This window comes from Sturnira hondurensis, unplaced genomic scaffold (genome assembly GCF_014824575.4).
Source record: "Sturnira hondurensis isolate 20B ecotype Veracruz unplaced genomic scaffold, ASM1482457v3 Scaffold0023357, whole genome shotgun sequence".
Taxonomy (NCBI): domain Eukaryota; kingdom Metazoa; phylum Chordata; class Mammalia; order Chiroptera; family Phyllostomidae; genus Sturnira; species Sturnira hondurensis.
In genome coordinates, this window is record NW_028095988.1 from 8,364,383 (window position 1) to 8,436,471 (window position 72,089).

Consider the following 72,089-nt stretch of genomic DNA (forward strand, 5'->3'; position numbering starts at 1 on the left):
TTATTTCTTGGCATATGCGCATGACATATAAGAGGAAGATGCGTGCAGTGACTTTTTCTGTTTACACAAGAGAATGCATTTTTATTTCATTAAAGATTATTTTATAGACTGTGATGTACAAAAGGTACACAGCAGGAAGGGAGGATGCTGTTGTGTGAATAAAAGTGCTTTATTGCTTCAGTCACAGAAAACAGCTGCTGGTTAGCATATGCCTCCTGATCTTGATTAATTGTGGAATAAAAGAGTGGAATTGGTGGCTGTGATTATTTCAGAATGCTGGGTGGCAAAATTGCTTTCAAATAAAAGGTCCTGCTTTACCACAATGAAGACTTCTGGCTCTTCGGGTAAAAGGCAGCCATTTGAGGTTTTACCATGATTGAGATGAACATGACCCTAGTCATAGCAGTGTTACATAACTCTGTAGACTTTTCATGGGATGGTGTTTCAGCAACACCATCAGGACCTTGAGTAGGTTAAATCTATTATTCTAGGGCACTTTTTTAAAATGCTAGAAATAAAGGTCCCAACTAAAGTAGGACAGCATGAATAAAAAAATAGAGATACAATAAATATTTGGGGATAAAATTCATGAATATTTTGGCTGATGAGAAGTCAGGGTTTGAGAGACAGGTATAAATTGAAAATAAACCCAGAGTTTTCAGCTTATGAAAGTTGGAAAATTATCCTAGAGATATCAATAAAAAGATCTGATTGGGATGAAAATATTATAATTATTTTAGACATATAGAATTAGTTACATTCATGAAGCTTGTGTGGAAATATCTGGCAAATAGAAAGAAATATGGATTCAGGACTTAAGAAAGAATAAATGATAATATAATCACTTTTGAAGCCAGAAAAATATAGATGATCCCTTTAGAGGAATATGTGAAAGGAAAAGAAAGGAATGATGAGAAAGAATAGGATTTGTGAAACCAAACACAGAGTTAATGGAGGAAGACAGCAAGAAGGAGTCTGAGATACCAATCAGGACAAATAAGATAATGAAGAACAAACAACACTCAAAAAGGGAGTGAACAAGAGTCTGGGCCCCAAAGATGTCAACTTGGATAAGGAATGAAAAGAGGCCAATGGTTTTTGTCAGTTAGATTTTGGTAACCACAATGCAAATAGCTTCATGCCAGTGAGAACTGCGCCTCTTTGAAAAGTGGGGAAAACTTTCCTGGAAGCTTCCTAACACACTTCTGTTCATGTTTTCTGTTCATGTTTCCTTGGCCGGAATTCTGCTGCATGCCCATGACTAAACCTATTCTTGGTCAGAGGAATTTGCATGACCAGGGTGTATACTAATTATACTTTATTTAGTGAGGTTGCAGAGTGTGCATCTCTCTCCAAGCCCAAGACTGTGTGATGCCTGAAAATATGTGGATTCCCTAAGCATGGAAAAGGTGGAGGGTGGTGATTAAATAACTAATAAAATGTAGCATGAGAAGAAAGCAGCAGTGTGGGTGTAAGAGAGAGAGAGAGACAGAGACAGACAGAGAGAGAAATTTTTCTAAGGAAATTTTATTTCCTTAGAAACCAATGTCAAGCTATTTTGCATTGGTGTGTTACGATTTTAAATCCACTTGTTCATGACTTAAGTGATGTTGTTTGATACAGAGTGAAGTTATTTATTTTGGAGAGACTGTGTCAGAAAAATGGCATAAAAATTGTTGTGCTACTGGGCACTTATTAATATGAATATAAGGAAGAGCAAGTGTGATGTAATCAACATTGAAACTTTAAATACCGAGAGTTTGTGAGGACTTAACAAAAGTGTTCGGTCTGGGCAAGGCTACTCTTTGCTGATCTAAACTGCTCTCTGAAGACCTTGGGACATTAGCTCTTGCTCTGGTGAGGCTGGTTTTTGCCAGAAGGAGTGAGAACCATGCAGCCATCCCTGAAGGAGATCATCTTGCCTGCGAACATCAGTGCCCTCATTCTGCTAACATCACACTCTAGCCATGAGGGACTTTAAATTAGTGCTTGTTATTGAATCTCAGCTCTTGTTTGGTTAAGCTGATTTCTGAGAACCAACTCATAGAAAGATACTAAATTTATTTGTTTGTTTGTTTACTTATTTATTTATTTTAAAGAGAGGAAAGGAGTGAGAAAGAGAGGAAGAGAAACATCAATGTGTGGTTGCCTCTGGTTGCCCCCAGTAAGGACCTGGCCTACAACACAGGCATGTGCCCTGACTGGGAATCGAACTAGCAACCCTTTGGTTCACAGCCTGCACTCAATCCACTGAGCTACACCAGCCAGGTCAACTAAATTTGGACTTTACTTTCTTTTTATATACCATTGCCTTGAACAATAGTGTAATTAATCTATCATTGGTTGGGATATGTTATTTTTTATTGGCTTATTAAGAGACATTACCCTGGATGCTATTGGCTTGTGAAATATTATTATTATAAACTATAATTCCTGCAGTAAGCCTGTGCTAAATAAATTATTGGCAAAGATAATCTCAGTTTCTTGGCATAATTTTGCCATGAACAAAACACAAGGTCAACTCTTGAGAGGAGAAGGACAAGGGAGGGGGTGCCTAAGGCTGAAGAGGGTGATTAAAAACTGAAACAGCCTTTATGGGAATCAGGGAAGCGGTATATATGTCCAAGGGCACTCTACCTGCTGGAGGATGTGAAAACGCTGTCATCAAGGCAAGCATCACTCTGATTTTTTTTTTAATTTAACTTAATGTGGGGTCAGATACATTAGAGGTGGAAATCATCCACTTGACCATCCTGTCCTTTTCATGCAGATGCAGAACTGCTCTCACAGCAGATGTTTTATTGCTTCGTTCAAGCTCACCTTAAATGTCCTGACTGATGAAATGTCCACAGCCTCCCTTGGGAATCTACTCCCTCATCCAATAGCTCTGTGCATCAGGCAACATTCCCTGTGGTCCCGTCTTCATTCTTTATCTCTTTCTATTAGTCTTCTTCTGGCAAAATGATTCCCCTTCTTCTGTGGAGCTTTTGCATTCAAGCTTTTGTCACACCTCTCTCAGTCACCATTTAAGCTGTTATATGTGTTTCAGTTCTTTCCTCATCTATCAGTTCTTTTACACCCTTTAATAATGAGTGCTTCTTTCCTTCAGAATACCTATGAATTCTTGGAGTCTTTAAAATCTTATGTTTCTTGTTTTAAAGGTTTTATTTATTGTTTTTTTTTGTGTGTGGGGGAAAGGAGAGAGAGAGAGAGAGAGAGAGAGAGAGAAACATTGGCTTGTGGTTCCACTTATTTATGCATTCATTGGTTGATTCTTGTATGTGCCCTGACTGGAGATCAAACCTGCAAACTTGGTGTATTGTGACAATGTTCTAACCAATTGAGCTACCCAGCCAGGGCCTAAAATTTGATGTTTCTTATATGGACTATTATATGATAGGTGGGATAGTCTTGTGCAATAGACTCCTAGTCATGTAATTATCTGCTATTACTCAACTTGGATTATTTTCCCCTGACCACTCATTTTTGAGGGTCATGTTCTCAGCCTATAGGACAATAATCAAAATTTTAGGGGATCATATGCCATAGATTGAATGTTTGTATCCCACCCAAATTTTGTATGCTGAAATCTAATCTTCAGTATGATAGCATTTGGGGGTAGGGCCAACCTTTGGGAGGTGATTAGGTCATGAGGACTCTTCCTAATAAAAGAGACCCCAGAAACCCCCCTTGCCTCTTTACACCATCTGAGGCTATATTATAGAAAAAAGGACCAGTGTCTATGAACCTGGAAGCAGGTTTTCATGACACACTAAATCTGCGTGCACCTTCATTCTGAACTGTGAAAAATAAATTTTTGTTGTTTATAAGCCACCAAGTCTATGGTAGTTGGTTACAGTAACCCAAATGTACTGAAATGGAAAAGTACATTGATAGTGAGGTGCAGCCCTGGCTGGGTGGCTCAGTTGGTTGGAATGTCACTCCACACACAAGAACAATATGGGTTTGATTCCCAACCAGGGCACAACCTATGTTGTGGGTTCTATCCCCAGTTGGGGCACATGTGAGAGGCAACCGATTCATGTTTCTCCCTCCCCCCGATCCTGTGCTCTCACACCAAAATCAAGAAACATATCCATGGGTGAGAATTTAAAAAAAGAGAGTGGGTTGCTGCTGTGACAAACACCTGAAAATGTGGAAGCATCTTTGAAGCTGAATAATTGGTAGGTGCTGGAATAGTTTTGAGGTTCACACTAGTCAAAGCCTATATTCTTGAGAATGGATCATTAAAGGTGATTCTGGTGAGAGCTCAGAAAGAAAGGAGGAGTGCTGTAGAGAAAGCCTCAGTCTTTTTAGGTGACCTAAGTAATCCTGAACAGAACGTTGGTAGAGATACGGATGGTAAAGGACATTCTAATGAAGTCTCAGATGGAAATAAGAAACACATTATTGAAAACTGGAGGAAAGGCAATTCTTATTATAAAGTGACAAGGGACTTGGCTGAACTTTGTTCGCGTCCTGGAGTTCTGTGGAAGGTGGAACTTGTGGATGATGAAATTGGATATTTGGCTGAAGAAATTTCTAAGTGAAATGTTAAAAAAGCAAACTGGTTTCTCCTGGATGCTTGTATTATAGTAAAGTGCAAGGAGATAGAAATGATTTAAAGACAGAATCATTAATCAGAAGAGAAGCCCAACTTCAAGATTTCAAAAATTCTCAGGCTACCCATTTACAAAAGAAGAAAGACTGTTTGAGAGAGAACACGAAGGGCATAGCCATGTGACCATATGATGAGATTAATCAGCCTTCTGGACAGAAGCCATGAGCTATTGTCTAAGAAAATGGAAGAATAATCCAGTGGGCAATTTAGAGGTCATCAGAGCTGCCCTCCCATCACCAGTCTAGAGTGCCTGGGGCCCCTGGGGTCCCTGGGGGCTGTGGCACCTAGATGCATTTTATTTGGTGTCATCTTCCTTGGTGCCAAGGAACTCCTGTTCCTTGCACTTCTTTGCCACCTTCCTTGCCCAATCTACTTGTGGCACTGGCGGTCCAAATGCAACACAGGCTGTGCTCAGTAGAGCTATAGTGGTGTGGCTCAGGACTCCAACACCAGAGAGCTGTGGGCCCAGGCACAGAACTTCTACAGGGCCACCCAAAGTCACGGGGCAGGACTTCACAGAAAACCTGCAATGGAAGGATGTCACCTTGTTGGGTTCTGAAGGCGGGATCCCCACTTCTGTGCATTTGGAAGGCAGGGCCCTCACTACAGTGGGCCAGGAAGGCACAACATGGAACCAAAGAGCCTTGAAGACGAATGGAAATGCCCCATTGGGTTTGGGACTTGCTTGGGCAGGAACTGTCATTCCCTTCTTTTCTGTTTCTCCCTTTGGGGGGTAGGGATTTCTATCCTATGCCTGCCCCACCCTTGTGTTTTGGAAGCATATATGTTTGATTTCACAGATTCACAAGTAGAGAGGAATTTGCCTCAAGATCAATCATACCTTGAGTTCACCCATATCTAATTTAAATGATCTTTGGACAGGTCTTTGCACTTGGACTTTTGAGCTGATGACAAGAAAGACGGACATAAATTTTGGAGGCCAAGGGCAAAATACTATACCGAAAGTCTGTGTGCCCTCAAAATCTATATGTTGAAATGTAACACCAAATGTGATGGTGTTTGGAAGTGGGTCATTTGGGAGGTGATCAGGCAGGGGGAGCTCTTATGAAAGGGATTAGTGTACTAACAAGAGACCCCAGAGAATTCCTTGTTCTTTCCACCATATGAGGTTATATTGAAAAGATCTTGCCCTGGCTGGTATAGCTCACTGGATTGAGCATGGGCCTGCGAACCAAACGATCGCAATTTGATTCCCAGTCAGGGCACATCCCTGGGTTGCAGGCCAGTTCCCAGTTCCCGGCAGGGGATGCATGAGATGTAACCATACATTGATATTTCTCTCTCTCTCTCCTTCCCTTCCCTGCTAAAATAAATAAATAAAATCTTAAAAGTAAAGAAAAGATGTTCATCTGTAAACCAGGAGGTGGCCTCTCAGCAGACACTGAATCTTCCAGTGCTTGATCTTGGGCTTCCCAATCTCCACACCTGTGAGAAATAAATACCACCATGCAACTCAGCCTATACTATTTTGTTAGAGTAGTCCAAATAGACTGAGATAATAACCCAGTAGATTCCTAATAGATGCCTTTGCCTCTAATCTCTTTCTTCCTTAATACTATTATAGACTATTGCCAAATTAATCTTCCTCCAAACTCTATTTTCATGTGCACTCCCTTCTCAAAACTTTTAATACCTTACCTACCCATGACCTAGATATTGAAACACCAACTCTTTAACCCATTATTCCTTTTATAATCTGTTTCCAAATTAGTTTTGCAAACCTTCCTTTACCATTATAAATTTTGAACTTATCAGAATGCTCACAGTATTTCCCTTAAATGAAAACTTTTCTATTTATCTGCTTATCCAGTCCTCAGTTATTTCTGCCAGTTGTCCTTAAGTCCCACCTTTTCAGCAAACGATTTCTTGATCTTTTCTGCCTGTGAAATCTTATGCTATTAATTTTATGTGAATCATTCATAGTGGCATATTTCCTGGTGGCGCATTTTTACTAGTTGCGTCATCACGTGAAGATGATGATGCTATGGCTGAAATCATTGCATCATAATTTGTTGGGAAGTTTCCTGAAGACAGGCTTGAAGAAAGGCTGCATTTCTTAACAACTAGTTGAACAACTTTGTTCAAGTCACTTAATTTTCTTGAGCTTCAAACTCCTCGTTTATGAAACAATAATGGTAATAGTTGTTTCACTGGGTTCTTATGTTAAATAATGGAAAATGCCTAACTATTAAGTACTATTAGGTAGCTATAACAAGTTATGCTTTTGTTTGCAGCCTCCACATACCTCATATTCTTAAAAATTATACTTGGTTTTAATAGGTGCTCAATACACATTTGGTAAAATGAATGGTTAACTTATTCACTTCTAGTAAGTGAACTTTCTCCAAAGTTTTTCCTTTTCTTTCTTTAAATATTTCCAGATTCTGGATGAAGTTGATTTGGTCTCATGTCCCATAGAAAATAATGAACTAGGCTGCAAATAAATAAACACTCATAGTTGTTTGACTTTGCTGTTTTATGAAAGATGATTTAGTTCTGACATAGCCTTCACAAAATGAATATGAAATAGTTTGGTTGTTTCTTCAGAGGTACTATCTACATTGGCAATCCAGGAAAGATTATGTCAAAGCTACCCATTCTTTTGTCCTAAAAATCTTGTGGACATGAAGTTTCTAGGGTTTTCTCAAAGAGCTGTCATATTTGTTTATTTTTGTGGTGGTATGATAAATCAGGGTGAGGGCAGTGAAGACATAAAATTTAATGAGAGAGAGAGAGAAAGAGAAAGAGAGAGATAGAAATTGAGATTTGGGATAATCACCCACATGTTTGCAAGAGAAGAGTCTGTTAGTTTTATTAACCCTTAACACCTTCACACTTTATTGGGATCTATCCAGTACTGTCTGCTCACTCTAGCTACTCCCTTAGAGATGAGGAAAAAATATGTCCCTAAACTTTTTACCACATTAATTTTGGAGGGATAAAGTTAAAATGTAACAACAACAATTGTTGTCTAGTGTTCTGTTAACTATTGACATGAAAAAACCTGGGCACTTTACTATGTGACCCTGTGTGGTTTGTACTCAGACCTGAAACACTCTTCTGAACTGAAAAATTCATCTCTACATTTCCTGTATGTTTTGCCAAATGGGAGAATATCTATCTCAAATGTAAGTTTGTTTTATTTCCTTTGTAGCAGTAAAACCAGGCTGTTATAATTATTATTTTTATTATGGAGTTCTTTATTTTCCTCAGCATTTTAAGTTGGCTGTATTTATGGTGTCTGACAATTTATTAGTGAACCAACCCAAGCTATGCAATTTGTCCAAAGCATCCAAAGAGCTCCAATTAACAGACTTTGGGGGAACTTCAAATACTGAGAGCCTTTGAATCGAAGCCATTCCCCAAGGCAGCATCTACACGGCATCAAACAAAATGGAGATCTGGCAGTTCTCCTGATTTTATTAGAGTATCTAGTCATGGTTGTATCTCCCTGCTGAATTAGCTGGTTTGGCTGCCTACACTGATCAGATCAGGGGGATAATTGTCCAATCCTGCATTTTGTAGCCTGTAAACAGAGCTTAGAATAAACAAAACTAAGTACATCCAGTAATTGGTCTTCTTGCTTTTTAAGGATTATTATTACCATATTACTAGGCCAATTATCCAAGGTCAGAATATTTTGTTGGTTTGTATCAAAGTGTTTTTGTTTTGTTTTGCTTCAATTCTACCCACTGTAAACCAAAGTAATTTATTTAGAGATGTCTAACAATGGTTGAAATCATAGCATCCTGCTCTACTTCAAATGTGATTTATAAAAAGTTTATAATGAAAAATATCACATACAAACAAAGTACCACCTGGGTGTCTATGCCTGGGTATCCATTATCTGAAACATAGCTGCTGTTCTCTCCAGTTCATTGAACAGCTCTATTCCAAAAACCAGAGGACAGTCATACTAACGCAGCATTAATCACATAGTCTTGGTTTTGCATCATTAGATACTGAGGCCACTGATGTTTTGCCATGTATCTCTCAACCCCGAGACATTTGCTAAGACCAGTCTCCCATTTTTAGTGATGATGGTAAGCCATAGAAAAGATTATCAAACTGTTATTTTTCTTGTGTGAATGGTGACACAAAGACCATTCACAAGTTTTATTACATTCCTCTTGTTGGTGTCCCCTTAGAAGGTGGCATTAATAGAAACTATTTTGCACTTTCTTTGGAGAGCTCAGTCTGAATGCGGAGAGCCTCTGAAGTGATTTTCCCAATATCAACCACTGACTCTTGGATTTCTTAGTCCCTGAAAAACAAGAAGAGAAAAGAGAAACAAATGTCTTGCCTTCAAAAAGTTGTTTCCAAAGAGAGAAAACTCATCTCATCTCCCTCAAATGTGGCTTCTTCTACTACCACGTTGGGGTGGGGGTTTGTCCCCATTGGACTTTGAGTTCAAAATATATGTCCTATCCTAGCATAGAGCACTGCTAGCCTTAAAGTCTGTCTCAGCATACCACTTTTTTCCAAGTCTTCCTGGATTTTCTCTTATGGATGCCTTACTCTGAGTGTTCTCTCTCACTCTCTCAATTCTACTTCCAGTCATACTTTCTCCAAAACAGATTCAGTGCCTCCCCAACTTTCCCCCACTCTTCTCTTAGTCCTGTCCCCCAGCACCTTGGTCTTCACACCATTGAAGTCATCATTATTGATGCCACTCATGCAAAACTATCATTTTTTTAAGTAAATTCAGAGAGTTGTTATTCATCCCCAAGGACTTCAAAGTAAACAAGTTGATTGTAAGCTATTAAGTATCATAAAAATAGATTTTCCACCTTCTTCACTCAGTATCACTTCTTGCGGGCTGTTAAGCATTAGCTGACATTACACCAGAAACTAAGTGCACCACGGAAATTTGTGTCTGAAGGCCAGCCCACTTTTTTTTGAAGGCTCTCTTTCAGTTGGTGGTAAATTATGTGTGTGTGTGTGTGTGTTTCTGTTGGAGGGAAGAAGGTGGTTGGTCAGAGAGGAGCGGAAATAAGTAAAAAGAAGTTGACTCTACAAGACATGGCAAACACATGATATATCCTAACTCTGCATTTAATACGGAGGTTACTAAGTGAGTCCTGCATTCTTTCCCAGCAAGCCAAATATAGCCCAAGTTTGCTGTTCAACACAGACGTCTATTCTTTTGGACTTTGTCCAGACAGAACACAGAGGGATACTCCTCACAGAGTATACAGTAGGTACAGCAAAAATAAACTGTATTCTCAGCAGTTTTCCTGTGGACAGCACCCCTAAACCCCCCCAATTTGTTCCCCTTGAAGTGTCTGACAGGCCTTTCTTCAACACCACAGACCAATTGCATGGCACCAAAGCTATCAAATGATCTCAAGAATTTTAAACTTTCAAAAGGTAAAAAGTAAAAATAAAGCCCTTGCAGTTCTTACTCTGTTCTGAGTGCCTTCAATACAATTCATGCACAGATAGTTTTCTTCTCCAGGTTGAATAAAAAAAAGTAAAATAAAATCACTATAGTCTTCTTCTGGTTCTACACTAAAATATCCCAGGGGGTATAAACTCAAGATTGCTTCACAAATCCTACACAATTTTTTGGATGATAAACAGCCCTGTGGGAAATAAATTATGATAGTCAGCTAGAAAATGGAAAATGTCTAAAGATTTCTAAAAATAATGATTACATTTCTCCACTGTTTGACACATAGCCATTTTTACAAGAGCACACGAAGTCAAGGTTAGTAAGGACTGCCGGAGTCTGGTATGAAGCTGTTCTTTCTGGTCTTCCTGCACCTGATACATGGGGAGGAAGTAGCCTTCAATTTCACATCCTGCAATAGTTCATCTTGTCTCCTCTCTCCCAAATCAATCTCCCATGATTTCTCCATCTTGGGAATAAAAATACCATTATCATCCATTCTTCTTTCTTCCTGTAAAAATTAGAGCATGTCTGTGAATATTTAAATATTTGAGGGCAACAAGAACAGGGTATCTGTTATGATGATATATTGAGAATACATCTGAAAAGAAGTTTCTGTTTATTGTTTTCACTGGAAGATAAAGTGCATTAAAGCATATTGAAAAGTTTTGAAAATATCCAAAAAGGAAATACTTTTCAGTATTATGTTTTGAAATAGGACTTGAATTCTTTTTTTGGGGGGAGGGCTTAACTCTTATTTAGTTGATTCTGTTTTTCTGTTGTGTTTCTTCCTTATTTTATACCTTTTCTGAGATATCTTACCCTAACAATAATCTTTCATGAAAAATAATTTTGTGTATCATGTACAGAAATGAATTCCCAAATTCTCTACTCCAGTTGTCTATCTGGAGTGTCCATTCCAGACAGATACTGGGTGTCTACATAAATAAAGATGTCACCTGTTACATTACACGAGTGATTTTCAACATTTTTCATCTCATGGCACACATACACTAATTACTAAAATTTTGCGGCATACCAAAAAATGTGTATTTTTTGCTGACCTGACAAAAATAAGTATAATTTTGATTCATTCACACCAGATGACTATTGTTGTATTGAATGTTTTCATTTTATTATTTGATGGTCTAAGAGAAAAGAGGCCAGTTCCCCTGACTAAATAAAAATAGTCAGGTATTACATGTTTTGAAAACTTGCAGCACACTGGTTGAAAATTGCTTATCATACTATCTCTCTCTCATTCTTTTGCAAAGAAACTTGCACAGAGAAGGCACTGCAATGTTTAATTAGAGTGGGTCAGGCAAGAGGACAATTCTTTCACTGTGAGGGGCTCAGTCTTTCAAAAGCTGAGAAAGAGGTTAGATAGAACACCTACTGTCTGCAAAATAAAGAAGAGGTACAGAGACAGAATTAAAGTAAAGTCTTTAGGATTTGGTAAAGAAGAGAAAGCTTAGTCTGGGGTGATTTTTCTTAACAAACAAAAGATTGGCTTATCAAAGCTTAAATTTACACTGTCGAAGTAGACCTTGTGTTATAAAACACAAGCACAGAATGTGGCCAAGCTCTTCTTCATTTTATTTGCATTTGTGTCATGCTTTCGTAGTGTAGGTATTTTCTGAGAATTTCTGATTTGTTCTTCTGGAGTTATTCTTTGGGTGTGAGAGACTGCTCACCTGTACTGCTGGGTCATAATGCACTTCGATTTTTTGGTTAATTATGGACAAATACTTTTGTTATTTCACTGGTCATTTGCATATGTTATTTAAAGTAATAGTGTTTTCCCACAATTTTATGAAATTTATCTGCTAGTACCTTGCAGATACTAGCAACTGCTGATAATAGAAATCTTTTATGCAATCCTCCTACGCTTACTCAAAGGCAAGGGGCTATTTTAAAAAATCCCACATTCTTAACTTTGATTTCCTATATTACATCATATTTCTAAAATGTATATAGTCAGCGATCTTACCCAGGGTATTCTGTAACTTACAAGGTGAAAATTTAGGGCAAAATAATGTCTATAGAATATTTTTCTTTAAGAAAATTAATGATTTATTTATAGTTCTTTTTAAGAAGTCTAAATAAAAAAATAGTAGTTTTATATTATTACACAGCTTGTATGTCTCATAGTGAAATGGATTTCTCAAACTTGAAATTTGGTGTCTTTTAGAAAATGTTAGTAAAGAGATTTACTTAACTTTCCAAATGTTGGCATTCTTGGATAAATATATATTTTCTTCTTTAGTTTATTGGTACTTTGCTTATATTGCTTATTTTATTTTCATTTCTTATTATGGAATATTAAGTAACTTATTTAATAACTTCTAATGATATCAAAATGTATAAGCAGTAATTCATCATTCAACTTGAGATCTGAATATGACTAGTATCATTGAATCATCTGTGTGTTCCTTTTCTATTTTATAATCTACACCTTCTGTATTTTTTTAAAGATTTTGTTTGCTTATTTTTAGACAGAAGGGAAAGGAGGGAGAAAGAGAGGGAGAGAAACAAAAATGTGTGGCTGCCTCTTGCTCGCACCTGACTGGGAACTTGGCCTACAACCTAGGCATGCGCCCTAGGCTGGGAATTGAACTGGTGACCTTTTGATTCCCAGGCTGGCACTCAATCCACTGAACCACACCAGTCAGGGCTACAACTTTTGTATTCTATACCATTTTTTCATATTCTAGCAAATTACTAAATTTGGTGTTTACTGATTCTTTACTTTTTATTTTAAAAAGCTTTTCCCTTTGCTTTATTTCCATGTCTCTAGTTCTATTTTGCTTATTTGTTTTGTTGATTAGGTTCCACTTACAGGTGAGATCATATGTATTTGTCTTTCACCACCTGGCTTATTTCACTTAGCATAATGCTCTCCAGTTCCATCCATGCTGCCTCAAAGGGTAGGGGTTCCCTCTTTTTGTCTGCTGCATAGCATTCCATTGTGTAAATGTTCCACAGTTTTTTGATCCACTCATTTATTGATGGAAACTTAGGTTGTTTCCAGCAAGTGGCTATTGTAAATAATGCTGCTATAAACAGACACTTCTCCAAAGAGGACATACAGAGGGCCTGTAGATACATAAAGAATGCTCAGCATCAATAGCCATCAGAGAGATGCAAAATAAAACCACAGTGAGATACCACTTCACACCACTTCTGAATGGCCATCATAAACAAATCAACAAACCAATGCTGGTGAGGTTGTGGGGGAAAAGTGCTGGTGCACTGTTGGTGGGAATGCAGACTAGTGCAGCCACTATGGAAAACAGTACGGAATTTCCTCAGAAAACTAAAGATGGAACTGCCTTTTGACCCAGCAATTCCACTGCTGGGATTATACCCTAAGAATCCTGAGACACCAATGCAAAAGAACCTATGCACCCCATGTTCATAGCAGCATTATTTATAATAGTAAAGTGCTGGACACAGCCTAAGTGCCCAACAATAAATAAGTAGATCAAAAAACGATGGTATATTTACACTATGGAGTACTACACAGCAGAAAGAAAGAAAAAATTCATACTCATTGGGACATCATGGGTGGAACTGGAGGCATTATGCTAAGTGAAATAAGCCGAGCAGTAACAGATATCATATGATCTCACCTACAAGTGAATCCTAATCAACAACAACAGAAAAAAAAACAAATGAGCCCTGGCTGGTGTAGCTCAGTGGATTGAGCACAGGCCTGCAAACCAGACGATCGTGGTTCGATTCCCAGTCAGGGCACATGCCTGGGTTGCAGGCCAATTCCCGGCAGGGGCCAGTTTCCAGCAGGGGATGCATGAGAAGCAACCATACATTGATCTTTCTCTTCCTCTCTCCTTCCCTTCCCCTCTAAAGATAAATAAATAAAATATTAAAACAACAACAACAAAACAACAACAACAACAAAAAACCAAATGAGCAAACTAGAGCCGGAGATATGGAAATAAAGAACAAACTGACAGTGACCAGAGTGGAGGAGGGAGAGAGATAACGGGGGAAAGAAGGAGAAGGGCAAGTCAACAAACATGTACAGAGGGCCCACGGGCATGGATGACAAGGTGGAGACTGACCGTGGGGTGGGGCGGGGCAGGGGAGAGCAATGGAAAAAATGTGGGACAACTGTTATTGAACAACAGTTGTTTTATTGAGCAATAAAGAAAAAGAAATTCTACCCCCTATAAAGGTCAAATATATTTTCCTATATATTTTTAACGAATTCAAATGTACCGCTCACTTTATGTCTTTAATTCTGCTGGTATTAATTTTTGTGTGTAGTGAAAATAGAAGCATTTATTTATTTTCTCAGTTTGGAAAAGTAATACTGCAGCACATACAGTTTCTCTTTTCTACAGTGGTCTTCAATATCACATCTGTTAAATTTAAAATTTTTATATATGTGATGAGCTGTTTCTGAACTCTCTACTGTGTCCTATTAGGCATTTTTCTTTACTCATAGTAAGACATTATTTACTATACATCTTAATATATACAAAGGCAAACCCCTTTACTTCCTTTTCCTGCTTTGCTACCCACCCCTCTCCTCCTCCCTATCCTTTCCTTCAGAAGGACTTTGGCTGTTCATGGGTCTTTGTTCTTTTATAAAAATGTTAAAATTGGAATGATGCATTCCTTAAGAATGCTGCTGAAATTTTGTAAAAATTGCTTTGAATCTACAAGATTCACTTAAAGATAAATTATATCTTTATATATTGAGGTCTTCTTACCTACAAAATTGGTATATCTCACCATTTTCATATTTTATAACATAGATTCACTGTTACTTTATATTTTGTAAATACTATATCACATTTTATATATTTGTATGTATATTAATTTATTAAACAGACTCTAATTAAGTCTCCAATATGTGTCAGATGCTATTTCAAGTCACAGGACAGATAGTTAAAAAAACTAGGAAGGTAAACAGAATTTTGACAATATTGTTACACCTTCTTTTGGCCTGTATGGTTGCTTTTTGAGGAGTCTGTTATTATTCTAACTGTCTTTTTAATATTTTATCTTCTATTTATCTTCTCTATGTCTTTGGTTTTATTACAATCTGTGCATTTTTTTCTAAATTTTCTTCTTGGTACATTCTTTGCTTTCTGTATATGTTATTATATGTTTCTTAAAAGAAACCTTACAGGTAAGAAGGAGCTCAAAAGAAGTTTTCAAAGTCATGAAAGGCAAGGACCTACATTCAAGATTGCTCTCTCCAACAAAGCTATCATCTAGGATGGGAGGGCAGATAAAGTGCTTTGCAGATAAGGTCAAGTTCAAGGAGTTCATCATCACCAAGCCCTTATTTATGAAAAGTTAAAGGACTTATCTAAGGAAAAGAAGAAGATCAAAACTATGAACAATAAAATGACAACAAAGGGAGGCCACAACATTAGGCCACACTACCAAGACACAGTCACAGCTCCACCTAACACATAGAAATAAACCTAGGGAGGCTGCCTGTATGAGGAGACAAAGAAACATGGCCCAAATGAAAGAACAGATCAAAACTCCAGAAAAACAGCTAAATGAAATGAAATAAGCAATCTGTAAAATGAAGAGGTCAAAACACTGGTTGTAAGAATGCCCAAGGAACTCAGCGAGGACCTCAATAGCATAAGAAAGATCCAGTCAAATGAAGGGTATGCTAATTAAAATAAAGAACAAATTATAGGGAAACAACTATACAGTGGATTAAGCTGAGAATCATATCAATGTTTTGGAATACAAGGAAGCAAAAAACCACCAATCAGAACAAGATGAAAAAGAATTAAAAAAAAAACACAGGATAATGTGAGCAGTCTCTGGGACAACTTCAAGCATTCCAACATTCTCTTCATAAGGGTGCCAGAAGAAGAGGAAAAGCAAGAAATTAGAAACCTATTTGAAAAAGTAATGAAAGAAAAATTCCTTAACTTGGTGAATAGACATGCAAGTCCAGGAAGTGCAGAGAGTCTCAAACAAGATGGATTCATTGAGGCCCACTCCAAGGCACATCATAATTAAAACACCAAGTGTTAAGGATAAAGAAAGAATCTTAAAACACAGCAAGAGAAAAGAATTTGGTTACCTACAAGGGAATTCCCATAAGACTGTCACCTGATTTCTCAACAGAAACTTTGCAGGCTGGAAGGGACTGGCAAAAAATATTCAAATTCATAAAAAGCCGGGACCCACAGTCAAGATTCTTCAACCCAGCAGCGCTATCATTTAGAATCTAAGGGCAGATAAAGAACTTCCCAGGCAAGAAAAATACTAAAGGAATTCATCATCACCAAACCATTATTATATGAAATGCTAAAGGGACTTATTTAAGAAAAAGAAGATCAAAACTATGAACAATCAAATAGCTATAAATACAAACCTATCAATAACTGAATCTAAAATACAAACTAAGCAAACAAGAACAGAGATAGAATCATGGAGACAGAGAGTGTTTTGATGGCTGCCAGATAGCAAGGGGGTATGAAGGAATGGGTGAAAGCAAGAGAGGATTAAGACATACAAATAGGTCGTTACAGAATAGCCATGGGGATGTAAAGTACAGTATAGGAAATGGAGTAGCCACAGAACTTATATGCATGACCCACGGACATGAACAATGGTGGGGGGATTGCCTGAGGAAGTGGGTAGTGCTGGGTAGAGGGGGGGCAAAGCGGAAAAAATCAGGATAACTGTAATAGCATAATCAATAAAATATAATTAAAAAATAAAAGTAAAAATTCTCTTCAAACAAATACCATTATTTAGAGGGTACTTATTAAATACTGAGAGACCTAATTCCAGGTTTACAATAATAAGTTATTAAGGAACCTACTAGAAATGTCAATATTTCTCAATATTAGAAAATTTTTATACCTAGTTTTACATATGCAGAATGTGTATCCTGGCCTTCTCCCTTCTCCAGTCAGAAACTGAGTAATTTAATAGTTTTTTGAAGGTCATGGGTAATTGGTATTCAAAATATAAACCCACCATTATATTTCCTACACTCATAATTCATGATCAAGTTCCTTTTGAGAGGAGACTTGCCATATTAATGAGAAAAATAACAATAATAAAAGACATCACCTACTCCTACTCTTAGCTATGTGCCAAACTGTGCAAAATGCTGCTCAAACATGATCTCATTAATTCTTACAACATTCTTAATTAGCTTTATTTTATAAAGGAGAAAATTGAGACATAAAAAGAATAAGTATCTTGCCAAAACTCACATCAGAAAATGTCAGATACAGAACTAAAACTTCAGTGTGTTGTATACAAGCCCTGCCTTTCCTGGGACCTATGTGTGAATATGGCTTAAAATGTACTAAGTTAGCAAATGTAAAATATACTCCCATAAAGTATGAAGCCTACATGCTCTCCAACCAGGTAGTTACAATTTAAATTACATTTAGCATTAACTGAAAGGTACATATGGGGCCAAAGAGGAGGCTCATTCTGTGACAGATACAATAATGTGAGTGGATTCAGGTGTTTTCCTAAACCTTGAAGAGAGTTTTAGAAAAATGGGATAGATATGATTTGTCAGGTGGACAATGAGAGATTCAAGAGGTAGAGAGAAACCATTCACTCTAGCCACCTTTTTTCTTTCCTTTTCTTTTCTTCCCGTCAAAGAATGGCTTCCCTTTTTTGCTCAGAATAGCCTACTAACCCTTGTCTACCAAGCCACGTGTATTCCCTTATCAAAAACTTAGCTCCACGCCAGCCTCCTCAAGAAGTCCTTCTCTGACCACAAGTCAAATAAGTGCACGCTCTGCAGCTTCTCTGACAGCGGCATTCCCCAAGCACCCTTGTTTCAGAATTTTAAACATTTTTCTCAAAAACAAAAAGATTTCTTCTAATTTGTCATTTTGTTTTGAGTGATTGTAAATTCAGATACTCTTGGCTCTTTTGTATTACAATGAAGGTCAAGCAACACTTAATGCATTAAGTGATCAGTTTGTCTGGTGGAATACAGGAATGTTTAGAAATGGCTTGTAAAAGGGCTTGAGTGTATACTTCTGAAAAATAAAAACAAAAAACAGGCAATCCCCTTATCAGTGATTATGACATAGTGCCTCAGCTATGGTGTGTTGTTGATGGTGTGACGTCATGGAGAGGGATTTGTGATTTCCTTGGGGACAGCCTCCAGTGAAGGGCTGGCACAAATCTCTACCCATCAGAAAATGCGAGGGGAGAGGGGAGAGAATCATAGGGGAAAAGGGAATGGACTCACATGAACAAGTATAAAGGACGCATGGAAAATAACTAAGGGTGGGGGGTGGAAAGGGGAGGGAGGCGGGGAGCATGGGGCGGGGGGCGGGCAGGGTTGGGAATATAAGACAGAAACCTGTACTTGAACAAGAATTAAATAAAAATTATATTAAAAAATGTGTGAAGGAGAACCAGAAGATTCTGTGGTGGAAAAAGTGACAGCCACTTAAAAGGGGTAGGAGAGGTCACTATTCCTTTTTGTTTGCAAAATATATCAGGTATCTACCTTTTGCTCTGTGAATTCATAGGGAACCAGAAGAGAATCAAACATATGAAGACCCTACAGAGAACATCCTACTTCCTGAGGATCCCAGAATGCTGCACAGTGGGACCTTTTGTTAGGGAATGCAGGCAGGGCTTTGGGGGAGAAGGCTAGATGACATGAGGGGACAGATGGAAAAATTGACCATCCATAGGTAAAACATTTAAAGACTGAGACACCAGTGCTACTTCATTTACCAGGCAATGCATCATCATTCTTAGGTATTATTGTCTGACAGTTAAACTTCTCAACATAATGTATGCCATAAAAGGAAGTTCATGTGCAATATACAGAGCTGGAAGGGAAGAAGACCATCATGGCTTTTTATTTGTGTGTTTGTTTGTTTAATTGTTGTTCAGGTATATTTGTGTCCATTTTCTCCCCTCCCCTCCCCCCACTCCACCCATCCCTGCCTCCCACCCTTGATCCTACCTGCTTTGGCTTTCTCCCTGTGTCTTTGATATATGTTTCTTGATGACCCCTTCCCTATTTTCCTCCATTATCTATCTCCTCCCTCACTGGTTACTGTCAGTTTGTTCTTTATTTCCATGTCTCTGGTTAACTTTTGCTTGCTTGTTTTTTTGTTGATTAGGTTCCACTTATAGGTTAGATCATATGGTATTTGTCTCTCACTGCCTGGCTTTTTTCACATAGTATAATGCTCTCCATTTCCACCCATGATGTCTCAAAGGGTAGGAGCTCCTTCTTTCTTTCTGCTGCATAGTACTCCATTGTGCAAATGTACCACATTTACACAGTACCACATTTACACAGTAAATAATCCACTCATTTACTGATGGGCACTTAGGTTGCTTCCAGCATTTGACTATCGTAAATTGTGCTGCTATGAACCTTGGGGTGCATAGGTTCTTTCAGATTGGTGTTTCGGTGTTCTTAGGGTATAATCCCAGCAGTAGAACTGCCAGGTGAAAAGGCATTTCCATTTCTAGTTTTCTGAGGAAATTGTTTTTTGAAGCATAGAAATTCTCAATAATATGGTAAAGTTAAGGGGAAATTCATAAGAAAAACATCTCGTTCCTTTATTGTGGTGATAGCTAGAAAGCCATAGACACTGCCTAAATAAATTAGCCTTTTCAGAAATTGCTAGAAATTCTGCTCCTGACAGTTGCTTCTGACACACAGGCATTGATCTCAGCGGCTTTGGGATATATTCTGTTGGTCTGCGGAAGGCAGGCTCCATCCATCACTATTACAGGAGGATGTATTCTCTGTGGAATCCTTTAAAGAGCTACAACAAGTTCACTTCCTTCTATTGGTGGCAGAGTGGGTTGCATTTGTCTGGCAATTGAATGTGACTCCCTACCAAGACTGAAGGTGCATGTAGCACGTCCAACAGTGTGCATACAAAGAAAGATCAAGTTGGCCTGCCCCTCTCTTCCGAACTTCAAGCTCACTGATCTCAGTAGAGTGTCACTGTCCCCTTTATGACAGCCACTCATTTCCCAGGCCTGCTGAGTTTCCAGACTGCCTTCCTATTGTATGTGTACACAGACTGATTATAAGTTCACCACTTTCTTCCACCTTTTTGTACAGGGTATTATCTATGACAGATGAGTGCAATAAAGTGAATCCATTTTTCCCCCTCTCATAGGCAGCACAGTGAGTTCTAACCAACAAAGGCACATTGAGGTAAATCTTTAACAGTGTCGCCACATTGACTTTCATCATTCTCACCTTTCCTTTCACTGATTTTTATCCCTGGAGTTGTAAAACATAGTTTCACATTGTGGCCGTCCTCTAGTCCTCGGTAGAATTAGTTACACTGACAGGAACATACTCTTTTTTCATAGACACTCCATCACAGCTCAGCCTTCCTTGCCTCTCTCCACATATTCTATTTTATAGATAAAAGGTCAGAGTTTCAAAGGATGAAAATTTTTCAAAAAAGTCAAGCTTTTTCATTTAAAAACTAATACAGTGCTAGGACACTACTGAAAAAAGTCGATAAAATTTTAATAGAAAGAGAATATTTTCTGTATATTAAGAAAAAAATTCAAAAAGTATACATGTGATTTTATAAAAATTTATTTTATCGAAATAGTATTATATGTGTATAAAATATACTATTGTTTACTTTTATATGTTCTTTTCTTTTTTATTTATTTATGAATAGATTTGATTTTAAAATAAGATCTAAAATTTGTGAAGGGAAAAAATAGGAAACAACAAATACCAGAAGGTTTTTTATTTCAGACTGATTAGCCTACATAAACAAAAACCAATTTGAAAATAAGATTGGTACAACTTTGTCATTTTATTTCTATTTTATTGCAAAAAGAGAAAAATATTTCTAAGAGGAGGAGGCATGCAAGAAACAACTACTGTGATATCATGCTCAATTCTATTTTTCTTAAGTTACAGGCAATTTTAAAACAAAGAGGGGTGTTTTGTACGGAAGGCACATTTCAAGGCCACTCTACAGAAATGCTGTGAAAGAATACACTGGAAAAGGGAGGTACAGATCCTCAAAACTAACTTTCGCTTACTTAACCATTTAAATGACTGCTATTATTTTCTTTAAAATTGTTAATACTTTAAAGGACAAGTATGTCTAACTTTTAGATTATTTTTTCCTTCTTTCATTTAATCAACTTGTAATGAACTCTTACTATGTTGCTCTCATTCAAATCTTTCCGTGATATTTCTTTTTCACAGTGCTCAGTGGCTCAAAATCTCTATAAAAGAACCAGTTAGGGAAGATATAGGTTAGGAAAGTAGACAGTAAAGACCAAAGAGAGACCCGTGGAGGATCACACTCTGGAAAGCACCCAACAAAAGGGAACCATGGTGCATTATGAAGACAATCTGGTAGGTGAGATTTTTTTTCTTAGAGAAACATAAACACAACAAGACAAATATTTTATATGAGAAATTACTATTCTTTTAGAGAAAATTTGAATCCCAGAGAAAGCCAAATATTTAATTCACTTGCAAAAACAAAAAGTAAAATTTGGAGAGTCTGTGGAGCTGGCTTCAAACAAGGGTATTGGGCCCAAAACTAGCTTGTGCATCTGGGATCTTGAACTTGAGATCCAGTTATTTTGTTTCTGAACTAGTCAAGATTGCACCCTTGATACTAGGACTAGAACTGGAATATTAGCATCTTTAATGAATAGATAAACAGTATCTGTCCTTGATGGATAGCACTGTTCATCACATGTAAGAAGAGAAGACTATTAGGCCCGTTCTATTTACATATTTGAGAATTAAAAAGAATATTTTTTAGACAGATGATCTATGTAAGTGAATAACAATTGTGGTAAATTAAAGATAGTAAGATTGTCAGATTCAGCAGATAAGAATGTAGAACTGCCAGTTAGTTTGAATTTCAGACAGAAAACAAATAATTTTTAGTATAAATATGTCCCATGCAAAAATATTCTTGATTATTTACCTGAAATTTAAATTTTACTGAGCTTCTTGTATTTTGACAAGTCTAGGAATTAGAAAAAGAATTAGGGTAAGATTAGAAGTTGAAATCATTGTAATTATTTTGGAAAAGGAAAGGAAGAATGAAAAAAGAGAGGGAAGGGAGGAAAATAGAAAAAAGAAAGGAAGAACAGAGGGAAGGAAAGAGAATGGAAATCTTTGGACATTTCAAGAAAAGGTGGCAAACTATCTTCTGCCTTTTCTAAGAAGATATAAGAAAAATGATGAAATACAGGAAGGTGAATACTAGACTGTTTTATAATGTGGCATATCCTTTTTACAACTGCTTCAAGAATAGGACTAAAAAATTCAATTTGGACGGTTACATTGAAACAGGGTTTAGAGCTTGATTATATTGTGAACACCATTTCTCTTCTATTTGTTTTCCATTATGAAATATTTCAAACACACAGAGAAATATAACAAATATAACAGAGAGCAATGCAACAAATACATGTGTGGGCACAAAAAAGGGCTCTGTAATAATAGTGGACTGAAAAGGAACCTCACCGGGTGACCCGATCACAAATTTCTAACTGGGCAGGTCACTGTGTGTAGTCGCACTCCAGGGCTGGAAAGCACCCAACAGAAGGGAACCATGGTGCATTATGAAGACAATCTGGTAGGTGATTTTTTTAGAAGGTTTCTCTTTGCCTGGAGCAGGCCCTGTCGTTGTTCTTGTGCAACTAGCTTAACACACTTTGAAATGCCAGAGGTAATCCTCTTTTTTATACCCCTCAGTGGCATAACCACCCTCAAGGGAGCACATAATCTTGTTAACTATTCTGTACCCTGCTTTGTCCCAACTTCAAGTACTCTTCCTCCTTAAAAACAGGTAGAAGAAACGGCAAAACTGTCATTCTCCTGAGCACTGGAGATCTTGCTTTCATCAGTTTGCTCAAATAAACTCAAAAAAACTCTCTGCAGGTTTGGATGTTTCCTGCTTCAACACACGTATCTCATTCCAGATTTAACAAACCATTACCACTTTCCATGTTATTTCAGATAACTTTTTTTTTCTTTTTCAATTTTTTTATTTAATTATTTTTCAAGTACAGTTTTCTGTCTATTACTCCCATCCCATCCCACCCCCCATCCTCCCCCCTCCCTCCCATTTCCACCCTTCTCAGTTGTTGTCCATGTATCCTTTATATAGGTTCCTCTAAATCCCTCCCTTATTTCCCCTGAAATTCCCTCCCCTCTCCCCTCTGGTCACTGTCAGCCTGTTCTCTATTTCAGTGTCTTTGGTTATATTTTGCTTGCTTGTTTGTTTTGTTGTTTAGCTTCCTGTTAGAGGTGAGATCATATGGTATTTGTCCTTCAACACCTGGCTTATTTCACTCAGCATAATGCTTTCCAGTTCCATCCATGTTGTTGCAAAAGGTAGGAGCTCCTTCTTTCTTTCTGCAGCATAAAATTCCATTGTGTATATGTACCATAGTTTTTTGATCCATTCATTTACTGACGGGCACCTAGGTTGCTTTCAACTCTTGGCTATTGTAAATTGTGCTGCTATGAACATTGGGGTGCATAGGTTCTTTGGGATTGGTGTCTTAGGGTTCAGATAACTTTTTGGTAAGATAAAAATTAGTAGTGGAATTGAAGATCTCTTTTATCCTTTTCAATCTTGTTCTTCTCATTTGTTCCCCAGATAGGTCACTATTCTGAATCGTCTTCCTGATATATTTAATACAGTTTAAATAGATTATATATGTATATTTATAAAATACATAGACACATACATGTATATGCTCAGATAGTCACAAACATGATTTTATATCTTTTGGTGTAATGCCTATATTTTAAAATTTGCATTAAAAGTGCCTTTCCTCACCTTGCATTATTCACTAAAACTTAGTTTTTTAACATCTATTAATGCTAAATGTGGCCATCATTTATTTTAACTGCTGCACATTATGAATATACTACAATGTATTACTTTCTCGATAAGTATTTAAGCTGTTTCCAGTTTTCACTGTTATGAATAATGCCACAGTGTATATCCACATGCACACCTCTCTAAGCACATATCTGAGAATTTCCCTGGGTGTACAACTAAATATGGAGTTGCTAGGTTATAGTTTATAAACATCTTCACTTTTGTCAGTTATTAATAAATTGTTCTTTAAAGTGGGTTAACAAATTTAGTCTCCCACCAACAATGTATGAGATTTCTCACTGGCTCACATCTTAATCAACACAGGATTTTGAGACATTAAAGATTTGCCAAGCTGGTGAGTACTATTTAGTTTGCATTCTCTGATTGCTGATGAGGTTGAGTATGTTTCATGTATTTACTGGCTCTTCTGATATCCCTCTCAATATATTATTTTGCTTTTATTAGTTGAGTGGTCCAGCTTTGTGTCAATGCACAGTTTCTTAATTTCTGTCATAGGTCAGGTTCCCTAAAAGCAGAGAATGAAATGAGATTTCTTTTGCAAGGAATTTATTAAGTGCACACATTCTGAAAAACCTGTAAGGGCATGAGGAAAGCAGAATATGGAAGAGGGAAATGCTTAATAAGAATGTGCTTTCAGATGGAATCAAGCCTCAGTCTGATGCCTTTAGGAAGTCTGAGACATCGATGACCCAGCAATCTGTGCAAAGGAGGGCTTTGGTGCCTCTGTCAGGTGGTCATTGCCCCAGGGCATGTTGGGCAGGCACGGTGACTCCTGGACACTCCCTGTTGGGGCAGCTCTCTTTGCCCAAGAACATCCTCCCGAGAACTGGTGCAGAAATCAGCTGTTAGCTGCAGCAACCACAGCAGCTAGTACAAAAGATCTGTGAGGAACTGAGATGGGCACCAACCAGGTTTTCTACAACTACTAGAGTTTCATAATAGACGTTCTTCTCTGGCAAGGCCTTCTCATTCTTTTTCTTCTTCAACATGAACTGTGTTATTCTCATACCTTTATTCTTCTGCATGAAACCTGGGGTCAGCTCATAAAAGTTCCACAAAAATGGAATCTATTTAACTTTTTTCATTCTATAACAAAACATACAAATTTATGCTTATATGTTTCATAGTTATTTTGTTAGATGTGTTCCCAGGTTTCAAAATGTATTCAAATATTCAAAATACTCCAAGCTTATTGCTATTAAGAATGAGGTATATATTTACATACAATTTTCAATCAAGAGTTGTTATATATAATATCATTTAAAAATATTTATTCAGAATCCTGTACTTTTGCTCAACTCAATGTTAGTTTTAACATTTTGTGTACATATATTTTATAGGTAGATCATCTATTCATCTGAAAGTTTTATTTCTTTTATATTTCTTTTCCATAGCACCTTGCATTGGATTGGAACTCCAGAAAAAGTTGGAGAGAATAAGTGGCTTTGTTCTTTTCCTGACTTCAAAGGGAATATTTCTGACCTCTTACCTTTAAGCTATTTATCAGATTAAGGGAGTTACGTACTACTACTATTTTGTCATGAGAAGTTTTTGTTGTTGCCATTGTTAGTTGTGTTTTTAACAAAAGGAGTATTGAATGTTTTCAAATCTCTTTTTTTTCTTATATTGAAGTGACCAAATTATTTTTTCTATTTTAATTTTATAATGCAATGAATTACATTAACACATTTTCTAATGTTAGTCATTTTTGCATTGCATTCCTGGAATAAAACGTACTCGGTGGCAAAATGTGATTTATTTGTAGTAAATAAACACATTCAGCAACTGAATTTGGTTTGTTAATAACTTGTTTAATTTGGAGCAAGGTTTATAAGGGAGATTGGGATATAGATTTTCTTTCAAGTGCTGTGTTCCGGTTTTGATTTCATTGTAATTGTAGTCACATACAGAAGTGAGAAACTTTATTTTCCTCTTCATTCTTTCAATATTATGTATAAGATAGAAATCATCTATTTCATATTTGTAAATGATCTTGTGTGCTGGAAAAGAATAAATATGCCCCATTTGTTAGAAAAAGAGCATTAATTATGTCATTCAAATTTTCTATATCCTTGATATTTCTTTTTTTCCTGATTAATCACTTGAGTCTAAGAGAGTCATGATAATATCTCAAACTGTAGTTGTTAGTTTAAAGAATGTTTTAAAAGTTCTGTTAATTAACGTTTTATATACAGTGTACTTGTAATGTAAGTTACATATGGTTCAGAGTTGATACATGTTCCTGGTGAATTCTTCCTTTTATTATTAAGTAATGATACCTTCATAGACTAGAATAATTTTGTTATGTTAAAGCCTATTTTTCTCCAGTATTAATAGTGCCACATCATCTTTCTTCTGATCACTATTCTTGTTCTATCTTTTTCCCTGCTCTTTATGCTCAATCTTTTTGTCATTTATTTTATGTGTCTGTTATAAAATTAATATAGTTTAACATTAATGTTAATTTTATTCAAATTGAGAATGTTAACAGACAAATTTAACCTATTAATATTTATTATGCTTACTGATGTATTTGAAATATTTCTACTCTTTTATTTTATTTCTTAATTTGTTAATATTTTTACGCTTGTAATATTTTTCTTTTTTTCTTGTTTTATCCAGTCCTCATGTCTTCAGTTGGATTAGATTTCTTTATGTCTTATATTATCCTCTATCATTTTAGGAACTAGGTATTATGTTTTTACTTTTTGTGATTACCCTTAAATTTATAAATTTTTATCATTGACTTTAGACATTCTAAAATTTTTATCTCTAAACTGCCCCCAAGATATTGAAAGTACTTAACCTTATCTCTGACCTACCACCCCCATCTTGCATACTGGTTTACCAAATTAGTCATTATTATTATTTGTATTTACCAGTAGTAACGACTTAGATACCAATGTATTTGTCAATCTGCTGATTCCCTTGCTTCTTGTACTCATCCATTTTTCCAGTTTCTATTCTCTCCTTCCTAAATTTCATATTTCATCAAAGGTTTGTAAGTAGTAAAATGCTTCAGCTCATATTTGAATATTAAATGAAAATTTTCTTCCAGTCAACTAGTTGTTCAAGTATTGGATTTTACACTGTTAGTTATTTCCTTCTGCACTTGAAGATATTATCTCCAGGTTTTCTGATTATCTTTTTAGGTATTCTATATTTTTCACTGGTTGCTTTTCAGATTTTTACCTTTATCTTTGAAATTCTGTTATTTTATAACACTATATCTAGGCATTTGTTTTACTTTTTCTATTTTGTACCTTTGTTACTTCTTTTGAGAACTTAGATCTTATTTTAATTCCAGAAAATTCTTTCTTTAAAAGATTTTATTTATTTATTTGTAGACAGAAGGGAAAGAAGGGAGAGGGGGAGAGAAACATCAATGTGTGGTTGCAGCTACTGAAGACCTGTCCCACAACCCAGGAATATGCCCTGACTGGGAATTGAACCAGTGGCCCTTTGGTTCGCAGGCTGGTGCTTAATCCACTGAACCACACTAGCCAGGGCCAGAACCCTCTTTTTTTTTTTAAAGATTTTATTTATTTATTTATCTTTAGAGGGGAAGGAGAGAGGGAGAGAAACATCAATGTATGGTTGCCTTTTGTGCGTCCCCTGCTGGGAGTTGGCCTGCAGGAAACCCGCCTGTAACCCAGGCATGTGCCCTGACTGGGAATCGAACTGCGATCCTCTGGTTCGCAGGCCCCTGCTCAATCCACTGAGCTACACCAGCCAGGGCTTCCAGAACACTCTTTTTTAAAAAAAATTTATTTAATTATTGTTCAAGTAGAGTTTTCTGTCTTATACTTCCACTCTTGATAATTTTTCTTTAAATGTTCCTTCTCCACAATTCTTTATTTTTCCCCTGAATATTGAATTATGTATGTCGGATCTTTGTATCTAGTCTCCATTTCTCCTGACAGTTTTGTTATATTTTTCATTTTTTATTGCTTTACCTTTTGTACCAAATTCTTTTCAAGATCTATCTTTAGCTTTAACTAATATGCTGTCTAACCTCTCTGTTGTGTGTGGGGGGGGTTTCATTGGGTAGATTTTTCAAGTTTCTTTTTTTGTGGAATACAAATCCTTTGTTTTAGATAATATTGTCCTTCTATTATGTTTTCTAATCTGTCTTTAACCTCAATAATTATAAAAATTTTAAAAAATATATAGATTCTTTTTATTGTATAGCTTCATGTTTTTAGGGGGAGAGCAAAATCTGTCTTGTCTGCCGATCCTCTCTCTTACTGGACAGTCTCTTTTACTTGGTGAGTGTGGAGGCATGGGCTTATTTATTTATTTCGTTTTGAGAACAGTCAGATGGGTTTATATGTGTGTGCACATGCAAGTTCTTTGTGTTCATAATAGTGAATGTTTTGTAAAGCACTTTCATTTCGTTTTCAATGAATGGTTTGGAATATTTTTTATGTAATATTCCAGTTTAGTAATTCAATAAAAATAGTTGGGAACTGATTTTGTTGCTATTAATAGGTATCCTAGGTATAAAGATTAATTTCCTTGGATAGAATTAGTTTGCAAGTAGACTTGCCATGATTGCTGTACATCTTAATGAAGTCCTTAGGGGCTGAGATTCATTTTCTCCCTACTTCTTCACCTTTAATACAAAGCTTATGTTCTTTAGCCATTAGAGGTCAAACTATTGTATCTTCCTCAAGAGAGGAATCTGGACAAAGTGGGGAAAAAAGTGTACTTGCTTGCCATTTAAGGAGACTCCCAAGATATCTGACGATAGATAATTAGCAGAACTTTTCAAGTAACCACATCTAGCTGCAGGGTAACCCCCGCCCCCAATAGTAATTTAATGTACATTCTCAACCCCATAACATGGGTGTTCTTTTTGTAAGGCAGAAGTGAAAAATGAGTATGGAATAGATACCTAGAAGTCTCTGTCAAACTCAATCAAACTAATATAATAAATTGGGATTTCAGACTCATGTCAACTGGTGATCTTCAGTTTTAAGTCCTTTAAGTACTGTTTCCCCACCCATAGTTCTAAGCAAGTTGCAAGCTTACCTGGAGCATCTCAGACTACTAGATGGGAACTTTCTAATTCCCTTTTCCACAGGTACAGTAATACTTCAATGTTTTGTTTCCTATACACAGATTCAATTATAGCTCTGGCTTTCTTTGAGTTGTACCTATTTATGTGTGTGTATTTTGTTATGAAGAAAAAACAAGTTTTTTGATATTGTGTTTTAACCAATTTTTCTATTTATTTATAATGAGAAGTGGGACAATTCATATTAGCAAAAAAGGTGGTCAAATACAAAAGTGGACTTTTACTTCAGGACACTTGTTTTCACTCATATATTCCATATGTGTACCTATTTCTAAATAAATCGGTTATGTCTGTCTTGACAGAGAATATATTTGGTTGAAAAAATTGCTTTTCAAAGATAAATCCTTATAAGTTTTTATATTTGTAATCTTCTTAATATTATAAAAGAATTAAATAATAAAAATATGAGATTCACCTGCAATTTTCTATGACTATATAGTGAGTTAAGAAAAAAATCACGAAAACATTAAAAGATAAAGACATTCTAGAATTTTTATTAACTGGTATGAATTCAGAAAAGTCATGATTGTTTTCACTGCTATTTTTCTCCACTTGGAAGGTAAGAGAAACAATCAAGGTTTTCTTATTTCTCACTTAAATTTATTTTAAAATCTAAAAGTTACTATAACTCCCGTATAAATATCTTAAAGGTCGTAATTTACAAAAGGAGATGATAACCTTATTGTTGTATCTTTCCAAGAATTTTACCTTTAAACAACGATTCTGCTTCCTACTAGCATGTAGAATCTGAACAGAGAAAATAGATGAGTCCAAAAGCCATTAGAGAAAATAAGACAGCCCATAGCCCTGGACAGTTAGACTGTCATCTGGATACCCAAGGTTGTAGGTTTGATCCTTGGTCAGGGCACGTAGAGGAATGAACCAATGAATGCATAAATAGGTGGACAACAAAATCAATGTTTCTCTCTCTTCCTCTCTCTCTAAAATCAATACATTGAAATTTTTTTAAAAAAAGAAAAGCCATAGCAGAATGTATTAATATCAGTATTTAATATGTTCCTATTTTAAAGAATCTTTAATTCAGTCTATATCCTTTACTTATAGTGGTGAAGGAAACAAGAGGGAAAATGAATGTTAAGGCAAGGGGTTAGGTTTTAGAAGACATTAAGAATTATGTTTAATTGTTTTTTCAAGGTTGCCACTTTAATCAATGGTTTAATCATTCAGGAGCTCCTATTAAAGAATCTAAAATTTGGCAAGTTTGTACCTCCAAAGAGCTAGAAATAGTTGTAATTAGGCAGACGTACAACTGAGCACTGTGCTTTGCCCTTCTATATTAGACATGTGTTGGGGTACCATTCCTACCCGTGCCCCCAGAAAACAGAAATCATGCTGTAACAGGCTCTTTCAGTTACAACTAATAGAATATTCAGTTAAAAGTATTTTAATTTAGGAAATATCACCTTATATAACAAGAAGACATCTTGGAGGACATGCCAATTAAATCAGTAAATCATCAAGGTCATCATAGATCAAGCTCTCTCCAATATAATCAGAGTATTATTTTAGTCCTCAGACTTGTTTCTTGGTGGCCATAGGCCTTGCATTTCTGGGCAGTATCTAGTGAAAGAACAAAGATAATTCTTTCTTAGGATCAACCTGTATCATAGAAGAAAATATTCCCCAGGATCCTCTTGGCAGAGTTTTCCTTACATCTTATTAGGCTGAGTTGGCTCGCTTGCCCAAGACAGCTAGTGGCAAAGTACACTGTGATTGATTTAGTTCAGTCAAAGCAACTGTCTTGGGCACATTGGCTCTATCAGTAGATAAATAAAGGAAATGTCTGTTGAGAAGGCAATAAGCAATGTCTGTCTACCATGAATGTGCCTACCCAGAGCTCTGGGAAGGCTTTGTGCCTCCACCCCACATCCTGCTGACTAAGTCATGTATGGACACATGGCCTGAAGTGGTCTTGTCTATAGATTGTCTATCTCTCTAAAGGGAAAAACTCAAAACAAGAATACAAACAAAAAACCTAAACCATATTACAAGAAATTTGGAGTGGGACATCAAAAACTGCTTCATTTGGTCACAAATGAAATTAGCCAACATGTGTGAAGCACCAGAGATAAGTTACTGGTGAAGTACCAGAAGTGGAAGTCTGAATTCTTGCTGTTCACTTCCTAAGATCTGAGTACTTAGAACTTCCTGCCTTCAGTGAGAAATATTGTACCTATCTCTATAATAACTTCCCTTCCTCCAATACCTACACCCACACACATCGTTACATTTTAATTGGAGCTAGTTTTAGACTATGTTTCCATTTCTTACAAGGCATCTTCTTTGCCTGTAGGAGAAATAGGTACTATAGACTTGCACAGAGAATGTGGGTATTGAACAGGTCTATGTGACCTATGAGACTCTCTTTCATATTCCAGGATTGGAAGATAATAATCCATGATATGCAGAGACAAAGTTGCTCATTAGGCAAATTATGGAGGTGATGGTGGTGGTTAAGGGGGGAGTGGTGGTGAGTGAATAAATCCTTGTCTTAGACTTCCTACCTAATTTTGTGCGCATTCAGAAATAGTGTCGTGATGTAACCTTAGTGTGAAACTTCTTTCTTCAATCAAGATGCAAAGGTTGCTTATAGGCAAGGTCAGAAAATGAAGTTGGAAGATGTCACACTGCAAAAACAATTTGTTCTCCAGCAGTGCCAGGGTTCCATGATAAAGATATAAACACAGACTAATAGACATTCTGACAATTAAAATGGGAACATTTGAGAGGAATCAGATGTGTTAGAGGAGTTGACGATGTTGTTCTTGTCATGCAGCATTCAATCTCTTGTTCCCTTGTAACAATATCTTGATTTCCTTTCAGGTGGAATAGTCAAGTGTTGTGCTTTGCATTCCCCCAGGCAAGGTGAGCATATGACTTAAACTAAACATCAGACTTTCCAACTTGGCCTTATATCTCGAAGAGAGTGACAGGAGGTCAGGAAAAATGAATTGAAATAATTGGCCCAAGACAACAGATCGTTTATTAATGCTTGCTGCCTGAACCTTCTCCAGTGCTGCTTTCTGGGTCCTGTCATTTCTCAGCTAGGATCTTACACCTTTATCTTTGACTTTGGGCAGTAGGCCATATCCTCCAATAAATTACCTATTTGCTTAAGTTGATTTACTTTGTTTAACAAATGAGATAAAGTGATTTGAACCAAGTTAATGATTACTATGTGGAGAAAAGTAGATGGATTCTTGATATTTTTAAGTGGAATCTATAGCATTCTATGATTGGTTGGATTTGGAGGCAGAGAGAAAGAGTTAATACCCACTTCCAGACTTGAGCAAATGTGAGGATGTTAGTGACATTTATTGAGACAGATGATAAGGGATGACAAATAAGTTTACTGAAAAAATTGTGAGTTTAGTTATTGACATATTGAGTTGAGGTACCTTTGCTACACTCAGTAGGTACTAGACCCTGTGTGATCTGCAGTTTAAGGTAGAGTTTAGACCAGAAATTGTTGGCTCCTGCCAGAATCTCCTTCCAACACCCCTGACTCTTTGACTCTCTCCTAAGGTAAAGGCTGCTATGGTAGGAAGATTCAATGGAAAGATCTCTGAGCTCTCCATTCCTAACAAGTACAATACTGTGTTAAAAGAGGTCCTGTGGAAATTATTACTAACATAGAAGACTTGAGAAATGAATGCATGGTGTATCAGTTAAACTTTGATAAAATCATGCTGTGTTATAATAACCACAAAACCCACAGTATCAACTGACAATAATAATTTATTTGGGTCAGGAATTTGAGATTCTTCTGGGTTGGGCTCAGCTGATGTTGGCTGGTATTATTCAAGAAAACATATGGATTAGCTAGGTGACTGCTGGTTTAGACTAGGGTCTCTCATGTGTCCGGGTGGCAATTGGCTGTCTACTGATCTAGGCAAGCCTACCCTGAGATGCCTGGTGAGACTCAGCCCTGTTCCATGCATCTTGCCCTCCAGCTGGCTAGCATTGGCATGTTGTCATGGAGAGACCCAAGAGAGAAAGTCAGCACAAACACACAGTCTCTTCCAACCTCTTGTTCATAGCTGGGACACCATCACTTCCACTGCATTCTGCTAGCCAAAGCAACCCACAAGAACATCCCAAATCTAAAGGGTGGGACAATAGAATATGTATCTTGAGTAAGAATTACAAATTCACATGACAAAGCATGAGCATACAGAGTGAGGTGGAGTCTTAGGGCCACTAAAATAGTCTATTGTCCATGGTGATCCCTATCACCTCCCCATTTAATTCATTTTGGCTAGTACAGAAAGGTTATTGGTATGCAGATGATATCCAGGTACAGCTATGGATGACAGTGGAGTTTTATGAAGGTATTCACCTTAATTTGCTTCTCTTCTGGAAGTAAGTTCCTCCTATTGCAAATTAATAAAAATTATGGCACTTGCAATACAGGTATATAATTCTTAGCTTGTTGGGTGTTTTTTATTTTTCATTATTTAGTTATAATGTGACAGCCTTATCAGGAATAAAAAAAACATTTTTAACCCACTACTGGTTTAGCTCAAGAAAAAACTGAGGGAAGAGTCTCCTTCCCTCGATATTATAGGGAAGTCATTTCAGTAACAAAGAAGAATGTGGAATGCTTGGGTCAATAACCAATAATTTCTGTTGTGAAGGTGGGTCCACAACAGATAATAAAGACCCATATCAAGTTAGAAGAAAATTTGCTTACAAATCCATACCTCCCCAATTGTAATTTCACCTAAAACTTTATCAGAGGATTTTCTGATTGCTTTGTGCCATAGCTGGACTTTAGCTTCTTGTCTCCACTTAAATTTCCACTTAAATTTTTATCTCACACCCCTCCTTCCTCATTCTTTCCTTATGTTCCTGCCAACACTTATTTCCAGCCAGGAGTCCCTTCTATTGTGGAAGGGACATTGATTTATCTCCAGGAGAATAAGTGTATTTTTTGCTCACCTTCCTTTTCTAGGTCCTCATCTATAGATTTAATGATTGCCTTATACACACAGAAATATTATCCTCCAAATATCCCCATCAAAATACTCCCTCCACAGTGAAAGAAGGGAAGAAACACAGGGATGGGCAAAAATAGGTTTACAGTTGTTCAAATGGAAAAAGACATGCAGGTTATGATGATTGCAATAGCTTTGTTAACTCAAAAGAGTGCCACAATGCAACTGCACCCCACTTTTACCCACCCCTGTATGTTGGCATTCATGGAGTCACTGACCTAATCAGGTGCCCCATAATCCTCTAACATCTCACTGATTACTCTTTTTCTTTTTTTATACCCATTTATATTATCTATTTTCATCCATTTAAGCATCAGCGTATATTTTAGTAGATTTTTGATGAAAAATTTTACAAAATATGTTGTACTTTCTTTTGTCTCATTGATAATACTAAATATTGCCTCCATTCTTCAATATTGTCCAAGTGTTCTAGATGTTATACTTAATCATAATTCAGCGAGGCCTTCAGAAACCAGTAAAGCTGTTAGGGTTATTTTCCTCCACTCCAAATGATACCTTAAAACAGTTTTAGTCCTCTTTTTCCCCTGTGGTCTCTTCTTTCAACAGCCATTTTTCATGACTATCAATGTGTATTTTTTCTGCTTCTAATTGGCTGCCATGTGTTACAAGCAATTCTAAATGAAAGCAATCTCTTGGCTTCAAGACTTTCTTATAAATAAAATCTCGCATTTTATGACTCTTACTTGAGCTGAAAGGTTTAACTCATGATTTGCTGTTTTAATCTCTGTTCTGAATGATCAAGTCTGTGATAGACTGATCTTCAGCTAAATGAAACATGAAATAATCCTTCTCTTTTCTAACCCCACATACATATCATTAATATGTTTCATATGTATGTATTTTAGATTAAGAAAATCCAAAACTAGATTTTTAAAAACTATTTAAAACTATTAGATAGTTTTAAAGATGGTCACAGGACACCCAGAGATGTCTTGTGACATTACATTTCTCTGGCTCGTTGTCTTAGTTTTAGAATCTTAAGCGTGGAAATCTTAGGAGAGAAAAACATCAGATTATCGCTCTAAGGGTCAAGAAAATGAAGCACAGGTATTCACAAAGCTTGTTATCTGCATTGTTATAGCTCTACAGTTGAAGGAGTGTGTAGATATACCAAAGAAGAGAGAAAGGAGCAGTGTGAATCCTCAATAGTTGCTTTGAGGGTAGTGTAGCCACACTAACTATTTTTAGTTTCTCACCCTCCCTTATTTTGTTCTCTTCTTCCCCTAATCTCTCCATCATCATTTTGTTCCTCATTTCTTCTTTAACAACCATTTGACTCTTTCCAAAATGTAAATTGATTTGTGGAGAAATACAGTTATTCTTGGAGAACGCAGAAGAAAATGTTTGGCTCTTTCTCCCTATCTCAAGTCCTGGTTATCCCTACTGTGGTTTAATTTTATTTCTAGGATTTGGATCAATAAATTTGTAGGAAACACAAAGCCAGTTTTCTCAGCTTATTGACCTTCTGTTGAAAGCAGACACAATTTAGCCAACATCTGGACAGCATTTGTCAAGTCCAACTGGAACTCAAATCCAGGCCAGAGAGTGAGTTGGTGTATTTGTTAGTTGAGCTTTTTGAAGGGCTTATGAATAAGACAAAAAATAAAAATAAAAAGCCAGCTGCTTTTAGTACCATGCTTAACCCATGCTTGGTTTACTTTCAACACGGCTTTAATGCTCAGGGTGAACTGGCATGCACACCCTATGTTTTCTTCCTTTCTCATGCCTACAAGAAATTTTGCTCCTAGAAGATGTTTTTGAGCCTGGGTTTCTTCTAGCAACCAAAACACTTACTGTCTTGGACATCAGCCAATTTAGGCAGCTACCTTCTCTCTTCCAAATGTTAGCTTTCTACTCATTTACAAGGCCCATTATAGATCATCACACTCTCAGATTGGCTTGGTAGAGGTGATAAATGGAGGGACCTCTAGCTGCATTCAGTGACTTGAATTTGCTACAAAGGGCAAATGGGAACTGAGAACCAAGTTGTCATAGAGATGAAAACTTGGATTACAAAAGGTCAGTCAAAGGGAGGTTGGAGTTTTTTACATGTGAGGCAAAGAGTGCCTCTAGAATCTATCAAGGTAGTGCCAAGTGTATACCTGTGTACCTAAGTGGCTAAAAGGGAGGTATTGATCTTTGGATCTGAAGCATTTTAAAGGTAATAATATATTCAAAGCCTCATTTGTACAGTTGAACTTCAAAGGCTTCTCAGTTCTATGGGCAAAGGTCGAACAGCATATGGCCATGGGGGAAACATGTCAGCACATTGTTTAATGAATGTATTCCGCCCATTGCCTTATTTGTGAAATTTACACCAAAATAAATATGTAAGGAATAGCTAGACACCAACTTCTTGCGGATATACTTGTAAATTTAGATTAGTCTTAAAGTGAATAGTATTATACTTAAATTCTTTTTCTGGTACCTCATTTATTGTGTTTCAGTATTAAACAAATTTAAATATGTAATTGCTGTCTCTCTCCTAAGTAGTATTTGTACGTGTGAGTAAGTTACACACACCCAACTGGCCTTTGGAGGGAACGTTCACGAGAACGCCTTTGCCGCTGTAGGACACTGCGGCAGCACACTTGGAGGAGGAACCAGAGCGCTCATCTGGAAGGGGGGCGAAGGGTTGTTCTGAAGGGGAGTTGCCCATTCCCCTTTTAGCTTGGCCAGGACGACCACTTCGTCAGAGATTGCTGAAAGAGGTGAAATTTTTTCAAACTTATTTTCAGTTCCTTTTCAAGTCTGGCAGGACAAAATTTTAGACTAAGTTTTATGATGTTAATGGGTTCTTCACTCCTTTGATTAGAATGTAATCAAGTGCTTGTAAAACAGAAAACCCACTGAAGGTCCCCCATAAAGATGGTATTATTGGGAAATGCCCTTTTCTTTATATTTTTTCTTTGTAATCTTATAAATAGCTACAAGGTTCTTTCCCCCTTTCAAGACCTCCACAGCAGCTGATTTGATTTTTATCTATTCTAAAAATATTTTTCTCCCTCAGCAGAGTCCTGATTCTCATATTCGAGAAGACTGCCGGGCAAAGTGGCACGCATCTATTTTTGGGGGGATAAGCAGTTTTCTAACAGTGTATGAGCTTCTTACAACATTTTATGGTTATGAGTACATTTGTAGTTACTCCTTAAAAAACAAATGAAAATCTATTAATAAAATAATTTGGTAAATAAATCAGTAAAATGGAAAGAAAATTCACATCCTTTTCCCTGGAAAAATGTGCTATTGTATATTACTTGGGTTTCTGAAATATTATGTACTGGCCATTAAAATTCAAACCAGTGGTTTTAAAATTTCTAATTCCATGTTTCTTCTAGCCACGTTTATTGCTTGTCTAAACTTCTTTTCAAATTGGTAATCTCGATTACACTGCTCGGAATCTCACTGAAGACAAAATAGCTTGCTTTTGGATGTCTCCATGTAATTGCAATTTAATTTTGCCTGCTTGATATGCTAAAGATAATGGCTTCTATTTTGCAAAATGCGACCTAGCTACATGCAACACCACTGCCAGAGCCTATTTCAGAAGCAGGAGCCAACTGTTCTCTCATTCCCGCAGAGTTCAGGCTTTCAGATTTTGGCCCCAGTTCCATGGTTAGAACGGACTGAAGTTTTCTGTTTGTCCCTATAAAATCTCTGGCCTACCACCTGGGGATGCACACTGTGGAGCTTCTCTGTTGCCTGAAAAACTGAACTGAGGCTGGAGAACAGTTGACTTTTCCCCCCTTTTCCGTCTGTTGTATTTAAGAATATAGCCACTGCTCACGTCTAATCGCTGTTGTAAACAGGGATTTTGGAGGACAATCACTTGACCAGCCCTACTAACTGCTAAGCATTAGCAAGTCTTCTCAGAAAATAAGGTAAGATTCTAGTCTTAAAGGTCAATCTTTTTCTAAACTGAGGCAGTCATGGTCTTTTCTTACAGTTGTCATTGTTGATCTTACGTGGCTTTTTTGGTTCCTACCATCAGGATCATCCTTGCCGATGGAGCAGATAGGCATTGTATATAGATCTAGAAAATTATTGTTCCATTTGGAAGGCAGAACAGCAGTTTCTGTCGGGGGGTGGGGTGTTCTGGAGTGTTGTGGAGAAGGCACTATGCCTCTGTAGGAGTCAGAATGTTCGGGTTCTAATCTGAGATCTGTCAACTGACTCCGGCTTTAAGCGACGGTCTTCATCTCTTTGAATAGCACGTTTTATCACATCAATTAACTCCAAAAATCACTTCCATAAATTTGCCTGATTGATTCCGAAGGGATTTAGAGTAATCTTATGCTGACTCATTTTAGACCTTTCTTACCGTGTGTTTCTCCCCTCTTTTTTCCTCTCTGCCCTTAATATCTCATTGAGGTAGCAACTTGGAAAAGGGAAGTTTATGAAATCCTTTAATGAGAAAACCAGCAAACAAATTGAAATATGCAGGTGTACCCATTTGAAAATCTTTGCTGTCTTTATGAGAAAGTCCAGTGATTCATTCATACTCACGAGCAGAGATGATGGAGAAATGGGACGATCAAACGGTACATGCCTTTCTCAGAACTTCCTCAGTCATTTGGAGAGGGGAACCAGGTCTACAGTCCAGTTCTGGGAGCAGGAAACAGATGAAAAGTCCTTAAAGATGTGAATGTAAAATGAAGAGCTAAAGCCACAACTGGCTAAGTCAATGCAGAAAACTTCACTCCCTTAAAGTCATTCAATCGTCCCGTGAAATAGAAATTGCTCTGAAGTTTATGATTTGTTAAAAGAAAGAAATACCTTTGGTTAATCAATTGAGAGGCCTACGTTTCCCTTGGCCTACTCCCCCCACCCCAGCCCCTGCCCACCGCTGCCCCCTAATCTGTTTATCCTCAGGAGTGTCTGGGAAAACAGGAAACCTGCTCTTTTCTCATGAATACAGTTTGTAACACAGTATTTTACTCTTTCTATTACATATAATGACTCTACTGCTTTTTCATCATTAATTTTGACAGGTGCCAAAATGATAAAAAGGCTAAAAATATGACCCATGGGAAAATTGTTTTCGTCACACTAGCTTGACAAACAATGTAATAAAAATCATGATTTGAAATTCAGCATGGAACATGTGAAACATGTTATCAAAGTACTGTATCAAATGCTTGAACATGTTTTTAATTGGCAAAACTTTAATGCCATTAAGAGTTTTGCATATGCTTCAGCTAGCTTTTGTGCAGTTGAGAAAAAAAATATCAATACCCATCTGTCACAGTGAGTGAAGCACATATGGTAACAGGAGACCTGAAAATACATCAGATTTCTGTTATCCAAGCCACTTCAGTTCCAACAGAAGTTCAGCCACCTTCATATGGCTCTGGCTATCAGAAGTTTCATTTTGCCAATTAAAGTTATTTGGCATAACTATGCAAATGTTATTAACAATCGTAAGTGAGAAGTCTGAGCTTGCAAAAATCCTTCTGTCCCAATTTGGACTTCTGTAGTAGCAGAGGCAATGGCTCTGCTTGCAAGCAGGGGCCCTCTGGGCTGGGTAAGTGATCAGTGTTGGAAGGGGTCCTTTGTAGATGCCGTCTGTCCTTTCTGGAACTGCCCTCCTCTGACTCACAGAGTCAAATGAGAAGGGAGAGTTGAGTCAATATTCCAGATACCTAGAGCCAAATATACGAATGTGAAAAAAGGGAGATTTTTTTTTTTGACACAGGGAGGGAGTTCTAGAATTAGGCCTCATTTATTTATTTAACATTGGCCGAGTGGCTTATGGCATGCCTGGTGCTAGATATTAGAGATGAAAAAATATAAACTCATGGCATTTGCCTTTAAGAGCCTGCTAAGGTTTATTGAAGAGGAGCAGATACGCAACAGTATAGTTCTAACTCCAATTATAGAGGTAGTAGAGAATGTTCTGGAACACAGTGGGAGAATGATTCTGTAGGGAAGGAGGGGAATTTCCACCTTTACCCCTCTTGTGTCCTTGTGGCTGGATTAGAAACAAGGTTGACAGAGAATCAGATTAAAAGGAGACGTAAAAACTGTTTCGTACATCCACACAGAAGATCATAGATGATGCTTAAGATCATAATATAATGCTCAGAAAAATAATCTAACCAGCCAGCTTTTACTACTTTTCAGAGAAAAGAAACAATAAATATGTAAAGAATTGCCAGGAGATTTCGGTTTGGGAGCTCATTAGTGAGGAATCTACACAGAGTTTTGACGCAGGCAGTAAATTAGCAAAGGAGTAGTGAGGTTTTTGTTCATGTGAGCTTTCGGTCCCGAATTCCTTGACTCTGGTGCTAAGGGTGTCTCTCTCAGCCCCGTTGGAGCCAGGAAGGCACCTTTCACAGTGAAGATGTATTTCCTGCATTCAAGGAGACAAAGAAGGGTCAGTGTGCCCTTCTGGCACTGGCTGCTTGTCAACTTTAATTCAAAGTAATCAATATGCCATTGTGGGACATTTGGGGGCAGCCTGCCCTGGGTCCAACAATTTTTAGGGGGAAAGCAGACAAAATATTAAAGGGGAGGGAGGATAGGAACTGCCATAAGATGCGTGAGGAGGAATACTTCTGAAGTCAAAGAAAGGAGCATACTTAAAGACATAAGTGAGGGAGAGAGTGCAGAATTTGTGGAATGAGTAGTTCAGTTGGGGAGGATGTGGGGGGACTATGAGGGAAAATAGGCCGCAAAGAAGGCAGAGGCTCGATCACAAAAATGTTTTTATCTCTGGACTTGGAACCATATCTTGACATTATGGGGATCTTTAAAGCATCTTTGAGCAGCCAGAGAACATAGGCATGTTTCTACTTTATAAAAAGCACTCTTATTTGCAATGGCTTAATTGCAAGGAGCTGAAATTAGAGGCAGTGAATTTATTTTCAGGGGACCAAGAGGCAGTGACAGTACATTAGGGTGACAGAACAGAGGACAAATCAGAATAATTATTTAGATTATGGAGTCTCCAGGACTCAGGGTTACCCAGTTTTTCTTTACTGGTTTAGTTTTCCGTGTATTGACTGACTTTATCTTGCCTGTGTTGACACAGACCCCCAGGTCTGGTNAAAAGCACTCTTATTTGCAATGGCTTAATTGCAAGGAGCTGAAATTAGAGGCAGTGAATTTATTTTCAGGGGACCAAGAGGCAGTGACAGTACATTAGGGTGACAGAACAGAGGACAAATCAGAATAATTATTTATATTATGTAGTCTCCAGGACTCAGGGTTACCCAGTTTTTCTTTACTGGTTTAGTTTTCCATGTATTGACTGACTTTATCTTGCCTGTGTTGACACAGACCCCCAGGTCTGGTTAGCACAGAGATAACGGGAGGTAGAGTGGAGAAAATGTACATGCTCTCATACAGTCTATAATTTTTGGCGAATTGAAGAAGAAATGTGGACTTTAAAAATGGTATTACATTTTAATTGCACATGAGATGGGACCCCCAAATGTTTTTATTTTTGTAGTTATTTTGTGGCAAATTAAGGATAAAACCATCATGATCTTTTCCAAATCATTATTCATTCAGATAGTTTTGAAGTTCTTTTAAGCATTCTCTCTACTTACTCATATTCTCAACTTACCTTAGCAAGACAGTACAGAGAATACTGGTGCCTAAGGGAGTCAGTCCTACTAAAGCAGGAAAACTGAATGACCAACAGTGTTAGTGAGGATGGAGGGCGACCTGCTGTAATCAAGACCCACAGTGGCCATGATTTTCACAGTGCAGGCAAAGGCGGTCCAGGGCTGGATAAGTGACTTGAGGGTACCAGGAATATAGTCCCCTCTCTCTGTACTGTGCCAACCACTGAGTATTGTGTGGCCAGCATGACCCAAGATGCCAGAATGATCCTCAGTCCCACAGGTGTGAAGTGTTATAGGATCATACTTTTCTTCCTCTGAAAGGCACACATCATTTCTCCCTCCATCCAAAAGAATCCCTGACCAGAATGTGATCCCTTAATCACACCATGAATAAAGGGCTAATGAAAAAGTGGTCATCATTTTTCTGGGTTTATGTAAGACCAGCTAAAAATTTTCAAAATTTAGATGAGGACAGTGGATGCTGGGGACAACCAGTCATTTCTGACGCAGCACCTCTGTGACATTTTTGAGTCACCCATTCAAAAAGCGCTATCCCATCTCAGAATGCCTCCTCTTTTTCTTTGGCTTTCATGAGCAGCCAACTCTTTTACAGAGATATGAATATTTATTATCCCTGCAATTCACTGATATCACTTATGCAACAATCATTTAGTGAGCCTGTACCTTGTGACAAATTATGTCACAGGAGCTAAAGATGGAAAGTTAAATAAAGCTCAGTCATTTTCTCACACAGTGCATAGTTCAAAAAGGAGAAATAGAGAGTAAATCAGTAATTACCAAGGACCATGTTAAGCGCCATACTGCGTGGCAGATGCTGTCCTCAGAGCCTGCCATGTCCCAAGGCCACAGAATAATTTGCTGAGATGCTGATTTCTGTGTTCTTCCTTTGACAGGAGAATGAAGTTCCCATCCCCTTCCTCTCCTTTCAGGATTAGGAGGTGGAGCCCTGAAGGGCCGAGTTCTAGTCTCTCTGGATTCAGGCCATGTTAAAGGCCCTTTCCCTTCAGGCAGAAAACAGGAGTCTGGCCCATTGCTGTGAGGTTTTCATTTGGGTTTCTAGGACGTTTGCCTGACATTGAGCCCTCCCTGTGGGGACAGAAACACACTGGGATTCTTCAAGTAGAGGGGATGACCCCTGGAAAGCAAGGGGAGCTTTATGCAGACTAGCGGGTTGAGGACAGGTTGGATGACCTGTGTCCCATGTTGATGCCATAGCCTTTGGGGGGCCTTCTCTTACCTAGTCCCTTTTAACTTGGACTTCACCTCTATCACTCCGTCCTTCATCCACTTCAGGCTGGCCCCCACTGTTTCGCCAGCCAGGCTTGCTTCCACCGCATGGCCTTCACGCCCCTCGTCTCTTCTGTGTGGGCTGCTCTCTGCCAAGTCACCTGGCTAGTTGCTGACTCCCTTCTCTGCGAGGCCTGCCCTGGCCGTTCTCTTTAAAATGCCAACCCTCCCCCCTGACTCTGTATCATTTTTCTTTCACACTGATTATTCTTTATTTAGTTTCCACTGGGCACAGAGAGATATAGAAAATAAGGACAAATATGTTCCAAGGGAGCAGGGATTTTTGTCTATTTGATTCAGCACTCTATCTTTAGCACAGTGTCGGGCACCTACTATGTGCTGCACAATTATTTGTTAAATGACAGAATCACAACAAATTCCCTAAACTACAGACAGACAAATAGGAAGTAGAATACCCTTCATTTGAATTGACCACATGATTTGGACAATTGGAATCTCTGCAGAAATTCTTGACTTTTGACTAGAGGCCTTCCGTAAGGTGTCCGGTGTTGCTGTTATACCTGAGCAACCAGAAGCAGCGTCACATAATCACACACGTTTTGATTTTTTTAAATAAATGAAGGTGTGACATTTCTGGCACCTGAGTGTTTTGAGCAAAATCCTACCAGTTCATCTCAAATGGGTGCAGAAGCCAACGTGCCCTCACCCTGCTATTTCATGCCCGGGTGCCGGTGTGCCACAAAAGTGGCATCTTCAGGGCTTGTGAAGGCGCGGGCATAGGAGGTGAGCAGTGGCAAGAGGAACTATCAATGGGATGAACACAGGGAACAGAAGGCCAGTGTTTTGATATCAGCCATGACTTAGTTGGTAGGATACTGCAATGAGTAATCAGTGTGTGTATATGCGTGTGTGGTTCCTGTGTGTGTGTTATTTAAGAAACGTAAACTGTGTAGGTGCACAGTTGGCCAATGAATTCGATGCCTCTGTTATTGAGTGTGTCAGTACTTTTTGAGGCCTGCCCTGGCCTTTCTGTCTTGAGGTGTGTGCAAGTTTCTCCTTCTGCCATTGCCTTACTTTGACTGAGGAACTGGAAATAGAGTCTGTTCTCTCTGCTTTCGACTTCTCCCCATCATACAACCAGTTTTCCTCCATTGCTCAGCAATCCTGACACAACACTCACATCATGTTACAAAGTGTCACATAATGAAAGCTGTTGCCTTATGTTTTTCTCTACACATTTTCTAGAGAACTCAACAGGACTAAAAAGAATTAGCTTAAGATGACAAAATTGATTGTCATTTTATTTTTTTAGAGAAGCAAAAGTTACGTTGAGAGACTGATCAAGTTCATTTAATGTTCCACAGAATTAAAAAATAACTGAAAATACATGAAATGGAGAGAATATTAAAATGATGAATAAATTAAAGGACCAGAAACCAACATTTACTGAGTATGTATAGTGTAGCTTTTCGCCATGTGGTAATTGAAAGGAGAAATTGATTCCAGTCCTCCTGTTTGATGAGGACAGACACCAAGCTTCAGGGATGTTAATAAATGCCCAGGACACATTGCCGGTGAGTGGGAGAGGCTAGGTTTTTACCTAGTTGTATCTGAGCCCAACTAAACTTTCTACACTACGATGCTGGTGTCCAACTATCTTTAAAATCAGAATGTTCTTAAAACTTTAATATTGTACACTCTAAAGTGAAAGCCCCAAATTTCATTATAAAATAAGATCATCTTCCTTTGCCAGCAGTCATTTTCTTTGCTTCGCTGCTTGGTTTGTATGAATTACTCTCCTTGTTTTCTCAATACCATGCAGGAACAAAGGTTCCTTGCTGTTCAAACATTTGGAGATGAGTTACTTCATTTTTGGAATTCCTACACTGAGTGAGTTTCAAAAGCAAAAAACATGTTAGGGGTTCAGGCTCTGCATCTAAATCCTATCTTTTCTATTGATTTACTGGAAAATGGTGGTTTCCATATTTTGCCATATATAATGTGTGCCCAAGTTTTGGTTCACATTATACATGGGATTATTATACCCATGTATAATATGCACCCTTATTTTTCCCTCAAAAATTTGGGCAAAAACACACGCATTATATGTAGTAAAATATGGGTGATTATGCTCTACCTCAGTGTCTTCATCTGTACAATGGGGATAGTAACATTATCAATACAATGATTAAATTAGTTAGTATGTCTTAACATTATTCCAATGCTTTGAACAGCTTCTAACACATGGACATTACCAGTAAGTTTTTTATTTCTGTCTAGACGTAGCAATAGTAAAAGGCAGTAGCTCTCGTTTTCTAGAGCATAAAATATTAAAGTTTCCTAAGGGTCCTTTCCCTCAATGTCTTTCTGTTAACCCTCTCCTAAAATCAGGGCTCCTGAGGCGCAGACTATTGGGCTACACCAGCCTGAGGGACGCTTTCTCAGGGACGAGCAAAACATCTGAAAACAGGCTATCTCTCTTCTAGTTTTCAAACCAACACATTCATTATTAAAGAAAAGGAAATTAATTGATTACTATTGGAGAATCCTACTGTACTGCCTTCATATTTTGAAAACGGGTAAATATGGCAATAAATTCAAGGTTAAGCTTGACGTTCTTGGGTGAACTGTACTATTAGGCAACCTAGCAGAAAAAAAGATATATCTTTTGCATAAGAATAAATGGATCTAAGAACATAAACCTTATCAATGTCTCTTAATATCAAATACAGACAGAAATAGAGAGATAGGAAAGATAGATATTATGTGCTGCCATTTAGATCTACAAAGTAATCTGACCACAAATATAATTTATATGAAAAAAACAGAGAAAAACATGTAATCTACACAAAAAGAATCCAAACAGCAAAATCTAGAATGAGAGAAACTCTATGGGATAAATGATTTATTTCTTCAGTAACAAATTATAAGAAAAATAGGTGGGGGAGGTTCTTGCACATTAAAAGAGATTTAGAAGACACACCAACCAATTGCAAAGTGTGAGTTTATTTTTTATTTTTTCCTATAGATCCTAATTCAAATGAATGTACTGCAAAGTTTTATTATGTTTATGAAAGAATCAGAAACTCAAGTACTGGATATTTGATAATTTTCTTAGGTGTCATAATAGTAAATCACTGTTTTTATTTAATAGTCCTTATCCTTTATTTATAAATTTAAAGAATCTGGTATCTAAGATTTGCTTCACAATAATACAAAAGGGGGAAATGGATACGTACGAGGATGGGACAGAATGAGCCGGGACTTGATTATTGTTAGATATGAGTGATGATGCATGAAGAAATCAGGGTGTCAGTGTACCTTTTTAAAATCTGTGGGTACGTTGGCAAGTTCCCCATAATTAAAACAATTTTTAAAGTTTTTTTTTTATGATTTGTTAAAAAACTTTAGGAGCAAAAAGCATATATAACAAGAATAATATATATATAAGTCTTCACTTTTATAATCAGTTTGGGTGTGGTTGCAAACTCTAGGCTGACTTGCAAATTAGGTAATGATGTGTTTCAGAACCAAAAGACACGGGCTACACACCCATCTCCTCCTTTGGATTCTGAAGTTGCCGAGGTCACCACTGTTAACAGCATTCCTCATTTGCTATCGAGATTGCAAACCAATAAGTATGACCAATATCCTTTGGTTACTTGAGAAGCTTCAGCAAGTGAGGGTGTCCTTTCAGAAAGGCGATCCCAAACCTTATCTAAGATGTATGTTTTTCTTAATGAATAAGAACATATTAACTTGAAGTAGATTTAGAAATAAGTATAGAAATATTTAAAAAACCAAATGCATAGTCATGATGCTTTAATATTAAAAATATGGGCCTATTTCATATTTCAGTGTAAAGACATTGAAGGCGATTGGACTTATTAGAATAACAGGTCAATTTGGAATTCCAGTTGAACATGTTAATTGCATAATTCATGTATATTTATAATTCTTAGTTCATATCTGACTAAACCTACACTCACTCAGTTTGGACATTTGAGAGAATTTGGAGTTCCCCATAGTATGAAGTCTAATTTATAAGCATTACTGTGCTAAAATACCTAAGAAAGTTTGTTAACCCAATATTTGAGGAACTTAAGTAGGAAATAATATATACTCAATTGGTAAATCCAGCTTAAAATATTTGAAATATGTTACAAAATTTTGTACATGGGTCCAAATATTAGCCAAATTTTCCCTTATAAAATTGTTGCTGAATTTGCTACACTTATGAATTGAGTAAGATTTCTAGGTAGAAATTAAACACTTCAAATACACTAGGTTTTAAAATTTGCAAGTTTAATATTTCATGTATTAATTTTAAAAACAAAGTATCTTTTCACTAATGGGTACATTGTTTAAGAAGTTAAGTGGATTTTTAATAGCTCATTTTTATTGTAGTTTTCCATTACCATATATTCCCCCTATACCCTCTTCCACCTCCCCCAGTCCCTCCCCCTCACCTCCGGTCCCTGCAATTACGCCCTGTTGTCTGTGTCCGTGACTTCGTTTTCTTTTTTTGCTCCATCTCTGTCTTAAACTTAAAATACAAGCAAACAAAAACCTCACATTTTAACAGTGAATTGCGTATTGCAATCTTAAAAAACAGAGTTTAATATAATGAGTAGATGTGAATTTGGGGAGGGAGCCCTGGTAGGAGCGGCACACTCCTGAAATGTCACTTTCGGAGGCTGTCAGACCAGGCAAGGGCAGGGGCGGGCGGGCGGGCAGGGCTCGCATTAACATATTTCCTAGACGCTCCATCTCCTTGGTCCGGCGGAATGGATGCCTCCCAGCTCCCTGTGGACGCGGGAGCCCATCAGGCCAGAAGCAGATTAAAGCTCACACACTTCAAATTGGCGGCTTGCCGCAGTTTGCCAGAAGGCTAGAGTTCAGCACGGCTTTAATAGAGAAGTCTGTAAGCCTCCTTTCCTCCATCTCCCTCACTCCTTTCTTTGAAAGGAAATCGCATCCTTGGCAAACCTCTGGTCCTCTTCCTGCCCTCCCCATTGTCCCCGAGCTGTGGTGTGGGGCCGTGGGTCCTGGACCCTGGGAAGGGACAGCCGGGTAAGGACGCGAAGGCGAGCAACTCCCCACTTTGGCCAGCGAACCTCTAGCCCAGCCTCCACCCCACCCAAGCCTATTGTGCTACACACGGTGAACTGTCAGCCTCGACTGATTTATAAGAACGATTTACCTTCTGAAGAGTGTAATTATGCTCAGAGTTAAAAATTAATCAGGTGAGGGGATCATGGAGTAGTCACTCTCAGGACTTTGAAGGACAAACTCCAGTGGAGACCCACCAATGCAGCTGCAGAGCCTGCCTTGCAGGTCTTTGCTAGTTACAGGGTGGGTATCCTGAGATAGCTGTTTTGTGGGCTTTTTTTTTTTTTTTTTTTGTGAAAAGACAAAATGAGAAATCTCGCTGCATCTCTGCAGAAGGGTAATTTAAAGTTACCAGTTTAAAAGGTGGGGCAAAGGAGATTGTGTGAGAACAATAAATTTTTAGAGGCTGGATTATCTCTGAGTAAGGATTGGGCTATTGTTTCCTACTAGCATTAGTAGCTTAACTAGTTTAGCCTACTTTACGGAACAGTCAGCATTTCATAACTATCTTTGCTGCTCTGGCAAACACCACACCCCCCCTCCCTTATTCTTGGGGAATTCCAAGATCCTCTGCCGATGCCTGAAACCAAGGATAGTACTAAGTCTTTTATAGACTGTTTTTCTTTTCCCTATACACACATACCTACCTATCACAAAGTTTAACTTATAAATTAGGCACAGTAAAAGATAAACAACAATGAATAGCAAACAGAATAACTATAACATTATCCTGCAATAAAAGTTGTGTGAGTGTGGTCTCTGTCTCAAAATATTTTATTGTGCTGGTGTGAGATGATACAGTGCCCCTGTGATGGGATGAAGTGAGGCGAGTGGCCTAGGCACTGTGGTCTAGCATTAGGCTACCCTTGATACGAGCGTTACTCGAACACAAGCCCCGCCGTATTTGACCGTTGAGCTGATGCCCAAGATAACTGCTGAGTAGTTAGTGGGCGAGTACAGGACACAGTGTGGGTTCACTGGACAAAGGGCTGATTCACATCCCAGGAGGGGTGGAATGGGACGTGTGAGATTTCATAATGCTATTGCGAACCGTGCACAATTTAAAACTTGTCAGCTGTTTATTTCTGGAATTTTCATTTAACATTTTTAGGCCTTGGTTGACCACAGGTAACTGAAATTATGGGATGCAAAGCCCTCGTTAAGTGGGGAACCACTGTTCGTAGTCCCTCACCGACCTCAGTAATGCATCTTGGTGGCTTCCATGTTCAGGGGTGTGTTCTTTTCAGATAAGGACTTATTTCCCTTCCCCCCTTTTTCTTTGCGGGCAAAGGGCTTTTCAGTTACTTCAGCTTGTTGATTCTCAAAATGTCTCACTACCTGCCTTCTCACACATCTCTTTCAAATTTGAGATTTCTGCTGGGACATAGTAGATTAATTTGTCTTCTCTCTGAGGAGAATTTCTCAGAGTCCCATGACAGTCACCTTGCAGTACAATCACACATCCTGTGGCTATTAAATGTTGCCAAAAAGCAGCTGCAGTGGAGGCAGGGACGACACAGATCGACTAGATTACTGTGTTACCTAAAAAGAGCCCTGTCGTCTCTGTCATGAGACAACACAATTTCAACCCTAGACTTCATGATTGGACGGAAGGGGCCACGCAGTCTGCGATTTCAGTGGCCCATTTTGTTAGCCCTTCAAGTGCATAAAGACAGCTGAGGACAAGGTTTAAAACCATCTCTGCGTGCCCTCTCCCGACAGCTCCTTCCCCACACCCCTTGACCCTCTAACTCACACCCCCCTTACTAAGTGGAAGGCTGCATTCTTTGACCTGGAAATTGCCCTCTAACTCAGAGCTGTGGTCCTCTTCCTTTGGACAACCCGTTCTTCTCCTTTTCCTTCATGGCCTCTGAGTCTTTGATCATCTTTTGCACCCTACCATTTTCTTGAGCTGGTTGTCAGTCCTTAGGCTCCTGCTTATAGCAGAAGTTAGATCCTCGGAGTGCAGGAAGAAAAATGAGGCAAACTCAGGAGGCTGTCCTCAGGATGTGGCATTGTTAAGGTATTTAGAATTTCCACAGACCTAATTAACAATCCTGTGGGTTTTTCATCTGCTTTATTATGTTAAAAGTGACTGTTTTAGGAGGAAGAGTTCAAACGTGCAGATATAAATGAAAACAAAAATCAAAGCTACAGGTAATGACTTTTATATAACAGTACTCCAAGTCTGCTGGTGGGGCCACATTTATCTTCGATTCTTGGTGGGAAGGGTAGAAAATCGGTTACCATGGGCTTGCTTTGTATTCAGTGGTAGAGTTCAGCTGTATCTTGCCAAGAGCCCCTCTTCCATTTTTCAAACCTCACTTCTCAAGACCTACAGAGATCTCAGGGCTAAAAGGCGGTGAAAACCATGTTCTTCATGGAGAGATTAGATATCAAAAAATGTCAGTAATTCTTATTTAAGCAGAACTGTTAAGAGTTACTTCTTCCTCATCAATCTTGCCCATTCAGATCATTTATTTCAACAATTAGTTTGCAATGTTTTTTTTATTATTATTCATTTGTGTTGTTCTTTTCAACCAGTCAGGCACCTGCACTCTTAATTAATTGGCATAGTAGGAGGGTGGGAAGAGCCCTTGGCGGGGAGCCAGGAGCCAGGTTCTAGTGCTGGCACTGCTTCCCGACAGCTGGCTGGCCTTGGACTTGTGACTTACCTCTCTGGACCTTGATTTCCATGGATGCATAGTGAGGGAACTGGACTGGATCGGTCTTTCTATAAAATGTAATGTGAGAGGGCAGGCTTGGAGAACACTGCACACACTCTTCTCTCTTCTTAGCAACTCACCATGAACACAGGCGTCTGATAACAAAGAAACTTTATATGTAGTTTAACCAAGAATTACCCCCTCATCAGTACAAATTTCTGGAATTTGAGAAGAGAATACCCTGAATTGTCTTTACCCCTCTCTCCCTCCTTGTCTCCCTCTCTTCCTCCCTTTCTTCCTTTTCTTTTTTCCTTTTCTTATATGGTTCCTTAATACTGCACAGAACCAGAGTTGTATGGAACTTACTGCGGGAAATGCAGGACTAAATAAAACTTCTTTAAGTTTGTTTGTTTGTTTGTTTTTCCTCTATTGGGAATCTAGACCTACCAAAGTGTTACAATATAAGAACGAAAATATTGTTTGAATTCTCATTGAATTATTTTGTCACTGTACTTACAAGATCCTTGAACTCTAACGAAACATGTGCTAAAGCAAATGGGATAAAATGTATTTGTAGAGAGTATATTATAGTGTTTGTTTAGCAAATATGGTGATTTATTTTTTAAGCATCTACATAACTAGAATCTACCACCAAATGCCAGTAAAATTATATTTCCACTATTCATTTATTCACTCATTCAAAGTAAAATACAATGTTTTAGTCTTTTATTGTACCTGAACTCCAGTGACTCTGAGTAATTTATCTCAAAATGACGTATATAACACATTAACCAAGAAGTATGTAAGATCAGAAAGGACACATTAAAATATGCGCATCAAAAAGTTTTTTAGATTTTATGATATGTGTGTGCTTCTTTATTAATGAATCAAATGACAAGATCTAGTGGTGGATCTAATAACTAGAATAGTTTTAAAGTAGTGAGAGTGCAAATTTCTGCAACAATTGTAATGTGACCAAATTGAGACACGTAGAGAAAAACTTCGTAGTAGCGTGGTGTTTGTTGCAGACTGGGCTTTCTGAAGACTGCTGCAATGTGAGTAAAGATGCCTTCAGATGACACCAGGTCCTGGACGTTGAATCATCTCCGGCCTTTGATCTTCCTGAGGTCACACATCTTGTGAAGCAAAGACAACCCATCTTCAGAAGGCAATTGCCTTCTGTCCAAATCCCTGACCCACAGAAATGTGAACATACTAAAATCATTGCTTGATGCCGCTAGGTTTAGAGTGTTTGTTACTCAGTAGTAATCATCATGAAAGTGCTATAGCAAAGAGTGTGTGGGCTCTGAGAAAAGCGCTCCTGTATGCAACTCCAGGGTCAGGACTGTGGGACTAGGAGACAGCAGGCGGCATCCAGCTGTCTAGTTTGAGTGGTTCAATGAAGTGAAGAACAGAGAGATACATAGACCTTTAAGGTAAGGAAGAGTAGAGATTATGAGCTTCCTTTTGACATATTTTGAATTTATGATGCTTGTGGGCATTCATGTGATTGAAATGCTAGTCAGCCTCAGAAAGAAATAATCTGGGGTTAGGTATAAGGCTTGGGGACATCAGCATGTACAAGGTGGTGAAAGCCACCAGCTAGGAGGACTTCACATATCAGTCGAGAAAAGACAAAGTAAAAACAATTGAGAGTGTAAACCTGGGAGAACCAAAATGCATGGGGAGAGGGAATTAGAGAAGGAAAATGAGATGCAGTCAATGTGGGAAATAGGAAGCTAAAAGAAAGCAATGTTATGTGAACCCGAGGATATTTCTCAAGCTATACATGCTCCAATCTTCAGAGGTTTGGGTTCACTTATTTTCCCAGTGGGTCCCCAAATTAATCATAACTTACTGATAATAAGTGGCTTTTACTCAAGCAAATGATTTATGGGCAGAAAAAGAAGTCTGAGAATTGCAGCCAAAGGTTAAAAGAACTTAGACTTGAAAACTTTGTTGGCTCTGGCAGTTAAAACAGTTCTAAACAGTCTACAGTTGCTTCCCTTCTAAGAATACTCAGAACGTAGTGTAACTTTTTTTATGGTGACTCAGGGTCTGTTTTATGAACTGAAGACATCAACCTTACAATTAAATGATGCCTTTGGAGACAGTCATTGAGGGGATGATTTAGTTTTCAAAGAACTCTCATGGTTCTGTAGTTGACTACTTAGTGGTTTTATGCCCCCTCCCTCAGGGGTTATTGTGGTTTGTGGTCTCCCCACGCTGTGATTTTTTTCCTAGTTGGTGGTTCTCTTCTCCACTATCTTCAGGCACTCCTTCCAGCTCCCTGTGGGTCTAACTTAAGTGTCCATTACTCCTTATTTTCTGTCTGAGCTGTTGACAGCTGCCTCAGTTGCTTTTCTCTCTATTCCATCGAACCAGTGTATGAGTTGTCTGTGGCTGCTGTAAAGAAATTACCAGAAACTTAATGGCTTCAAATAACACAAATTTATTATCTTGCAGTTCTGGCGGTGGGAAGTTTAAAATTGGTATCGTGACCTAAAATCAAAGTGCCTACAGGGCTGTATGCTTTTACTGGTACAATAGGGAAGAATCTGTTTCTTGGGCATTCCAGCTTGTACAAGCCTCTCACATTCCTTGGCTCCTCCTCTTCTTCCTCCGTCTTCATTTGGTTGAGTCCTTTTCATATTGTTGCATGGTTCTCCCCTTCTGCCTACTACTTTCACTTATGCATTGTAGTTACATCGGGCCCAGCTAGATAATCCAGGATGAGCTCCCCATCTTAAGGTTAACTGGTTAGCAACTCAAAATCCATCTGGAACCTTAATTCTGCTTTGCTTGGTAATACAGCGTATTCACAGGCTATGAGGATTAATATGCAGATAGCTTTGGGGGTGGGAGGGGCCAGGATTGTGACTACTTCACTTAGGAAAATGCCAAAATAGTCCAAGAAAAATGAAATGACCAAATAACATGTGTAAAATTAGCTGATTTCATTCGCATTTCAGAGGACTAGAATTTTGTGGCATCTGTTTTTACTAGATTGGTGGCAGTTTCTTTTCAAACTTAAAGACTCTTCTGGAAGGTGGAATGTGCTGACACCTGACCATAAGATTAACAAGGCAGAGGCTGCTCTATGTCGGTTTTTATACCGCACCGATACGAAGAATATCCTAGACACCGAGATAGTAGCAAGACTATTTTAAAGACTATTTTGTGTAACAAATTAGTGGTAGACCTTTGTGCTCCTAAATTTCTCTGCCATGTATGGCTTTTGAGGTGGATTCCACAGCCATAAGGTACCAGGGCCAACCAGGAACTTTGGGTTGTTTTAAATGAGCATCTTCTTTCTCAGAGAGGCAGGCATCAAGAAAGATTTTGTTTTTGTGGGATTCTGCCCCAAGGTTGAAGTGGGAGTAAAAGTTTATAAATCTATTGAATCAAATTGCATTGACATCAGCTATTTAACTCTCTGTACTTTACTTGAGGGCAGGAACTCTGACTTGTTCAACTTGATTTCCCAGTCCTGAGGAAGCTCTGAGTAAGTTTTTGATTTGAAAGGGTAGAAGATATTCCAGGCTTTAACAGGGGAGGATGGGGAAGATCAAAGGGCCCACCAGGGCAGCCTTCGAAAGGACAGCTCTGCAATGAACAAATTTGACCTTTGTGAACGAGTCTGGGATCTTCCGACACTTGGCGTCTTTCAGACTCAGGCAGCTGCAGCATTAGATCTTGGCTGTACCTCCCCTTGAGCCCTTCATGTGGCCCTGATAATGTTACGAGTGTGTGCAATTAAATGTGGCTAAATGACAGCATTTCAGATAGAGACGGCACTGCATCGTGTAAAGTACCAGTTGTGAATCAGGGCAGGACTGGAGGCATTTGTTAGTCTGCATCATGGGATTGTCTCCAGGCCTCAGGCCTTGCCTCAGGCTCGGGAGATCTGCTGTCTTTGATCTGAGCCTCGGAAGTCTGAGGTCTCACTGTTATCTGTTTTTCCTTTATCATAGGAGGAAAAATTTTTCATTACAGAGGCCTTCTTCCCACCACTTACTCTTTTATATTTGCTTTCTCCTTCTCATCTCTACCAATACATGTTCGTCCAACAACCACACACACACAAACACACAGAGTTTATCATTTGATGGAGGATCCCTCCAGAAACAAACATATTTCTAAGCATGAGAATCATACACTGTCAATTCTAGAAGGCTCCCTAGGGGTACACCTGCATCTGCCCTTGCCAACTGCTGCCCACCCACCTCATTGCAGTGTCTTGAAGTCATGAGCTAAACTTTACAGTCTTGAGGGACCCTTAGATTTATGATGTGATAAATTACTTTAAATATTATAAATTTGAGACAGAATCAGGTATGACATGGAGTAGGAGTAAATATTTGACTCATGTTTATGAAAACAAACACTGGACAGATGTCTTGGCAGCCTTCAGGGGTCTCTCACTTTGTCTGTATTTTAGTGATTTTCTTCCTCTTTATTTTAGAGAGGAACTTTGGGAAAGTTTGAGAGCATGGATCTGAACTTCTCATTTACTGAGGGGGAAAGGAAAGTGCAACAGAGGATTAAAGCGTCGGTCTCCGGGCCTGGCCCGGGTCCCGCAAAAGCACACTGTTCATCCTGGAGAGGGAGAGGGATGCTCTGTCTTCCTCCTCAAGGCCCCCAGTGCATTCTGGGGAGAGCGACCTCCCTGACCCCCGTCATGATTAATGTGGTTTCTGAAGCATGAGATCTGATTAGGACCCCATGTTGTTACATTTAATTACAAATCTCATCGCGGCCCTGGCCATAACACTGTGTGGCCTTCCCTGCAGCCACCTTTGCTGATCTGACCGCCTGAAGGTCCCTCCTTATGATTTGCTCTAAACTGTTTTAGAATCATAGACTTCTAGAGCAGGAAGGGATCATGAAGTTCAATCCCCTCATTTTACAGATAAAATTACAGAGGCCCCAAAGAGCATAAGTCGTCTTCCAAAGGTCACTTAGTAGATGTGAGATTGGAATGTGGGGTGTCTGCTCCCCTGGCCAGGGATGGTTCTCTCCGTACCGCACTGCCCTGCAGGGAATCGCAGTTTACAACGCCGCCTCCTCGGTCCCCTTGATTTCTGTTATGGGACAGCTTTATAACATGCACAAGTTATATTGCACGATCTCTCTCCATACAAGGTAGTCACAAATTAGTACGGCAGAGTTCTTAGAGTTTTGAGGCAAAAGGTACTTGGTAAGATTGTTCAGCTTTCTGGGCTTCAGTATTATTTAGTAACATAAAGACCTGATGTCTGTGAAGAAAAATATGTTTCAAATGATAGCAAAGTAAACATGACTATTGTCAAAGAAAAACAAATCCAGGCCCTGGCTGTGTAGCTCAGTGGATTGATCGCAGGCCTGTGAAGCAAACGGTCGCTGGTTCGATTCCCAGTCAGGGCACATGCCTGGGTTGCAGGCCAGGTTCCCCAGCAGGGGATACATGAGAGGCAACCACACATTGATGTTTCTCTCCCACTTTCTCCTTCCCTTCCCCTCTCTCTATAAATAAATAAAATATTTTTTAAAAAAAAACAAATCCAGACCTAGGTAAGGAGAAACTTTATTGAAAAGGCCAACTTTATTGAAAAGGCCACTGTAATAGGAGAATGTTTAGACCACGGGTTCTCTAAGCATCTCAGCCATCGGGCAGAGAATGTTGCCGGTGGAAGTGCAGCCCTTACACGGAATGGCCAGAAAAGCACTTCCCGGACGCATGCACTGGAGACTGTGCTGTGGCAAGATCTATTCGGGCAGAAATAGAAGGCTGCCCCTATGTCCCGTCTTCATCTGTCCTGCTGTGGAACAAGTCCAACCGTGTGTTGGGAAGGGCAAAACAAAGGCCAGTGTGTAGAGTCTCTGTTTTTTGTTCCAGCACTAGCCGTCTCAGTCTCTGTCCCAGCTGCACTGCTTTGCCTAGGCGGTTGGTATTTGTCTGTAGTCCCTGCAGCTGGCTGCACTGCTGGTAGGCCTACATGGTTACTACAGAGAGAATGTATGTGTTCCCCTGGGAAGGGGGAGGGAAGAGAAGAGAAGGAGGGCAGAGAGAGAGGGAGAGAGAGAGAGAGAGAGACCTGGGTTATCTCAGGTTTGGGACAGAGCAGGTGCTTTTAAAAAATAACCAGTCAACTTTCCAAGTTTTCGTGGGCTTCTTAGGGGTCCACCCTCTGACCAATCTATCCCCCTTCTGGGCTAGACAGACAAGCCTCGTTGGCTCCTTCTGTGCATACCTCATAGAAGCACCTCTTCCTGTGCCATTTGACTTGTACCGTGTGTGTGCTTATTTCACCCCATCGGGGTGAGTGAGCCTGGGAGGTCAAAAAGCCGGCCCTTTCTCCCTGTACCGGGAAACGAGTGTCCTTAGACCGCTTTGTGGGACAACGCTCCCACCCCCTGGAGTGTGTCAAACTGTAGCTTCAAGGCTAAGCAAGAAGGCTTATGCTCCCCGACAAATTATGCCCAACAATGTTTAATACCCTTTGTTTCCTTCCTTTATTAATATTTAGCTGCCTGTGCTAATAAAAAGAGTTTTTTTTTATAGGGAGGCATAAACAAAACCAGAAATAGCTGGGAGTCGTCGGGCATGGGAGGAATTGGTGGTGTGACTGGATGCTTCACCAGGGAGCGTTTGTCTTTGTGGTCAGCCGATTTTCAGGAGGGGTCCTCGGGAAGAGGGTGGCTCAGGTGAGCCAGAGTTCAGGGTCCTGTTGTGCTAGGACAGAGAGAAGCCCGGAAGTCTGCACAAGTCAAGTTACTGGTATTTTAGTTACCAAACTCCAATAATTAAGTGTGTCTGCTTGAGTGTTGTGGTCAAAAACTGAGACGGGGGGGTTACAATAAAGAAAGGAATTAGTTTATTAGAATTTGGCAATCTGGACGTGGGCAAGCTCCTGCTCTCAAAGACCTTACTCCCCAGCGGCGTGTAGGTTGCAGATTATATAGGGCAAAATAAGCACAGGCTGCGGGTTCTGGGTCCTGTTAGGAACTGACTGGTCAGAGGTGAGATAAGGGTGATAAATCATTTCTTTAGGTCCCGGGGATGACTCTGAGGTCAGCACTGAGCCCAGCTTCAAGGTCCTGCTTTGGGGTTCAGAAGCCAAAACATAATTTAGATGAAGATGTTATCTTTAGCCTGCCAGGGGCTTAAACCTTGTGATCAGTAGTCAGAACTGGGCTTTTGTCTTCTGCTGCCTCAGGGGTCAGTGATCATCAAGGTGAGAGACTGAAGTCAGGTCACTGAATTGTGCTGAAAGAGAAGGAAAAAAATGATTGCTTTGGAACTACAGTTTAAATCAAATTAGAATTACGAAGACTCTCAGTTTCATTTTGTCCAGATTGGTGTGTGGGGAAAAAAGTTCAGGTATTCACTTACAAGACAAAGAATGGGAATTTGGAAGGGAGAGTCTATCTGACTTTGTCCTGGTTGAACCAGGATGCCATCTGTGAGGGTCTTATCTAAGTCCTAGTGGAAGGTATTTCTTTACAGTAAGTGATTTCCTAGAGCACAGAGGACACAGGGACTTCCGGACATTCTCACAGCTCTCCCAGGAGCACAGGGCTCAGGTCACTTTCAGCATTGTCCATACTTAGTGATTTCCCACCTTCTTTCAGTAAAGCTCTCTCGTATCAAAGGCCTGCCTTTCTCACTTTCTCTCTCCTTTTGGACAGAGGAAGGAGATAGTGGGTCTTGCATCATATCTGAAAAAGTTAATTTACTAATCAGCACTCCACAGATCCTTCTTTGTCTTCTTAAAATGAGGTTGAACACCCACTTATTTGATGGAGTCTACAATAAAGGCATAAAGTCATCACTGCTTGTTTCTCTCTCTCTCTCTCTCTCCATAAGCACCAAATCATGCTTAGAATTGAATGGAATAGATAGGTCCTTTAGGGTGTGAACTTTTGACTCCTAACTTGCATTGGCTTAGGAACAGCCCAGACACAAATAACAACCCTTAGGTCACATGAACCCACTTTCAAGAGCTTTGCATTAAACCCTATTTAATGCAAGGCCACATAGTCCTTTGCAGCCAATTGCAGGAAGCAGTGGGTGGATCGCAACAGTGATTCCAGTTCCCTAAAAGTTTCTCACCAGCTAAGATGGGAGGCTTAATGCTTTCCATTATTTCTAAACCTGCTCTGAGAATCATCAGGGAGAACTTGCCAGCTATGTGAAATACTTAACCATTTTGCTATAATTCTAAAAATCTAAAAAGAGGTAAAGAGATGCTGGAGGTCAGAATATGACAGTTTGTTCCATCTTTGATCAAATCAGCCTTTGCAGTTGCTGAACCTCAAGGTTGATAGGTAGTGTGCAAACTTAGTGACTCGACCGAGGCGGGCAGCAAAGGTCAGCAGTAGCTGACTTTTTGCTCCCACATTCACTGTGCAGGAAAAGGCAGGTTTTGTTTTGTTTTGTTTTTATCTTTTACATAGTCCTAATGATATTTTATTTTAAAATAATAAATTACCGCAGCCAAAGGTAACCAGAGATACAGATAATGAAAGCCAAAATTGGTCTGATGCTGCGTCTTTTGTCCAGAGATCTCCTGTCGCCTTTCTAAATTCCTGAGCAGTGTAGAAGCACACGCTGAGCCTTTTGGCAGAACCTGTCGTGCCTGAAGGGTAAGTAGGTCACTGCCTAATACAGGCATGGTCTGAAGGCCATTGAAATTGCTCTTCCTAATGCCTGCCTGCAACTCTACGAGTAGATTTATTCTTTTGAATAAATCCCGTACTAAAATGCAGAGTGGCCTGGGGAAAGGAGAGAGGTGAAATTAATCCATCAGTTGTCTAGTTGAGATTCAGTTTTTGGGGAGCTGGTTTGGAGTCTGGGAAGGGTGGAGTACTTCTAGGCTAGCTGAGCAAGACTGAATGGCAAGGGTGGCTTGCCTGAGGAATATTACAGCGTAATCAGGAGACAGTTCCCTCAGCTTCCCTCTGCTCTCTCCTTTTAATTTTCTTCCAAATTTATCTCCCCCATAAGTGGAAGGGATATTTCTCTCCATCTATGCAAGGTTCATCTTTTTACCTACACTGTCCATCACTTGTCTCACCTGAGACCTTTTTCATTACTCATTATCTTATTTTCCTATGTATCCACTTTCTCTTCATTGATCCCTTCTCTTCAGCTTATAAATTAGCACAGATGTTTCCTTTTAAAAAATAAAATAGAAACAAATACCCAACTCTTCAACAAAAAGCCAAAGGCTCCTTCCTATAAATTTCAACTACTTATATTCTAGGGACTATCCTGCTTATTTTTATAGAAAAGCTTCTTAAAAGAGTCTCTGAGAATGAGACTTTTTGCCTTCTGAACTGCCAAGCATGACAGACCAATACTCAAACAAATAAGAATGTATTTTTTTCAGACAACAAAAAATTCAAAATTAGACTTTTGCTGGTATTGGTCAATGGGGTTATTAAGGATCATTTTACTGTTTTGTCATCTTCAAGGTGACAGCTCTTCATCTGTGGGTTTGTCACCTCATGGTACCAATAAGTAGGCTGCAGCAGTGGGTATCACACCTGAGCCTGCATGGAGAAAGGACATGGCCCGTGTTCTTCAGCCCTCCAACCACTCCCACCCTGATTATTTTTGTCTGGGAAAAAAATGCCTTTCCCAGAAGTCACACACTAGATTTCCCATTAGAATTAGTTGCTCGTAAGTGGTGATCTTCATATGCAAAGGAAATTTAGAGAGTGCGTCTTTGGTGTTACAGCTTATAGTGTGGAGACAGGGAAAGGGATTTACAGACCATTTCAATGTGGTCAAACAGTGTCTGCCACAGCGTCTTCACCACCTCACCTCCAAGTCATTCATTTCTCACCCACCGAAATACATCTTCAGCTCATGCAACTCTGTGACTGGTGAAGTCATCAATATTCTTAAAAGGATACAATAGCCCCCTGTTATCTTTGGTTTCATTATCCACGGGTTGGGTTACCTGTGGTCAGCTGTGGCCCCAAAATATTAAATAGATAGTTCCCAAAATGAACAACCCCGAAGTGTAAAAAGCGGCCCCATTGTGAGGAGTGCGGTGAAACCTCACCCGGTCTTGCCCTCATACACAGAGTGGGAGTCATCCCTCTATTCAGTGCACCTGTGCTGCATATGCTGCCTACTGCTCACTCGGCAGCCGACGAGTCTTGGTCATCGGACATGCTGCCGTAGTGCTACGGTATCTGTGTTTATGTGACCCTTTTTTATTTAATAATGGCCCCCATATGCAAGAGTACTGATGTTGGCAACTCAGTTATGCCAAAGAGAAGCTATAAAGTGTTTCTAAGTGAAAAGCTGAAAGTTCATTACTGTTAGTGGCATCCACTGGGGGTCTTGAACCTGTCCTTCCTGTATGAGGCAGGGGACTCGTAGAGATCAAATTCTTTAAACTCTCTGTGGTGTTTCCAAGTTCATGACCCTTTGTTGAGCTCTCTCTTGTTTTGCCTCTTAAATTTATTGTTGCTCCTTCTCTATGTTTCTGGATTTTCTCTTCCCTCACTCACCAGTTAAATATTGGTTTCCTGGAGTTTTCTTTTCTGGTCTCCTTATTCTTCTTTCAATACAACCTAACCAAACTATCTCAAATATGTTTACGGTTTCCACATGCACATTAATGATGCTTAAAACTATATTTTGAGCTCAGGTTTCTCTCTTACGATCCAGGTCTCCATGCATAGTTGTCTATCTTTATCTGGATTTTTAAATCCAACACTCCCCAAACAAATTTATCATGCTCCTTAGAAAACACTCTGCTTCCTGTATTTTTCAGTTCATCCTGAATCACACCATACTTCCCATCACCGTTCCATGGAAACAAAAACTGGGAGTAGCTTGGACTCCTCATTCTCCCTTGTACCTTATGTTAGATGGAAGTTTAAGCATAAATATTTCTATATCCACTTCTTACTTTTCATCCTCATGTCTGCCTTAATTTAGTCTTTTATAAATTTCACCTTCATTACAATCTTATTATCTAGTCTCTAGCCTTACTATTTACATTCTCTGTTATATATTCCCACTAATGTATTTCCCCAGACATGACCTTCTTTATTAGCCAGGGTTCCCCTGCCTCCGTGATCACACCTTTCCCAAAGAGGAGAGCAGCCATGGAGTTTTCAGGAATGCAGATGCTCTCTTTTTCTAATGTGTTTTTCAATGTCTTAGTAAAGGGTGTCTTCTGGGTTCTCTGGTGGAACGTGTTTGGGGTACGAGTGTTCAGGTTGCACATAATAAATTTTCTTGAGCATTCCTATCTCCTTAAGACTTTGGATTCTCTCCCACAGGTCATGCCAGGACAGCCAAAGCTCGTTAAATGCTAAATCATTGCTGACTGAACAACCCCCACCTCTTCCTAAGATGGAACTGAGTGTTCTCTTCTGTAATTCCCTACATGTCTCCCTTGCCTAGAATTAATAAAGCCACATGATGATGGCTGATCTTCTTTCTATTTCTATACTTATGATTGACAAAAACTGAATCACTTTTAGCCTTGGCTGGTGTGGCTCAGTGCATTGAGCGCCAACCTGCGAACCAAAAAGTCGCTGGTTTGATTCCCAGTCAGGGCACATGCCTGGGTTGCAAGTCAGATCAGATCTCCAGTAGGAGGCGTGTGAGAGACAACCACACATTGGTGTTTCCGTCCTCTCCCTCCCTTCCCCTCTATCTAAAATAAGTAAATAAAATATTTTAAAAACCGTGAATCATTTTTGTAGCCTCTGCCTCGCACCGTACTGGGACACAGCAAGTGATACAGAACCCACAGCCTACGCTATTCTGGGACAGGTGTGGGTTTCAATTGCTTGCTGCCAGGAAGCGTGACTCTCAACGCCAGCGTTTGGTGAAAAAGAAAGGAATTGTTTATTTAAAAGTTACACAGATTTACAATAATGGCGGAATTCAGGCGTTAGGTCTCACTCTCTTTAAAACTGCCCCGCCCCCCAGTCTTGCCTCCCTTTTACAAAGCAGGCCCGTTTCAGAACACGCCAGTCAGCGGTACCACCCACAGCTCAGCACTCCACGCCTCAGTGCAGCATCCCAGGCGCCTCTCGCTAATCCGTGCTTGGCTGGGCAGGCAGCGCAACTCCCACCACGATCATCCGTGTGACCTGTTACCCAGGCAGGTTTCCCAGTGGTTCTTCTCTTTCTTCTTCCAGCTCTTAATCCAAAACCATGTAGCACCCTCCTTATGCACCAGACTTCACAGCAGGCCAGAGGGGCCCTGCTACACCTATCCAAAGCACAGGCCAGGATTCCTCGTGGCTGCCCGCCCTTAGTTTAAATCCTGACCCTGGAGCCTCACCTCATCTCCACTCCGCCCACAGGAACTCCATTTCCCAGTTCGCCTGGGAATGTTTACATTTATTCAGCTGCCAGCCCCAGTCAGGACAGAGTGACTCAGGGATCCAGGGGGACCTCCCCTGGCTGCATCACCAGTCAGGATATAACTTGAAAGCCATGCCCACCTTGCCCCAAGGTGGTAGCACCGCTATTACCTTGCCTTTGTTATGAAAAGTATCTTATGCCCTATCACCTGCTTCCCCCATCGCTCAACCAAGGACCCTGGGGACTTTGGGGGCCCCTCAGTCTACACCTTATTTCGTAAGTTACACTTAATACAAAGATAACTGGAAAAAATATTTCACATTATTATTATTAGTTTCAAAGGAAAAATTTAAAACGTGATGTAATTATCAATGTTTACGTACAGAAGATCAAGTCTGAAGAAAGAATAATGAATTGTTTACTCCTCAGTCAATGGTGAATTTACCACTGCTGCTTTGAGATATGGTTTTTATCATGTCAAAGTATTTTAAAAAATAGATCATGTAAGCTACTTTTGGGGTCTAAAAGTAGTTCATTTGCTGAAGGAGCTGGTGGTGTAAAGTTTTATTTTGGTAAATAATTTTTGTGATGATAGAATGCGGGAGGCTAAAAAGAAATGTTTTATTTAACTGCACACATCCAAAACATTCCTCACATGAGTCTTTTTAATTACATTTTTATAGTAATTTATTTTATAGGGATGTTATATTTATAGAACATTAGGAGAGGAAGAGAATTAGGGCATAATTCAGACAGTTGAATGCATACTTTTGGAAGCTACAGTCCTGAACCTCTTACATAATTCTCTCACATGTGTGGGATTTTCAAGCATATTGAGGACATGGTGGAGAAAAGATAATGTACCATTTCCAGAAACTGCCAAATTTGTAGTCAGTATTAATTTAACTATGGAGAAGCTACAAATGAAGGGTAGAGAACAGCCGATAAGTCCCAGGAAAATTGCTAGGTCTATCAACACAGGAAGTGGTTAGTGCCTGGAGAAAGATCATGAGAATTTCACTGGTGGCCTGTGACAGTCATGGGGTTTCACAACCGGTAGGAGACACTTGCGAAAGGTGTTCTGCCTCTTCTTTGAAGAAGAAATACCATGTGTGGTGAAAAAAAATCAATGTTTTAAGTGGTAATGACAGAAGCAGGGAGGCATAATTCAGGTCAGGAAAGTTTCTGTGTTTATAGTTCATTTTAATGCCTTTCCCAGAATTCCAGATGTGCTGTGAAATACTTTTGGTAATTATTTAGAGAGATGTGAATATTGTTGGTTGTTTTTCAGCACTGAAGAGAAGCAAATGATAATAGGCTGTTTTGAATATTATCTGACAAGGCAAAAAGCTAGCTGCTGAAAAATAATCTCTACCTTAGTACTTTCCAGTAAATAACTTGTAGAAGGAGAGCGACCTGAGTCCAATTTCCATTTATTTTATAAGTGATGGCTTAATAAGAGAGGACTTCCAGCTTTGCAGTCCCCTGTGCTGTTTCCTCTGTAGTCTTATCCAGATGCTGATTGCAAACACCCTTTAGATTTGGGGATTTTTTTAGTGGCCATTTTTTTTTCTAAAGAAATGTAATTGGGGAAACAAATTTTCACAGATGAAACTCAGTAGGGTAAGAAAAAAAAGTGTCTTTGCTTTACTCTTTCCCCATCCTCACCTATACCAAAAGAAAAAAATTATCTTGAACATAAACAAGCAACAATAATGATGACTACCTTATCTTAGATTCAGTGTTGTGTGGAAGGTTGAGGTTTCCTTCTATGTTGTTCCTGCTTTGGGAGTTGTTTCTCTCCTCATATCCTTTTCTAATTTTTGCTGGCATTCAGGATGTCTTTCTTTCTGCCTCAGGCTTCTCTGCTCCCGGAGGCTTTCTTTGTGCTTTTTCAAGTCTCTATTATTTCCCAGGCTCCTTTTCCCCCCACCTCTAATCCCGGAGAACCCTGAGAGTCGCTCACATGTTTCAGTTTGTGAAATTCATCTTTGTTGGGGAAAGAGACCCCTTTGCATTTTGCTTCCCTAATTTGATAGCTGAAAAGAAGAAGCTAGAGAAAAGTGATGAGCAGGATTCACAATCACAATAAATGACATTTATTAAATTTCACCAAGTCAGTTGCTATTCTAAGGGCTTTGCATGTGATAGTTCGTTTAACCCACACAACAATTCTATACGGCACATTCAACAGTATTTTCCTATTGCACAGACGAGGACCCTGAGACCCAGAGATCTTAAGTAAGTTGCCCAAGTGCAGGATGTCTTGGAGTTAGGATTCCAGCCCAGGAAGTGTTACAGGCTTCTGAGCCAAGTCCTTTCCTCCTCTTTGTACTTGCTGTTGTGAGTCTTAAGTATTTACTGTTCACTGCAAGTAAGAAGAGATCACCAGACGGTAATCCTCTGAGATCTGACATCGTGTTGACCCTATGCCAAGGAACACATGTGCATCTGGAAGTAAAACAGAGTGTTACTAAATACATGCTACAGTCTGATTGGCTTTGCTGGATTAAATAAATGAGTACAATTTGTACTTGGAACCGGATTGCCTTTTTCTGGTCCCTCAGGCTGACTGCTCTGGGTAGTGTGTGTGCGCATTTAGCTGGCTATGGAGAATGGGGTGGGGGTGCGAAAGTCCGTCCGTTGCCTGTGATGTCAGTGAGTTTTCAGGTCTTTCGCAGGCTTCCAGGGGCAGCAATCAGAGACCCCTTTTCTGACCACCTTTGCCTCTTACCATCTTATCTCATGAGACAAATTTAATATGTTCACTGCTCTCCTTTTTCTGAATACGTAGGCCATGATGAATGGAATATTTCATCTTTGAACATGAACACATAGTACTTACCCTTCTTTAGTTAGAGTATCCCCCAAACACAGCAAAATACCTTTTAATATTTCCTTTGAATTTGGATATTTGTTGGGGCTTCTTTCATCACCATTTTTCTTTTTTTAAATTCAGAGTTCGGAGTAAAATAGAAATGTGTTTCCAAAGAAACAAGACAATTTATTGGAACTGATAAATGGAAATCATCTTAAGTGTCCAATTCGGCATTCTTCGTGTAGATTACCTGGGAAAATCCTGGGGAACACCTGGGGGGTAGTGGTGGCAGCTGTGATGTCTTGCTCTCTGTGGGGTTTCAGGTCCCCTCCCCCACTTCTCATCAATCACTTCCCCAGCTGCCCCAGGGGCATGTGGGTGCAGCACAAAGCAAACGGTTATTATCTCTTGTCTTTAGACAATAATTACTCCAGAACACATTAAAGAATACCTGAGAGTTCAGGCCTTCTCCGTTGTTTACAGCGTCAGCATAAGGAAATCTAAGAAAAAAATTGGTAAGTTTGATTTGAACCTAAGGGAAGCAGAAAACTTGTTTTTCTAATTAAATTTCTGAGTTGGTTTCCAATCAATACACACCTAAAGAGATTTGAAACAAAAGAAAATATTTCCTTTGGTCTTGCTAGCTCCTTTTTCTTTCTTTCTTTCTTTCTTTTTTTTTTTTGAGATTTTAAAGCAAAGGGGAACTTCTCATTCAGACGGTGCACAGTCTCAGGGGCAATGAATTTGCCAGCAATCAGAAATGTCTCGCCTATTGACTTAGTAGATGCAAAATTATATCTAGTTGTGTAACAATCCTTTATCACTCCGCATCCACAGAACTGAACACAAGTGCGTTACATTCTGCATACACAGCCACAGGAAAGAGCACAGATTAAGATGAGGAAGCAGGGTGCCCTCACGGATTTCTAAAAAGCTCAGATGAATTCCATAGAGAGCTCATCTGCAAACCAGGAGTGTTCAGAATATTTCTTTATGAAAAAATATGAATATATGGTTCAGAAACTATCCAAAACTGTATAAAAGAAACTCTAGGTACCCCTGGAAATGAAGTGCTCTTTGTATAATTTCATCTCCTACGCATTCCCCTCTGGGGCCACTTCTGGACATCCTGTGAGTCGAAATGCAGAGACATAGTTTCCTCTGTGCTCGAAACCCTGAGTGCAGCCCAGGGTTTCAAGTTCAGATGGTGAGAAGAGTCTCTGTAAAGCAGGATTTCGTATGGAGACCTGTTAATTTCCCCAGAAGAGGCAGCACTGTCCTACCACAGAAGTGAGCCTGCTGAAAATAAGCTCAATATTAGGGTTTCCTTTATGTTTGTCATTGTGTATTATTTTAAGTGTAAATTGCAACTAGAGAGGGGATTTGAGAAGTATATCTGACTCTCTGATGTCTTATTTTGAAATTAACAGTCTTTCTTTGTCATTGATGACTACTGTTGATCTGGAATTTATTTTTTATTTACATATTGTGGAGCATTTTCAAAAACACAAGTGAGGAAAGAATGGATGTACTTTTAAAATTAAGAGAACAAACTCTTAACTACCTATCACTCAGCTCTTCATTGTGCCAATGGAATTGGATCTTGTATTTGTTTATCTTGTTGTCCCCTTGCTCAGAGAATCTAGAAATCCTTAGGAATTTCCCATCCCATCAAATAGCCCTAAAAATCATGAAGTTGTCAGCATTGATTAGTTCCTTTCAGCTCTCTTTAATTCCTTGTGATTCTCACCTGAGGATATGTGTTTTTGGTTGATTTTAGAGGAAGGGAAAGAGAGGAGGAGGAGGAAGAGGAGAAGGGGAAGGAGAAGGGGAAGGAGAAGGAGAAGAAGAAGAAGAAGAAGAAGAGGAAGAGGAAAGAGAGAAGGGAAGGGAAGAGGAGAGGAGAGGAGGGGAGGGGAGGGAAGGGAAGGAGAGGGGAGGGGAGGGGAGGGAAGAAGAGAAGAGAAGAGAAGAGAGAAAACAGTGATGTGAGAGAGAAACACTAGTCAGTTGCCTCCTGCATGGGACACAACCAGGGATTGAATCCTCAATTTAGGCATGAGCCCTGACTGGAGACTAAACTCACACTCCTTCTGGTGTAGAGGATGTGCTGTAACCAACCGAGCCACCCGGTGAGGGTATTTCTTCTAGCTCTTAATGCATGTCATCCTATAGTCATTTCCAGATACTCCATCTTCCCAATGTTTTAAATTATCATTGGCACAACATTTTTGTTTCATGCCTGTTTAGAATTCATATATGCAATGGGAGCAGTTATGAGGTCTTGTGTATCCTCTGGGCTGCAACCAAAAAATGGGGCACCAAGCGTGTGCAAGCTTCTTGCAGATACGAGTGACTGGGGTAAGGCAGAGGAGAACTCAGAGATGGCATCTGCAGGCCTCTGTCTTTGGAGGAGTGTTTCAGTAAGCCTCTAGATGTGTGTGACAGTAGATGCCTGATCCTCAGACTGAGGCTTTAAGATATGCAAAGGTCTCTTTCACAGAAAGAGTAGGCACTTTTTAGAGTGCGTTGGGCCCTGGGGTATAGCCAGATGACTCCACACAAGGTCTTTAAGAACCATTTCTCAGTTCTCAGTTTGCTTACAGTCTTGTGGATTTCATGGATCCAAAATCCATTGGCTTCAAAGCTAAATGTTCTGTGGACTCATTTCTCAAATGCAAATCTTTAAAGTTGGGGTGCTTGATGTGGGGTTTAAACCCTTTGCTTTTCAGAGAGAAGCTTGGGGTTTTGAATTCCCTTCTGATTGTCAGTTGTCACACCTGGGATGGGCTTTGTGGAAAGATTGTGTCTCAGCCTCTCCTGTTTTGATGTGGATTTTTTCTTCTTTGCCCATGTGTAGGAGTCACTCAACTAGTTTTTGGTTTCTTTCAGGGAAGATGGTTTCATATGTAGTTCTAGAATTATTGGTGTGTCCATAGAAGGGGGTGAATTCAGGATCTTCCTATGTCACCATCTTGAACTGGAAAACTCAAGTTTTCTTTTGCATCAGTTATCACTAGAGGTTACTTCTTACAGTAGCAGAAGTCTCTCCAGATGTCAACTTTCTCTTTTTACCCATAGACATTCTGCTTCCCCTTTTCTTCTCATAAGAATATGAGGATTACCCAGTGGCTATAGTTGACTTTAAATAGCCCCTAATATAGTGGCAAGTAGTTACACCCTACTATTACTATCATTACTACATTACAAAGGGGAAAATGGTAAAAGAGCTAAAAATACGCTGAAAAACAAAATTGGTGTATTATTTGCTGTGTACCTTGTGAGTATGGATTCCCTCTACTCTGAGACTAGACCAGCTTTTTACTGGACATCAGTGATGTGAACAATGACTCACTCACAGAGAACTTGCCCATTTCACAATGCTGCCTATAGGCACAAAAATGAAAAATGAATAAAAATTGTTTAAACTCACCCATAAACAGGAAAGAATATGCCCTAGGTCTTCCTTTTGCAGGCATGGCAGGATGTGGTGCTCTGCTCTCTTGAGCACATTAGCCATCCCTACAAGAGAGACGATGGTCATTTCTTTGCCCTTTTTGTCCCCCTTTCCCCACCTTACCCTCTTTCCAAGTGTGGTGAGGTTCTTCAATAACACTGCTACAGAAGTACACACTGGATGTCAAGCAACAGCAGCAAGAGAAAGTTGCTTCCTGCGAACTCCATTTATTATAAAAAATGTGTGGATATAGGATTAATAGATTTTCCTGGCTTTAAATCCAGGACCAGTAGCATAAAATAGAAACAGTGTTGAACACGCGCTACAGTAGCAGGCTGCATTGGGGACCCTGGGAGAGAGGGAGGGGTAGGGGAGAAGGAAGAAGTGCCCTAGTTCGGGCTGCTATAACCCAAAATCATCGACTGGGTAGCTTATAAACAATAGACACTTATTTCTCCCAGTTCTGGAGTCTAGAAGTCCAAGGTCAAAGTGCCAGCATGGTTGGGTGCTGGTAAAAACCCTTTTCTGGGCTGCAAGTGATCAATTCTGTGGCCTGGGCTCACATGGTGAAGAGAGCAGTCATCTCACTGGTGTCTTTTCCTCTAAGGGCACTGATTCACCCCCATGACCTAATCACCTTCCAAAGGCCACATGAAATTTAAAAAATATGTTTTTAATTTATTGTAGTTACATTGGTTTACAAAACCATACAAGTTTCAAGTGTACAATTAACAATGCACCGTTTGCACACTTGCATCATGTACCATTGCCCCAAGCAAAGTCTCTTTCTGTCTCCATTGATTCCCCCCTTTGACCCCTCCACCTGCCCCTGAACCCTCTCTCTCTAGCTATCACCACACTGTTTGCTGTCAGTGTCTGTGATATATATTTTTTCCCCTGGACTATCTGGGAAAAGTCCTGCCATTGAAATACAATGAGAACAGTTTGTCTGATATCGAGGTAACCTGGCAGGCAAGGAGGGTGGACTGAAGGGTGGAATGAAGACTTCACTCTCCTAATCAGGGAGGCAGTAGAGGCCATTGAGTGGGCATGTGTGCTGTGTGGCCACAGCATTCAAAGTGACTGAGCACGTAGACAATGAATCCACATCAAATGTTGTGTTAAGCTTCAACATTCCTCCATGGAAACTATTCGAATGGTTCAGAAACCTGAAGCTATGGGCAACTGGTGATGGGCCCTTTCATCATGACAAAACACTCACTCGTGCAGCATGTCTTGTGCAGAGGTTTTGATGAAACACGTAATCATCCAGGTGACTCAGATCCCTACCGCCCAGACTTGGTGCCCTGTGACTTCTGGCTTTTCCCAACACTAAAATCACCACTGAAAAGGATGAGATTTCAGACTGTTGATGAGATTTAGGAAAATTCAACAGGGCCGCTGAGTGGAAGAACGGTGTGAGGTCCCAAGGTGCCTACTTCGAAGGGGACTGAGGCATCATTGTCTTATGTACAATGTTTCTTATATCTTGTTTCTTCTTCAATAAATGCTTTTATTTTCCATATTACATGACTGGATACTTTCTGGGCAGATTATATGTGTGTGTGTGTGTATACCCATATGTGTATACATTAGTATATACATATATACACATATATATATGTAATGCTTTTTGTTTAATACCTTCATCTTCTTTCATCTGGCCCACCAACTCTCTGCCCCTCTGACATTGTCAGTCTGTGCCATGTATCCATGCTTCTGTTTCTATTTTGTTCATCAGTTTATCTTTTTCATTAGATTCTACATTAAGTAAAATCGTATGTTATTTGCCTTTCTTTAACTGGCTTATTTCACTTAGCACAATAATCTCCAGTTCCATCCATGCTTTTGCAAAAGGTAGGAAGTCCTTTTTATGGCAGCATAATATTCCATGTGTAAATGTACCATAGCTTTTTTATCCACTTATCTACTGATTGGCACTTGGGCTGTTCCCAGATCTTGGCTATTATAAATAACACTGCAATGAACATAGGGGTGCATATATTCTTTTGAATTAGTGTTTTATGTTTCTTCAAATATACTTCCAGAAGTGGGATCTCTGGGTCAAAAGGCAGTCTCATTTTCTATTTTTTGAAAAAAATGTCATCTGTTTTCCACAGTGGCTGCACAAGTCTGCATTTCTACCGATAACACATGAGGGTTCCCTTTTCTATATGTTCTCTCTAGCACTTGTTATTTGTTGATTTATTGTTGTTAGACATAGTCACATGTGTGAGATGATATTACTATGATTTTAATTAGTATCTCTCTGAAGATTAGTGACATTGAGCATTTTTTCATATATCTATAAAGGCCATATGAATTTTGAGGAGACACAGATATTCAGTCCATAACAAGAAGAGAAAGAGAACAGTAGAATACCTGTTGGGAAGGATGTTATAATGTTGGAAAGGTGATAACTAGGGGATTTTTTCACCCTTCTCTGGGCTCAAGTGCATTCTTGGTTCTGTAATAATATGAGTTTATATTTCCTCCCTTCCTTCCTTCCATCTTTGTTTCCTTCCAGAAGTTACTAGCCATAGTGACAAAATAATATAGAATGTATCTGTCAGAACCTTGAAATGGAGTCCCAGTCAATGTCCCCATTCTGCACTCTCTTGTAGATACCATTGTTCACACGCTGATTTTGAGCTTTTGCTCACTGTAGCTGACAGTTATGTCTTTTCTTCTGAGTTCTAGAAGGAACAGGAATAAGTCATCCAAGACATATTTTTGCAGCATTTTATTAAATTTTTCTCAAAAACATAATAAATGCTCATTGAGGAAAATATAAACAAATAAAAAAGAACAATATGGTACAGAAATCAT